Source organism: Melospiza melodia, unplaced genomic scaffold (assembly GCF_035770615.1).
Source record: "Melospiza melodia melodia isolate bMelMel2 unplaced genomic scaffold, bMelMel2.pri scaffold_28, whole genome shotgun sequence".
In the NCBI taxonomy this organism is placed as follows: domain Eukaryota; kingdom Metazoa; phylum Chordata; class Aves; order Passeriformes; family Passerellidae; genus Melospiza; species Melospiza melodia.
The window spans coordinates 1,677,794-1,748,884 of NW_026948600.1; the positions used below are offsets into that span (position 1 = coordinate 1,677,794).

A 71,091-nucleotide genomic window follows, 5' to 3' on the forward strand; every position below is an offset into this window, starting at 1 on the left:
AACAGAACAGAAAACCGTGTCAGTTGTCTGTGGATGGGCAGACTGCAGGACGGAGCTCTCCTTTGCTTATAGTTAGTTTTTAGCTCGCTGAGGCAGAAAAGTTCTCTGGACTGTTTTTTCTTTTTCTTTGTAGCTGTTTAAACCTGCTCTGGACTGAATACCCAGAACAGCACCGGCACCCCTCACCTGTTGCCCAGCTGGCAGAGCCTCGGCAACAGCATTTTCCAGCGCCAGAGGGACTGGTAAGAGACTGATAAGAGACTGAGTGAGCTGAGCTACACCCCTCAGGGGGACTTTCTGAGTTTGCCATCTCTTTTGGAGTGGCAAGAGGTTTTATTGTTTAATATTGTTCCTTTTTTGTGCTGGTGAGTGCTTTGCTTGGTAAATAAACAGTTTTTTCCCTTTTCTCCAAGAAAATATTTTCCCGAACCAGTTGGCGGATGGGCTGCTTGAATCTGCTTTCTATAGGAAACCCCTTTGAAGGTTTTTTTCAAATTTGCACTAAACCAGGACAGGGTGGTAGAAAGAAGGGAGAACTCCAAGTTGCTGGATTGAAAGGAGGCTGGAGAGGGGGACCCTGGGGCTCCAGAACCCCCCAGAATCCATAAGCAGGACCCTGGAGAGGGGCGATCCCCAAGACCGATGGGATCCCCACCAGCCCTGAGATGGGGGACCAACCATAACCCAAGAGGGGTGAGACTGGAAATGAGAAACTGCTGGTGGCTTTTTTTGATTAATTCTTGATTTTTGAACATCAGGTGACTTCTAGAAATGGACTTGGGTGGGAGGAGTCCCCAACCCAAGGCATTCACACCTTGTTTTTCCCCAAACAAGGATTTTCCCCAAACCATCCCACTGTGACATCCCCCCCTGTCCCGCTCTGGGTGAGCTCAATCCCAAACCTGACCCCAATCCTGGTCTCAATCTCACTCCATGTTTAGAAACACTCACAGTTCTGTATTTATTCTTAGCCCCGTCCCAGACTCGTCTAGCCCCAGACACAATCCCACCCCCAGCCCTAAAGCAAATCCCATGTTTATCCTTAACCTCAATCCCAGCTCTAATCCAAATCTCAGCCCCAACACAAACCCAGCCCCAATTCCAGCCCCTTTCTAAATCCTCAGCCCCAAACCAAATCCCAGGTTAAGCCCTTCTGGGGGTTTTGGGGTGTCTCTGTCCCTCTGACCCTGATGATGTTTGGGTGGGGTCACACCAGGGCTGAGAGGGACAGAGACCCCCTCGGCCTCCCCAGGTGTGAGAAGGTCGGAGAGCCCCCCCAGCCCTGAGCACCCTCAGCAGTGAGAGGGACACAGAGCCCCTGGCTCCCAGCCCTGCACAGGCATTGCCTGAGGCCAGAGGGATGGAGACCCCCCAAGCATCCCCCAGGGTGAGGGGACAGAGACCCCTGAGCATCCCCTGGACTGAGAGAGACAGAGACTGCCCAGCCCTACCCGCTGGCACAGGGGTGAGACGGAGGGAGACCCCCCAGGCATTCCCTGGAGTGAGAATGATGGAGACCCCCTGTGGAATGGCCTGGGGTGCAAGAGAGAGCCCCTGGGGAATGGTCTGGGGTGACAGGGACAGGGACAGCCTCTGGGAACGGCCTGGGGTGACAGGGACAGGAAAACCCTCCCAAGCTCCTCTCAAGCATTCCCCAGTGCGAGAGGCACAGAGACCCCTTGAGTATCCCATGAGCACTGGACAAAATACACTTGGTCAAAATCATACTTGACTCTGCATAAATCACTTTGAAGAATATTTGCTCTTCCCACAAGTAACTTGTGATGAAAGCGCAAAAAAATCCCAAACATGAATAAACTGACAATCCAAGCAATTCTGTGGCAATTCCAAATTTCATTGGTTCCTGCACAACTCCAGCTCAGCTGCTGGCAGGTTCCGATAAAAGAAAAGAGGAAATTTGGCCCAATAGGGATTCTTAAAAGGAAGGGAAGCTCTGTGTAGCAGTCACAAAGGTGATAGGGATGAAGAGAAAAATAATTCTCCTATTTGGCAAAGCCCACAAGACTGTGAATTTGGGAGATATTTGCGAATTTAGCTACTTGAGCTGGACTTACTTTAGGACTTTCAGCAGCCTTGTGCTCCTCACCGTGGGGTGAATGAACCTTGTCAGTCTCGCTGGTAACCTTTGCTCCTTACCTCCAGTGATTTTAACAAACTTTTCAAGGAAGGACAACAAAATATTTTCTTTACACTGGCCACCCACAACAGCCATTTTCCTCATCAGTTCTCCCGTAAGTTCCCCAGGAAGAAGGAGGGACTGCGTCCAAGTTTCCAAGAGTACCTCCAGAAAGAACCAAAACCTCCTTGGAGGAGGGAACCATGCTGTTCTGAAGGGCACCTGGGGTAAGCAACAGTGCCTAAACTCACTATGCCAAAATAATGTTGCAATCTGGTTAAGAAAATTGTTAGAGAAATGCCTCTGCCCCAATTAAGGTGCTAATGAGACCAAATCCAAAGTGGATTTTATATAAAAGTAAATGAGAGGTAGAGGGAGATGGAAAGAAAGAGAAAAGAGGGGGAGAGTAAGGGAGTTACAGGGACAGAGACCTCCCCTGGAGCAGGGCAAGTGTGACATTGTCCCCTGTGTGTGTGTGACCTTCCCAGGGTGGGGGTTTTACACCTGAGCCAGTTTGGGTAAGGGGGGTGGTGTTCACCCCCTGAGCAGACATTACCCCACTGTTTCAGGTTGCAATGTAAGATGTAACCAAATGCATGTTTTCCATCACCATCTTGATAAACTGCTATAAACAGGTGGGACAGTGTTCTTTATCTCTTCCATGAGTCAGCCCTGATAATGCCCTCCAGGGGAGATATCTTCTGTGAATGGGCCATTGAGTGTCACTGCAGGACTGATAAAATTCCATCTTCCCATTGTGGGATGCTCTGCCCAGGGAGAGGGTCCAAGTGTTCCTACACGGATATAAGCTGAGGCTGGCTACACCAGGAGCAGCTTGCCTACTGGATTCTCAGAGGACAAGAGCTCCATAACCACCACTGGACCTTCAGAGGAAGACCAGGCCTTTCTACAGGATCACTGCTCTGACAGAATCACGTTCATCTCTCCAGCAGGATTGCAGCCACCATTTAATGGGACTGCAGCCACCACCCTGCACAACAGGGTGTCAGGTTATATCCTGACTCTGTCAGTTTAAGGCAATGTTTCTGTATCATTGCCTTGATCTTCATTTTCTTATTAAATTACAATTCTCGCTTAGACTCTTCCCCAGGTTTGCCTTAAAACCAGTGCAAAACTCAATGTACTTATCCCTTGTTTTCCTCCCAGAATAGGATTTTCCATTCCCAAAAGTTTAATGGATGAAAGAGGAAGCTGTGAGAAAAAGGAAGATGCCCTGGTACACCCAGGCAGGTGAGGAGGAACCCAGTGTCCCTTTCCCCCTCTCTCCTGCTCCATCTCCCAGCCCAGCATGGTCCCTGGCTGCTGGACAACCCCGGTGCCAACACCGTCCTGCCGGGGATGCACTGCGGGGATCTCCTTCCCCTTCCCTGTGGCACGGAGGCAAATCCCATCTTCTCCTTGTCCTTTCTCCCCCAGACAAGGAGCTGAGGACGGAGACCAGGGAGGACAAATCCTCACTGCAGAACCTCGTGAAAGAGGCCATTTTGAGAAACTCCAGGGCACAGGAATCCAATGGGGAGGAAAAGTCACAGAGATCCCACAGGAGGAGGGGCTGCAAAGCCAGCCCAGTGTGCTCTGAGGAGCAAAGACCCCCCCTGTGCCAGGAAGGTGGAGAGAGCTTCAGCCAGAGCCCCGAGCTGGTGGCTCATGGGCAGCTTTACGATGGGGAGAAGCCCCACAAGTGCTTGGACTGTGGGAAGAGCTTCAGGCAGAGCAACCACCTGATCAGCCACCAGATGATCCACACTGGGGAATGGCCCTATGAGTGTGGGGAATGTGGGAAGGGCTTCAGCTACAGATCCACCCTTGTGATCCACCAACGCATCCACACTGGGGAGAGGCCCTACGAGTGTCCTGTGTGCCAAAAGAGGTTTCAGAGCAGCTCCCATCTCCTCTGTCATCAGCAAATTCACACGGATGTGAGGCCCTTCCTCTGCCTTGACTGTGGTAAGGACTTCAACCACAGCTCCCACCTCATCAGGCACCTGTGCATCCACACTGGGGAGAGGCCCTATGAGTGTCCCCAGTGTGGGAGAAGTTTCACCCGCAGGTCTCACTTGACCAGACACCAACGGAGCCACCAGTAAGGGAAGCCCAGCAAATGCCACAAATGCAGGAACAGCTTCATGCACCATTCCAGCTTCATCCCCCATTAGAGGGCCCACATGGGGAAGAGTCCTGGTGATCCATTTTCCCTGTAATCCATGCTGGGAAGACACCAGTCCCTCGTCCTGCCCCTGCCCTTGACATGATGTGGAATTGAAGAACATGAGAGTCGGGCCATTGCCCTGTCATTACATTCACTCCCACCTCATGTCATTGCCATGGGCATGAAATGGACTATTTATGTCTCTTTCCCTGAGGAGAGAAGTGTCCTTTCCAGGCAGGGGGAAATTGTGGCCAGGGAGACCCAGTGAGTTGTGGTTTAGTTTTCCCTGTAAACAGTTTTATTTATCCCTTCTGTAATCAATATTGTTTCTCTTCTGTATATTTCTTATCTCGTTGGTGTTCCCAATAAATTGTTCTTATCCCAGCCCAGGATCTTTGCCTTTTGCGCTTTCCATGGGAGGCAGGAGGGCAGCGCGGTTTAAGCAGGAGCAGGAAATTAGGGAATCCCATTCCTGAACCCTGGCCCATGGACACCGAGCATCCCAGCTGGTCCCAGCCCTGGTGGCCATGGCAACAGCCTTGGGAGCAGGTCCCTGGCTGGGGCTGTGGGAACCTCTTCCCTCTGGGGCTCAGGGACAGGAGTGGAGGGAACGGCTGCAGCCGAGTCGGGGCAGGCTCCGGTTGGATGTCAGGAAAAGGTTTTTGCCCAGAGGCTGCTGGGGCCCTGCCCAGGCTCCCCAGGGAAGGGTCCCAGCTCCAGGGCTCTCTGAGCTGCAGCAGCATTTGGACAGCGCTGCCAGGCCCAGGCTGGCATTGTTGGGGTGTCCTGTGCAGGGCCAGCAGTTGGACTGGAGGATCCTGATGGGTCCCTCCCAGCTCAGCCAATTCTGTGGTTCTGGGATCCCATGAGCCTGGGGATGGGGCTGCCAATGGTTGCCATGGCAATGGGCTCTGGCTGAAGGCCTGAGCTGGTGTCCATGGCAACCACCCCTGGCATGGGGTCTCCATGGAGCTGCCAAAGGAATGAGCATAGCAACAGGGGGCTGGTGATGGTTGCCATGGAAACTGACCATAGCAACAGGGGGTTTGTGATGGTTGCCATGGAAACTGACCATAGTAACCAGGGACTGGTGATGGTTGCCATGGAAACTGACCATAGCAACCAGGGACTGGTGATGGTTGCCATGGAAACTGACCATAAAAACAGGGGCCTGATCATGGTTGCCTGCTAAGGATCAGATTTTTCACAGGCCCTCAGAGGGCTTCCAGGGGGACTTTCCAAGAGTCTCCAGGCTGTTCAAGAGTCACAGGCAGAGTGTGGGGTTCCATGGATACCTCCCAGGGCTTTCTGGGAATGGTAATGGGTTCCGTGGTCAGAGGCAGTCACAGCCATTCCATGGTGACATCCCAGGGGACCTTGGGCTGCAAAGACACTGGTCTGTCAGAGGCACTCACGGGGACTCCATGGTGACATTCCAGGAGTCCCCAGGCTGCCAAAGAGCCAGGATGTCCCAGACACTCACAGGGATTCCTGACATGGGCACAGTGGGAGCTTCAGGCAAAGTTTGTTAGAGAAGCTCCTCATGAGTCACATGGTGCAGAAAATATCCCCATTACCCCCCATAGATCCCCAAATGTCACTGTTGAGGCAGAGATGACACAAACTCAGATCCGAAGTCTAAGGGCTGGATGCCACCTGGTTTTTTATACCTCTTCCTTTATATCTTGGTTTGCTACAGGTGGATCTTATTGGTCATTTAATAAACACATTTCACATGATCTGCCAAGTACGACAACACCCTTCAGTAAAAAACTTTATAGAAAAGAGCCAACTTATTTCAAACATTGTTGGGACACCAGTTATTGATGTTTGTTTACATTGGGCCTTTTTGGGGGCTCCTTCGATGGGGGAAACCCTCCTGTAGCAGTTGTGTGCCAGGTAAAAGGAGATGCATAAGACTTTTTCAGTCTTCAGCTTCTTGTTTATTGTTATCAAAAGTTTTGCATGCTGTGCACACCAGGCTCAGCACGCTGGAAATGCGCTCCAAAATGTACGGTTTCGAGGTCTTTAAAGTTGTCTCATCCAATTAACTTTTAAAATGTACGTCATTTCTACTCATCTACCAATAACTCATCCCTTGACTGTCCACATAACCTCTGCATTGTGCTTTCCTTGACCAATCACCCTGTGTCACCAACACTGCAGAAAATGGAGTACGTCAAGAAGACAGGGGCAACATCCCAATTCCTCCATCTTGCTTCCTGTCTACACCATACTAAAAATCCCAAAACCTAAATTTCTCACCCAAGTGACATGCCATACTACCCTCTAATCTATTTCTTTGGTAAATTCTAATCTGTCTCAAAGTCCCAGAAGTCCTCTCCAGGGGTAAAGGTTAAAGGCAGTGTTTCTCTGGGGGTCAGGATCCCTCACAGCAGACAGAGAAATATACCCTGTACCCTGAATATCCATGCATTTAACCTAAAAACCTTTAACTTTAAAGATTTTAAATTACCCAAAAATCTTCTAGGTAAATAGGATTAGAAGGAGAAGAAATAGAGAATGACAGAAAGAAGATCCATAGAAAGACACGAACATAAGTACCAACTGCTTGGGTTCCAGCATCACCAAAACAGGAATCCCAGGAGAAGGCAGGATCCAGACACTGGGCTGGCCTCGTGCTCCAGCTTTAAACCCCCCGGGCCTTCATGGGCCCACCCCTAGGGTGGGACTGCCAGTTGTTTGTCCCATCAGAGGCAGGGTAGCACCAGCTTCTAGTGTGTGATTGATTGACATCTCAGCCAATCAGAGCTGGGTTAGCACGGCCCCTGCTGTGTGATTGACAACTCTGCCAGGCCAGGGCTGGGGGCAGGGCTCTGTCCCACCACAAACCAAGGCCTCACCTGGCCCTGGCTCCACACGGGCATTCCGAGCATCCCAAGTTGTCTCAGGACATCAATCTCATCCAGCCTCTGAAAGTGACCATGGTGACACAACAAAACCTCATGTAACCAGGGGTCATTTGTGACAATGCAGATCTAAGGAAACTATGGTGAGACTGTGGAATCCAGGAATCATGGAATCAAGGAGACCATTGTGCAAATCATGCACCCTATGGAAGCAAGGATCAATGATCAAACTGGTGTGATTGTGATTGATTTAAAATAGAAACAAGGAGCCATTGTTTCACAGCGGAGCTGCGTGGGGCCAATGGACCCTTGTGACTCTGTTGGGGCTTATGAAACCAAGAAGCCATTGTGACATTGCCAGACCTCATGGAATCAAGGAGACCATTTTGACAGACTTAGGACCCATGAAGTCAATGGAACATGGAACAGGTCTGCCTGGATGGACTTGGGGTCCATCTGGAACAGGTCTGCCTTGGACTCCTGGGGGCTGTCTGACAGGTCCCACTGAATTTGACATTGAGGGCCACTTCCCATCTGATCGTGAAGCACTGGGGCTCTGTGCTTTTATTCCTATGGGAAAGAACTCTCTTTCTTCTCTAGGCACCCATGGCTGAAATTAGGATTCCACCTCTAAAATTCCCTATATCCAAGGGTTTCTCCCAAGCAAAATCTGCCAATACAGTCAAGTCTGGCTAGACTTGGCCTCTGGTGACTGCCTCTCATCTACCCCTGCACCACTGGGGCTCACTTGTTTCATTCTTATGGAGACCATTGCGACACTGTGGAGCACTGTGGAACCAATGGGCCATGGTGACACTGCAGGCCCTTGTGGAACCTGCTACACTGTAGGAACTTGTGGAACCAAGGGGAACATTGTGACCCTGCGGGGTACCATGGATGCAAGGGGCCACTGTGGGGCCTCGTGGGACCAAGAACATCTTTCTGTTCTCGTGGAACCAAGAATATCTTTGTGGCTCTGTTGGGCCACATGGTCCTAAGGGGCCAGTGTGAAGCAGCAGGGCTTTGTGGAACCAAGAGACAATTGTAGCATTTCAGGGCCTTGTGGAGTCAAGGGGGCATTGTGATCCTGCAGGGCACCATGGATCCAAGGGACCATTGTGACACTGTGGGGCCTTGTTGAACCCAGGACATCATTGTGGCTCTGTTGGGCCGCATGGTCCCAAGGGGCCAGTGCAAATCAGTGGCGTGGAAGTTAGCCTGGCTGTAACTCAGAGTCAGCCAGACTTTACGAGAAAGAATTGGGCATGAGTTTCAAGCCCTGGGAATCATTTGTTTAACTTAGGGTGAGCTTAAGAGTTCCCCCATAAGCCTTTAGTTTTGTTATGCTAAGTTGTCCAAGTTCTACTCCCCTTTTGGTTTATTGGTTACTTGTTTCTTCTATATGGTTATTGTTCTAGTTTTCTAGTCCCAAGTGTCTATGTTGTTGCTTTCCCTTTGTCTCAGGTCTTAGGATCCTGCCCTTCATAGTGTTCTCGACATCTCCATGTTTATTGTTTTTCACCCTGTTATTAAAGTTCTTTTTGGGCAACTCCATTGAGCCCTCTCCTTTTCATTTTTGCCAACTTTACCCTGAAGTCAGAGAACCAGAGAGGTTTGTTGCAGCCACCCTCATTGTGACAACTGGCACCCAAACAGGGACCATGACATTCAGGGCTCCCTGTGTCAGTCACGTCAGCTGGGGTTAGCTGATGGATAGGACAATGCTCCCCGGGATTTTGGATTTTGCTGCGCCTGGTGGATTCATCATTGTTTTGAGGGACCTTGCCCAGGATCGGCAGGGACAGCGATGGTTTCACCTGCGTAAGATTGCAGGTGGGTTTAGGGAAATGGAAGACATTATTGCCCATTTTGCCACTGTGTTTTTACAAAATAAACTCACATCCCATAACTGAATTAGGAAGTTCCGGTGGCTCTTCCCTATGAGGCAGAGAAAGAAAAATGGGCAGCCAGATGTTCAAAGTAGAAAGGAGCATATATGGATGCTTTAATTCTCACTGATCATGACTTAACATTTTCAAAGAACGAATTAAAATCAACCATGAGGTGGATCATTAAAAATTTTCCAGACACCTCTGCTGACAAAATCCATACCACTTAATTTTGGGACTCAGTGAGAGTTAAATTGTACAATCTTTTGATCAAATGGACTCCATTGCATGCTGCATGCTCCCCATTTTCTACACCATCCTTGAGACCCTTCACCAGCAAGCAGTGTGTTGAAAATTCAATCCATTGGTCACTCCTAACTCAGGACCTACCCTCAAACCTGCCTTTCTCAGACCTTCCATGATAGTCCAAGATGACAATGGCCATGCTGTCTTGGAGGATCATGCCCTGGAGACCCAAGATGGAAGGAGCTTGAATGTGGCTCGGGAGCCCGACCATCCTCCCTCCATCTTGGCTCCTCCACTTCCTGCTACACAACCTTCTCTTCCACCCTGAATGAACCTCCAGACTCCACCCCCACAACTGCAGGTCATGCCTCCACTGTCAATCATTCCACCTCTACTCTGGGCCATGCCTCCAGAACTCCACCCCAGAAGTCTGCCCTCCTAAATCAAAACTCTTCCTCCCCAACACCAGACAAAATGGTACTGCCCTTTGCCTCACCCTCTGGCAACTATATAACCTCCATGGTCAAAGATACTAAGCCCAACTGTAACACGATTTCTAACCCAAGTGTTTCTGCTCCAAGTTATTCTTCCTCCCTTGCAGACAGTTTGGACTCCTCACAGCTGCCTCACCCCTCAACTCCAGAAGATCCCTGGGAAAAGAAGACTGGGAAATAGTCTCCAAATTCCTCATCACCCCTGTATGTTATGAAAGAAGGGGTCAGAAACCCAGATAACAGCCACTGGTTTACGAGGAAATTAAGGAGCTGTGTAGGGCAGCTAAAGACCATGGGAAGGATTTACCTTGTATTATTGGCCTAATGAGGGCCATGTTTACAGCACATGTCTTAACCCTGCATGAGTTAAAATATATTAAGACCAAGTTGTTGTCATCTAGAGAATATACCGTGTGGGAAGGGGGATGGAAGTGTTTACTTAATCAATTAATAGCAGACTATGCTAATAATGAGGCAAGGGCAGAACTGACCATCAACCATCTAGCTGGAGAAGGACAACACAGCCTGCCAGATGATTAAGCAGCAGGTATCTCCAGAGAAGTATTGGGTGATATCAAAAGAGATGGCTTTGAGCGAGTCAATCCACAAGAGCATTCAGGTACTGAAGGAAAGGTTCAAGAAGCTTCAAGTGGAAAACAAAGACTGGTTCAATAAACTCCTCCAATCCAAGGGAATAAAGGGTTGGATGATGTATAGTGAAAACAGGACTATTGATTCTCTTAGTGGTGGTTGTTGTATTGTTAATTGTCCCGTGTTTGTTTGGATGCTTTTAGAAAGTTTGACAAAAGTCTTTCAGTTGCATCTTTGTTGTAAAACATAAAGGAGAAAGATACCATACACAGCATCCTCATGGATTCCTTGGAGGAGAGAACTGGAGGCCAGGATGGCACAAAAACCTCTCAGAGACTCAATGTGGGAAGGAAAATTCTTAAAAGTATCTAAAAGTATACTTAAATAAAAAAAAAAAAAACCTTAAAATCCCTGAGTATCTCAAAACCTTAATGAGCCCCACTGAGTGTCAGTACAAAGCTCTCAAGGGACTTGTTAAGGAAGATAATTGGGGCCATGATTGCAAAAACTTCGCACAGAATCTGTATCAAAAGGGAAACGCCAAGTACCTTGAAATAACTGAAGTACCCTGAGTATTAATGAGCCCCACTGAATGTTGTTTCTGACAAAGCCTCTCCAGGGATTAATTACAGCAGATAATTGGAGGCCATGATTGCAATAAACCTCTCAGTGACTCCAAGGCAAAAGCCAAACCCAAAGACCTTTGGAAAACCTGCAGTCCCTGGGAGCATTAAGGAGCCCACAGGGCCATTCCTGAGTAACGCTCCCCAGGGACTCCTTCCAGAAGATCCTTGAGGCCACTGGGATGTGGGCTAGGGGGTGATGCTTAGGGCAGGACAAGGGGCTGACAGTGCTCAGCCTGGCTGGGGCTGTGCCAGGAGGCCCCAGGGCTTCAGGACAAGGTGTCTCCTCCCAGCCCTTGGTGGCATAGACCCTGCTGCTGTGCCCCAGGGCACCAAGACTTGGCTTCTCTTTGTCCCCATCTGTCATCACTGCCTCCAGTTCTCTGCTCTGCCTGGGGCCTGGGGACACTTTCTCAGTCGTGTCCCTCAGAGGGACCCATTAAAAGTCCAACAGACTTTGGAGTTGGATTCTGACTTGGAGTTCTGGAGAGGTTTCTTCAGCTCCCTCTCAGGGACTGATGTTCAGGGCCTGAGCACAAAGCCCCAGAGGCTCATTAAAGTCTTGGTGCTCTGTTGTGCTGCTGAGCTGGGCTTGGCTCCTGGCACAGAGGCAGTTCCTGGTAACCAAGAAGAGCTTCAAAAGCACATTTCTCTTGATGAGCAGCTCTTCTGCCAGCCCAGCAGGGCTGGGGAACTGCCTGCAGCAACCCCAGGCACAGCACGGAGGCACAGAGAGCTTCAATCAGTCAGGGCTGGGAAGGTGCTGAGAAGTGCCTGGGGCAGAATCACTGCCAGCCCTAGGCACAGGAACCTCTGGCTGCAGGACAATGCAACTGCAGGTCCTGGAGCCATCTCCCAAAGCTGGAACATGCCAATGCCTACAGACTCTGTGAGTACATTCTCTGATTGTCTGTTGTGCAGAGCAGCCAGGGGTGCCCAGGGCTGTCCTGCAGAGCAGGGTCCTGCAGCCCAGGGTGCTGTGCTAGGGCAGGGACTCTGCTGCCTGCCAGGGTGTTAGGATCCGTCCTTGTGAACAGATGACCTGATGGTTCGTAGGAATGATCTCAGAGTGCAAAACCAACATGGTATAAGGGGGTTTGCAGTGATAATCAAATCAAATGCAGTTTTATTGAAATAACCACAGCAAAAACACAATAGAGGGATTAAGGTAGAGAAAAAGGTAGAGAGAGAGAGAGAGAGAGGGGATATAGCTACCAACGCAGAGACGAAGGCCTTTGGTCCAGTCCAGCCGAGGGTCCGCCTGCTATGCTGGGGAGGTCTCAAAGTCGCTAGCTAACTCAGAGGTTTTTATTACTGAAAATTGGGGGAGGGGGGGAAACAGATACAATAGGGAACAGATGTAACAGGTAATCTATGTTCTCAGCAGTAAATGAGAGCCATTGTTTTCTTGGTTCAGTGGTCACAATCTGCAGGCAAACATCTCGCTTTGGTCAGGTTGCCTCCCCCACATACCTCCCCTGGGCTGGGGGTTTCAGTCCCAGTCCTTGGAAGGAGCAGAGGGGCCTTTTAGGAGTTTCATGTCTCAGTCCTTAGTGGAGAAGCTTCTCACATCTCCGTCTCTCTGTCACAGTGATTGTAAAACAGGTGAGGGTCTTCTGTGGGAGACCACCTGAAACTCAGGAGAAGTCCAGCCAGGCTGAGAGGTGGGACAGCTTCCAAAGCTGGTATTGTTGCAAACGGGGCATGGTGCCCTCTTCTTAGCACACAGCAAACACACTTGTGAAAAAAATAGCTCAACCCTGAGCTTTCAGGTCTCAGGGCCCATGGCGTGTGACTTTTCTCCTTCAGAGCCAGATATAGACAAGGGGATCTTCTCTTCAGTGGTCTCCCAAGGACGATCGTGAGGCAGATGAGGTAAAATTCGGACAGAGTCTCACACGACCCCGTGACTCACGATTGTCTTGAAGGGATCTTCATCAGCAGGGCCCTGGAGTGTCGCTGATCAGTCTTGCCGTACCTTGGTAGCATACCCGGAAAAGCAGAGGCAGTATGTAAGAGAGAGAGAAAAGAAAAAAGGATGAAAAAGAAAGGATAGGAAAAAGAAGGGGGAAAAGGGAGACAATAAACAAACATAATTAATATTGATTATCATAACAATTTTCACAAGTGGTTGATTAAATAAAACTGTTATTTTCATAACAATTTCAAGGAAATGGTTAAAACAAATCACAAATAATCAAAGCAAAAGCAATAAACATATCATAATGTAAGCATTAACTTTAAAATAATTTTCTAAAACAATTCACTAGAAATCAAAAGTAATTTTCAAAAAATCATAAAAGTGTACTCAGGATTACTCTAAAACACATATGCTTGATTCATAATTGCTTTGTGTCAAATGTCTTGGGGATTTCCACAGCGCAGGGGACATCCACCAAATTGTGTGCAATAACTATACACGTCAATCTTGTCAGCTGTTTCACCATCTTCTAATTCATAACGACTAGGATTGCTGATAAAATAAAATCAAACAGCATTAAAATCAAAAGGATAACAATGGGATGGCACACATTGTTCAAGACACTCATGGCAGTAGGACACTACCCAAAAGAGTATCCCACCACTGTGCTCAGCATCTTTCTTCACTCTTTCCATGACATGATGTATTTGTTTCATGTTCCTTGATATTCCCCATGATTTCAACCAAATTCTGATGGAGCAGAAGTTGTCTTACCAAAGTAAGATCCATCTCAATAGGAGTAGGCATCAGTTTGTGAATCAGTGTGTAGTTAGATTGCCATAGGTAGTGAGAAGTGACTGGAGCTTAATAAGAAAAAATCACATCCTGAAATCTTAGTAAAGTTACAAGCACAAAATTTGAATGATTTTTAGTATCTACTATAGCATTTTATAGGAGCACAAAATAACAAATGGTTCTAAAGCATGTGCATCTATTGCCTATGTATATAAGAACATTTTCAAAAGCCTCATTAGGACAAATCTCAAAATGACAGATATTTTGCTCTGTGTCTAAGCAAATGTCTTGAACTATGATTGCATTGCTTTCACAGATGAACTCTTGTTGTTCTCAGGCACTATAAGATTCCAAATTAACAGTTTGCTATTTCTCACCAATTTGACGGGCCCATTGTCTATGTTCGGAAAGATAGAGAATAGCTCCATCCTAATTCAGTTCTAATGCTATAACAGGGAAAGTCAAATGCACTGAGGCATTGAGTATGGTTAACACAAAAACTGTGGCTGTATTTAAAATGAGGTCACAGGTCAAATTTCACTAGGTTCCATCAGGATTGGAATTCTCTTTCAAAATCAGTGTCACTGTCCCAAATTATTTACTAAATTTCAATGGGAAAAGTGCCTTCTTTACCTTCTTTTATAAATGAAGCAGAAACTGACTGCATCCACAATTGTGTCTGGATACAGCTGAGAGCCAAATAATATTGTTTTGTGTAGCACCAAGTGCATCAATTATCAATTTGTGATCATTTACATTTATCTTCTCCCAATTTGGTAATATGTTTGATAGCAGCCACTGGTGTGTTCACAAAAGCCAATAAGAACGACTGCAGTGGTTGCTGTAATTTGGTCAAATCTCCAATTGTGACAGCCAATTTATTCTAGTTCAATTAATTTACATGTTATGCTTAATATCATCACCTGGTGTTATCGTAAATGGAAGGGAAAACATTATTTCAGTTGTTCATCTCTGGTGTTATCATGGTTTATCAGGTCTTCATGTCCCTCAGAGTTCTTCTGAATAAGTAAATACAAGAGACTCTGCCATGAAAAGGCAGAAAAATTAGAACAATGGAATGGTCAGAGAGGTTTTGAACAGCAGTGGTACTTCCCCTACAGCAGCAGGGGGTCCACCAAAAGCAGGTTGTCCAGGGTAATGTGCTGGGTTCTTGAAATCATCTGGTCTCTGTAGTGAAGGAATTATTCTTGGAGCTGTCGGGCAGAAAGCAGTGATTTTGGAACACTCATTTGCCTCCCATCTATAGTGAGAGGTGTGAGAAGTCCATTTGATCTTTTCACCTTCTGTCCAATCCTGCACACCTTTGAGAGTAAAGTGAGAAATATTATCAGATTGAATTTCGTGTGGTTTTAGGAAAATCCCAAACCATCCCTGCATTGCTTTAATGGTGTTATCTCCTGTAGGTCTTTTAAAAGCATCAGCCTGGAGCAACCCAAATATAAACATAGCATAGGACTCGGTGTAAATACAGACAAGAAAGTAATTCTGTCCCTCACTTTGGAAAATGCTCCAAACAGTTAACAGTTCCCCAGCCTGGGCATTGTCCTGTTCCTCTCTGTTAGCAGAAGCAGGGGAGAGAGGAGGGGTTGCTCTAGTCACAGAGGCAGGTTTATTTTGGCTGCTACCCAAGCTCCCAGTTTCTTGGATCGGCCAGTTCTCCTCCACCTCCCTGAGAGCCAAGCCAACCACAAACACCCCTTCCCAGGTAGTGTACCTTTTCTCAGCATCTTTGAAACCACAGGAATAAAAACCAACAGGCTTTGTCAGACCCTCACGACCCTGCTGCCATATAGGAATGGAAAGCCGTGAGGAGGCAAATCCCCACTCCACCTGAAACGGGTCTGTAGTATGGATAGGATCCAGTGTCTGATGAGCTGTCACCTCAAGAATCAGCAATTGCAATGTTTCCTTCTGAGAAGAAGTCCAATCCCATTTTACTCTTTTTCTCAGCAAGTCATAAAGGGGAACAAAAGGGTCATTCTGGTTACTAAGAAGTTTATGTGGTCTTTCTGTAGGAGACATAGCTACTATGGTTTTCTGAAGGAGAATTGCTGTAGGTTTAAATGTTCCTGGAAGCCCTTGAGTTAAAGAGGTCATAATTTCAGGCTTTACAGGTGATTTCATTGGTGACTCAAAACCAGGAATTAATTTATTTTCATGAATCAATTGCGGGCAGCCGGTTTTGTGACTGTTTTCCAGGAGTTGGTCAGGGGTACCGACCAAAGGGTCTCTCCTTTCCAAGGGGTTAAGCCCCCCTGCCCAATGAGCTGTGTGCTCAGTTAGGGACCATGGGATATGTCTGTCTGTTGTTGTTAAAAACACCCCATGTCCCCAGCTGATTCTTGTTCGGACAAAAGAATCTGATCTCCCCTAGTGAGAGACACTTGACAGATGTGTTCTGTTTCAGATTTTTGGGGGAGAAGCCCGTACTGCTTTGCAAGTTTTGTTAATTCAGTAGCAGCATACGGGATTTCTTTAGTGATTTTGTGCGGGTTAAGATCTTCATTATCAATATAGTTGCATTCTGTTTTATTTAGAGGTTTTATGTTATTACAGCAGTGTTTCCCGCAATTTTTCATCAGAGCTAATTCTTTTTGAGGGCAATTTTGACTAATGTGAGGAGTTTCTTTCTCCTCTGTTTCTTTTGAGGAATCAGAGTTCTGTGAATTTTTAACTCAGGGCAGCCCGTAACAAGTTATTTATATTTCTTTCTTCATCCAATTGTTTTTGCAAAACTTCAACTAGGTTTTGGAGGGAGTCAATGATAGCATTTTCCTCACTTTTTCGCTTAAAGTGAGTTTCTATGGCTGCTGTGAGGCAGGCTGCCAAGACTGAGTAGAGGATGGTTTTATTTGTGCCCAGTTTGAATTTTGATTCATGTTGCAAAGAAAATATTATATCAATAATATTTTCTAAGTTAAACCAGTTGCAGCTTGCCCATTCTTCTCCCCCCGGAGAGAGTGTGGCATTGTATTTAGCAAGCAGAGCATAAAATTCAGCTTTACCTTTTGCACTGAAGTTTTTAGTCATTTTGTGAGGGGACCAAAGCTACACCAGGGAGTTAACTTAAGTTACACAAATCACACACCCTTTCCACTGTCCCCTTGCTTCCCTGGGTAGTTGAAGAGATAGAATCAGTCTGGGAGGCACTGTGAGGTTACTTCAAATTTGTCTCTTCCTTCCCAGACAGTAGAGATACACACTCACATGAACACACGCACACAAATGTTTTCTTTGTGAGGGGACCAGAAACCTAGAACAGGGAAAAAGCCACTCAGCCTTCGCTGGGCCACCCCTCACTCCCCTGTATAGGTGAAGGGACAATATCTGTCTAAAAGGTACTGCTTAATTTCTTCAAGTCTGTCCCTTCCTTTTTAGATAGTTCAGGTACACAAATACAGCAGTAGCAACAGTAACAGGTTCAGATTCAACTCGAGTACAACAGTAACAGGTTCAGATTCAACTCAAATACAACAGTAACAGCATCAATACCAATATCAATATGAGGATTAGGAGCAGTATCAGCGTCGGTGTCAGTGCCGGTATCAGATCAGTAACAGAAGTGACAGTAACAGTTTCCCCTGTTTTGCACTGAGAGATCTTTTGTGCCAATTCTGGAGACAGAGCACTCAATTTAGCATGAGATTTGCCTGCAAATCTCTCTGTGTACCAGAAGCCTGTCCGTGACGCCAATTTAATGTCAGGTTCCGTCCTAGTGAACAGATGACCTGATAGTTCCTAGGAATGATCTCAGAGTGCAAAACTAACACGGTACAAGGGGGTTTGCAGTGATAATCAAATCAAATACAGTTTTATTGAAATAACCACAGCAAAAACACAATAGAGGGATTAAGGTAGAGAAAAAGGTAGAGAGAGAGAGAGAGAGAGGGGATATAGCTACCAACGCAGAGACGAAGGCCTTTGGTCCAGTCCAGCCGAGGGTCCGCCTGCTATGCTGGGGAGGTCTCAAAGTCGCTAGCTAACTCAGAGGTTTTTATTACTGAAAATTGGGGGAGGGGGGGAAACAGATACAATAGGGAACAGATGTAACAGGTAATCTATGTTCTCAGCAGTAAATGAGAGCCATTGTTTTCTTGGTTCAGTGGTCACAATCTGCAGGCAAACATCTCGCTTTGGTCAGGTTGCCTCCCCCACATACCTCCCCTGGGCTGGGGGTTTCAGTCCCAGTCCTTGGAAGGAGCAGAGGGGCCTTTTAGGAGTTTCATGTCTCAGTCCTTAGTGGAGAAGCTTCTCACATCTCCGTCTCTCTGTCACAGTGATTGTAAAACAGGTGAGGGTCTTCTGTGGGAGACCACCTGAAACTCAGGAGAAGTCCAGCCAGGCTGAGAGGTGGGACAGCTTCCAAAGCTGGTATTGTTGCAAACGGGGCATGGTGCCCTCTTCTTAGCACACAGCAAACACACTTGTGAAAACAATAGCTCAACCCTGAGCTTTCAGGTCTCAGGGCCCATGGCGTGTGACTTTCCTCCTTCAGAGACAGATATAGACGGGGGGGTTTTTCTCTTCAGTGGTCTCCCAAGGATGATCGTGAGGCAGATGAGGTAAAATTCGGACAGACTCTCACGCAGGGACAGCTCTCAGCCAGCCCTGGCATCTGCTCCCAGTGCTGGGGAACAAGATCTGGGTGGGAGGAGACAGCTGGTAAGGCTTGGAAGTGTTCTCCTTGTGTGGAGAGGATTCTGCATTGTTCAGGACTGGTCCCAGCCTAGCACTTAGCTGCAGAACATTTCCAAGTAGATTATACAGGGAGCAAAGGAAGGCAGGGGTTGCATAAAAGGGAAAATCCTGCTTTATTAATCTATTGCTCTGGGTTGCCAGGATGGGAAACTGTAGATATATTTTCATTTCTCATTTGAGGTGGACAAAAAAAGTGTTATCTAAGATCTGGATAAACTAGGCAGTGACATAAATCAGCACAGGGCCCATCACAGGCAGCATCAGTGTCACTTTTCCAGCCTCCTCAGGGTTCCTCTGATGTTGCCATCAGAGCCTGCAGAGCCAGAGCTGCCCCTGGGCAGCGCCTGAGCTGGGAGGGGTCTGCAGGGCAGAGCTGAGCCCCCAGGGCTGGGGTGGACTCTGGCAGCACTGGCAGGGCCCAGCCCTGGGCACAGGGAAGTAGCTGCTGGCAGAGACATCTCCAGGCAGCAGAGCCCTGGGCAGGCAGTGGGGGAAAAGTACCCCCAAGCTGTGCTGGGATATTTTAAGTCCTCTCCAAACCCAATTATTCCATGACCCTCTCCCACTCGCCTCTTGGGACCATGGAGCCAAATAGAGCTACAGTGTTGTCCTTGGTTCCACGAGGCCCCACAGTGTCACAATGGTTCCTTGGATCCATGAGGCCCTGAAGTGTCACCATGGTCCCTTGGTTCATGATGTCCTAAAGTGTCACCATGGTTCCACAGAAAGGATAGCACAGAGCCCCATTGTTTCAGGGCCTGATGAACAGCAGTTACCAGAGGCCAAGGCCAGCCAGATCTGTCAGTTCTGGCCGCTTTCATCTGGGAGCAATGGAATAAATATCTTGGATACCGTATCTTGGATATACAGAATTTTGGGGGCATAATCCTGATTTTTAACCATGAGCACCTGGATAAGAAGGCCAGTTCTTTTCCATAGGAAGGAAATCACAGAGCCCCAATGTTTCCAGGGCAGATTAGAGGCAACAACCAGAGGCCAAAGTGAGCCAGACCTGTCTGTCCTGGCAGCTTTTGTTGGGAGAAACCCTTGCATATAGGGAATTCTGGAGAAGTAACAATTTTGGCCATGGTTGCCTGGGCTGGAGAGATGGCTCTTTTCTATCTGAAGGAAATCCCAGACCCCCACTGTTTCAGGGGCACATGAGAAGCAACCCTCAACATGCCAAGGTCATTTGAGCCAGTCAGGCCAAGCCAACAGGACTTGTTAACTGTTCCCTTGGGTCCATGAGGCCCAGCAGTGTCACAATGGTTGTGTCATATTGGATCCTTGGTACCACGAGGCTGTGCAGTGTCACAATGGCCCCTTGTTTCATGGGTCCCTGTAGTAACACAATGCCCCTTGCTTCCACGAGGTCTTGCAGTGTCAAAATGGTTTCTTTGTTTCCATGGAGCTGCACAATGACACAATGGCCCTCTTGCTTCCATGAGGCTGCAGAGTGTCACAATGGCCCCTTGGTTCTTTTGGGGTCCTCAGGATCCCAGTGGCCCCTTGGCTGCAGGAGGCCCAGCTGTGTCACACTGGCCCCTTACTTCCATTGGGCCCTGTAGCATCACTAATGTCTCCCTTTTCTTCCATGAGACCTCACTGTGCCACAGTGGTCTCCTTGCTACCGCAGTATCACAATGGACCCTTGGTTCAATGCGGCCCTGCAGTGTCAAAATGGTCTCCTTGGTTCCACAAGGTCCTGCAGAGTCCCTTGGTTCAATGAGGCCTTGAAGTGTCACAATGGTCTCCAGTATTCCATGAGGCCTTGCAATGTCACAATGAACCTTTGGTTCCATGAGTCCTACACTGTTCCATGAATCCTTTGTTCCATGGGGCCCTGTAGTATTACAATTTTCTCCTTGGTTCCAGGGTGTCACACAGTGCCACAATTGCTCTTTGGCCCAACAGGGGTGCATAGTGTCACAATGGGCTCCTTGGTTCCATGGGGACGCAGTGCCACAATGGCACCTTGGTTTCACAAGGCCTCAAAGTGTGAAAATGGCCTCCATGGTTTCACGAGGCTGTGCTGTTTCACAATGGACCCTCAACTCCAGGATGTCCGGTAGTGTCACTACAGTCTTCTTGGTTCTGCACTTTAAGAAAGACCCCTTGGTCCCTTGGAGCCCCACAGTGTCACTATTGTGCCCTTGGTTCCATGAGGCCCTGCAGTGCCACAATGGTCTTTTGGTTCCACGAGACCCCATGTATCACAATGGCCTCGTTGGTTCCATGATGCCCCGTAGCATAGCAATGGTCTCATTGGTTCCATGATGTCGTTTAGTATAGTAATGGCCTCCTTGGTTTCATGATACCCTGTAGCATAGCAATAGTCTCCTTGGTTCCATGATGTCCTGTAGTATAGTAATGCCCTCCTTGGTTCCACAGTGTCACAATGGCCCCTTGTTCCATGGAGCCCCACAGTGTCACTGTGGTCCCCTTGATTTCATGAGGCCCTGCAGAGTCACAATGGCCCCTTGGTTACAATGGGTTCCAAAGGCTCATAATGGTCACCGTGATTCCATGAGGCCCTGCAATATCCCAATGGTTCCAAGGGGGCCCACAATGTCACAAGGCTGCCTTAGTTCAACAAGGGCCTGCAGTGCTGTAGTGGCCCCTTGGTTCCATGAGGCAAAGCAGAATCAGAATCGCCCCTTGGTTCCATGGAGAACCACAGTGTCACCATGGTCCCCCTGGTTCCATGGAGCACCACAGTGTCACCATGGCCCAACTGGTTCCACAGGGCCCCACAGTGTAAAAATGGACCTTTGGTTCCATGAATTTCCATGGCATCACAATAGACTTTGGTTCCATGAGGTTCCACGGTGTCTCAATGGCCCCTTGGCTCTATGTGGCGCATCTGTGTCACAGTGGCAGGTGGTTCCATGAGGCCCAACAGTGTCAAAATAGTCTCCTTGGTTCTTTGAAACCCTACAGAGCCACAATGGACCCTTGGTTCCATGAGCTTTTGCATTGTCAAGAATGGTCTGAGTTTCACAGTGTCACCATGGATCCTTTGTTCCATGAGGTTCCACAGCATAACATGATTATCTTGATTCCAGAAGGTTCTGCAGTGTCCCAATGGACCATTGGTTCCATGCAGCCCCACACTGTTACAATGACCCCATGGTTCCATGAGCTTCCATACTGTCAGCAGTGGTCTCCTGGGTTCCATCAGGCCTTGCTCTGATACAATGGAGTTTTGGTTCCATGGGGTTCCACTGCATCACAATGGACCCTTTGCTCCATGAGGTTCCAAGTGTCACAGCTGGATCCTTGGTTCTGTGAGCCTCTGCAGTCACCAAATGTCAAAAATATCAGAATAAGACTCCTTAATATTAATTTGGTGTTTAAGAGATCAGCATTTATTCAGACCTGAAGTCCAGCGGGTGATAATTCCTTACGTGAACACATGATTCTACCAGTGTATCGCTTTTATACAGTCACTCTGTGTATATATTGCAATTTACCCATTTCCATAAAACCCACCTCAAGTTTCCAGTTTCAGTCCTTGCTTTTTCTGTCACTGCACCTTGGCCCAGATGTCTCCATCTTTTCTTCCAACCATTCCTTCTGGGAAAGCATCCCCTGCATGATTTCTTCTTGTGCTAAAAGTTCAAAGGCATAGTAAAATTTCAATTAACCCTTTCGGTATCAAGCCCAAGGCTTTGTGTGGGAAGGCAGAGGCAGGCAGGAGGCAGAGCTGTCCGCAAAGGAAGGGCCCAGCCAGGTGGGGCAGCCGGGGGATGCCAACAGCCTGCAGAGACAGAGGAGCAGGGCAGGGACACCATAGCACAGCCTGGGCTGCACAGGGCACAGGGATGGGCAGCAGCTGCAAGACAGCCCTGCCAGAGCCAACTTGGGCAGCACTTTGGCCATGGCTGCTGGCTCTGGGGCCCTGAGGGGACAAGTGACCCTTGCAGGGCTGGGGCCGCATTACCTCCTTGTCCCTGCTCAGCAGCCTGGCAGGGGCCGCCCCATGCTCCTGCCCTTGCCATTGCACATCCCCACATGCCAGTGCCCATCCCGGGAAGAGCCCTGAGCAAGGAGGGAGGGACGGGATCTGCCTTGGCAGGGGCTGGGGCTCAGGCACTGGCCTTTTGCATTCTTGAAACACATCCAGGTGTGCTCAGCACCAGAGATACCTTTGCCTTGCTTATCCCCAGCTGTCATCACTGCCTCCAGTGTTCTTCTCTAACTGGAACCTGGGGACACTTTCTCAGTTGTGTCTCTGACAGGGATCTTTTCAAATTCCAAGAGACTTCAATGTTCCAATATAACTGAGTTCTTGAGATTTTTGTGACATAACTGAGGGAGTTGTGACATCACAGAGCAGACTCTGTCATCATAGAGTGTGGCTCTGTGGCATCAGAGAGTGGGTTGTGACATCACCAGGTGGCTGTGTAACATCATAGTGTAGGCTGTGACATCACAGAAAATACTGTGACCTCACAGGGTACTTTGTGACATCACAGTCTCTTATGACATCACAGCACTGCTGTATGGCATTACAGGGTAACAGAGTTAGCTCTCTAATATCACAGGAGCTCTGTGACATCACAGGTGGTCCATGACAGCACAGGGGCAGTGTTACATCACAGAGAATGCTGTGTGACATCACAAGGGGGCTGTGAGTGGTCACTGAGGAGGTCAATCCTCCCTGCCCCTCCTCACAGTTTACCCCAAGGAAATCCAACCCTGTTCTTGCACAGTGGGGTCACCTCTGCCCCCAGATCCCACCAGCAGTGTCACAATGATCCCTACATTTCATGGAACCACACACCTCTATTCCATGTGTGGAATGCCAGCTGTGTGGCTCCATGGAGTGTAGGGATCATTGTGACACTGAGAGGCCCCATCAAACCAAGGTCCATTGTGACACCGCAGGGCATCCTGGAATTGTGGAGACCATTGTGACACCTTGGGGTATGATGGAACCAAGGGGCCATTGGGACACTGTGAGACCCCATGGAGCCCAAGGTCCATTGTGACATTGCAGGGCTCATGGAATAGAGGAGTCAAGTGACATTGTGGGGCCTGGGGAACCACAGAGATCATTGTGACACTGCAAGGCCTCGTGGAATCATTGGAACCATTGTGACACTGCTGAACCCCATGGAATGGGGTGCCCCTTGGTGCCAAGATCCTCAAGATCTCAGTTGTCTCTTCTGCTAATGAAACACTGGGGCACCATGCTTTCCTTCCTATAGAAAAAGAACTCTCCTTCACCTCCAAGCATCCATGGCCAGAACTGGGATTTCACCTTCAAATTTCCTCATATCCAGAGATTGCTCCCATAGGAATATTGCCAGGACAAGTCTGGCTGCAAATGATTTAACAAGGGTCACCTCTCATCTGTCCCTAAAACATTGGGGAAGGCTGCATGCTTTCCTTCCTATGGGAAAGAACTGTCCTGCTTCTCCAGGCACTCATGGTCAAGACTGTGCTCTCACCTCCAAAATTCTTTATGTCCAAAGACTGCTCCCAGCCAAAATCTCCCATTCCTGACAAGTCTGGCTGGCCTAAGCCTAGGTAGGCTCTCCAAACACTGGAGCTCTGCACATTCCTTCCTATGGAAAAGAACTGTCCTTCTCGGCCAACTGTCCATGGCCAGAATTGGGATTTCATCTCTAACATTGCCTTACTGTGAGAGACTGGAGGAGATTGTTGACTCAAAACATTTAATGTGTGGGGGATGAAGGGGCAGGTCCGGCCCTGCCCTGCACTGGAACCCCAATGCCCCCAAAGCCTCTATCCCACCCCAGCAGTGTCTGCCAGTCCCTGGCACAACACAGGCAATGCTCCACAGCCACCTCTGCAGCCCCCAGCCCAGCTCCTGAGGGACCAAATGAGCCCAAGTCCCACCTGGGGGAAAGGCCCAGGAAGACCAAGGGGTATTTAAGGCTGACCACAAGACAAGCACACATCTTTACCCTATCTCCTCTTGGAATTTCCATCTGAACACTGCTGGAATCCAGGAGTTGGTAGCTCTGTGTGTGCTTCTATAAAACACATTTTTCTCTCTTTCTGTGTCTTCTTCTTCTATTTCTGTCCCCTTGGAAATTTTAAGTAACTTAAGATTGAAATGGCTTAGAGTTTGTGAAGCTGAATGGGCCAACTCAATGCTTTGAAAAATGGTTTTTTGCTGATCGAATGTCCTACTAAACCTTTTGCCCGTTTTCCTGATTTTCTAAAGTTGCCAGTAAAGACTAATTTTTTGTTTTGAGCTTCTGACAATCTCTTGTTGGTAATTTCTCCAGCACATCAAACTCAGAGTACAAACAATTGTAATTCCTTTTAAATATCTAATTGAGATAATTGTTTGGGGTATGGGAGTCAGAGCTTGTGTGTCCTGCTTGGCCCAGCCCAGGCAGGGCTTTCCCAGCCACATTCCACACTCCATTGTCCAGCTGGAGCCGCTGGTGCTTCTGAGTTGTGCTGCCCCAGCCCCAGGGATGCTCTCCTTGTCTGCCCATTCCCCCACGGTGTCTGGGCAGGGATGGCCTCAGTGGGGGCTGCTGACATCCTCAGCAACTTGGCGGCTGCTGCTGAATTTTCCTGCTCCAGAGGCTTGTTCAGCCTTCAGCTCTTGAGTGCAGGAATTCAGTGTCCCAGGGCTCAATAACATTCAGAACACCATAACAAGCCAAGCCTCTGGGAATAATTTGATTTCAATTTTCAAATCCTTTGTGGTTAAGTAGATCTCAATAAAGTATTCAAAGTGAATACATGACATTTAAAAAGACAGTGAAAAGCGATTTTTTAGATCCTTTAGTGTCGGTTTAGTTTTGTTTTCCTGATAATTTTTTGAGATCTGCAATCTCCAATTGACACTGAATCCAAGTACCTCCTCATGCAGTTTGAATAGATGTGAAAATCAAGACCCTTCATGGCTGACAATCAATCACAGTCTGCCCCTACCCACACCCCACCATTTCCCCCATCCAAGCCCTGGCACTCTGAGCAGCCTTGTGCAAATTTCAGCTCCCTCTAGCCCAGGCTGCACCTGCAGCTTTCAGCTCCTTGGCTCCAACTCCCACCTGCTTTCCTTGGAGAAGGAGCTGCCCGAAACACAGAGGGATGTTCATTTCTTGTCAGCCAACAAAGCCAAGGGAAGGCACAGCTCCATCAAATACAAAAGTCATTCCTCTGCTGGATATTAAATCCACCTTGCACAGCAGACAGAGCAATGGAAAACACCTTCTGTGCCCAGCACAGATCCCAAGGTCCCCCAAACCCTCCCTGCCCTGATTCTGCCCAGATTTGCTCTTTGCACACACGAGTCACACGCTGAAGTCAGGAGCTCCCTCCATGCCCAGGGGGAGGAAAAGACGGAAAGATGAAGAGCTCTCCTGCACAGAGCCAAGGTCCGAGTGCAGCCCCTGCAGTGGGAATCACAACTCATCAGGTTTGTGTCCTTTGGGCTCAGGGACTGGTGATACTGAGAGGCACAGAAAGGTTTCTTGCCAACAAAAACAAGAAGAATATTTGAAGAGTTTAACAATGATCACAGATCATCACTCAGATCTCTGTGATGTCCCTGCAGAAGCTGACATGTCCCCCATCTGCAAGGTATTTCCAAACAGGAACAGTTCTAGACAAAGATATAAGAAAATGCAACTCTGTGATAGACATAAACACAATTAAGATGTTGACTAATGTAGAATGTATTTTAACATCAGAAAGACTGGACAACTTCCTGGAGCTCAAAGCATGAAAGCACTGACTTGAGAGGAACTTGAATGACCAGAGAGCATCTGGAGGAGGAAATCTGGGACCAATGGAAAGGACATAGATCCACCTAGTCAAGTGATGTCCTTAGATATGGCCATTCAAACAGGAGAGAATGAAACAGCTAATGGAAAATGGAGAGGAAATAATAGACTGAATATTGGTGGCGCAAGTAGATGTGAAGATCAGTATTTCTTCTCCTCCCATCACTAAACTTTGATAAAATCCCCATTACTGGTGGGAAAACATTGCCATTTCTGAAAAGTACTCAAATGATACAGATAATGAAGATTTGCTTGTATATAATGAAACTAACAGGTATTAAAACCTGTGGCCTTTTCTAGGCAGACATCAGTTGTGTGCCTATGAAGAGGCAGTGCCACTTCGCCCTGACGTGCCCAGCTGGGATTGGATTTCTCAGAGAGCACCTGAGGGAGAGCAGAGCACATTGCAAGCTGCAGGTCCCTCACAGCCCTGCAGGGCCCCTGTCCCACCAACGTCTGCTCTGCTCCAGACTGAAACAGGGCCCAGCCGGGATCATCAGAGAGCTGAGGTGTGTGCTGGAATTCAATGCCCTCCCCATTCCACAGCAGCCCTGCATTTCCCTGCTGCAACCTTGGTCTCCAGCACAGCCATGGAGGCTCTTTGGGCTCTGGACTGTTGTTACAGCTCCCAAGGGCAGCTGAGCTCTGCCTTTGGCACAGTCAGGCCTGGCCAGTGCAGGCCATGCTCAGCAATTGCTTGTATGGGCCTGGCCTTGCTGTCAGCCCCAGCAGCGGCTGTGTGGCCCCTTTGTGGCCCTGTGCTGGCCCAGCCATGGTGGCCCAGCACCTGTGCAGGCCCAGCCCAGGCCAGGAGCATTGCGGCTGGGAACGACCCCTGAGCCGTGGTGCCCACAGCAGCCTTGGGGCTCTGTGCCCCATGGCCTCCCTGCTGGGCAGCCTCTGCCAGCTCCTGCAGAGCCCGTGGCACCTGTGGGGCTGCACAGACAGCCCTACACCGGGCTCTGCCGGCGTCTGGGCCAGAAGAGAGACCGGCCAGGGCTGGCCATGGCCGGGAACAGGCCCTGAGCCCTGCAGGAGGATGGAGCTGGGCCACAGCCAAACTCAGCCCAGGCCAAAGCTGGACTCAGCAGCCAGGGCTGCCAATGCATGGGGACAGAGACAGGCACTGACAAATGTCCTGGGCCCCCTCCCTGCCCTGTCCATGCCACCAAGGGCACAGAGCAGCCTCCTCTCTCGGCCACTTGCCTGTTTGCAATGCCTTGCATAGGCACTGGCCCTGCCCCACAAGGCCTGGCCTAAGTCCTGCCCCTGCACACTCAGCCAAGCTGAGATGGACACTGATGGTTTCTGGGACAGGCTCTCTAGCCCAGCCCAGCTCCCTGCAAGCTCTGCCAGCTGCCCTGAGCTCTGGGCAGCACCAAGGGCCTCTCCCCAGCCCAGTCCAGCCAGCTCTGGCCCCACAGCTCTGCTCAGGCCAGGCTGCTCTGGGCACTGGCGCCATGGCCTCAGCCCCTGGCAAGGGCACAGCAGCAGCTGCAGCTGCCACAGGACTCAACCCCAGCCATGGGGGAAGGTGCTTGGCCAAGGCCAAAGGAGGCTCCCTGCAAGCTCTGCCAGCTGCCCTGAGCTCTGGGCAGCACCAAGGGCCTCTCCCCAGCCCAGCCGTCTCTGGCCCCACAGCTCTGCTCAGGCCAGGCTGCTCTGGCCACTGGCCCCACGGCCCCAGCCCCTGGCAAGGGCACAGCAGCAGCTGCAGCTGCCACAGGACTCAGCCCCAGCCATGAGGGAAGGATCTTGGCCAAGGCCAAAGGAGGCTCCCTGGCTGCCCTGCTCCCCTCTGCCTGAGGTGCTGAGAGCTCTGCAGCCCCTGCTGCCATCCCATCTCCCCAGGGCAGCACAAGACCCGTGGCCTTGGGGCCCTCAAGGTCTGCTCCTGCTCCAGGCCCAGGGCCCATGCCAAACCTGGGGCAGCCACAAAGCTATGCCCATTTCTGTTAATTTCTGCTCCGATGGGGATGGATCCTAAGCCACCTGGAGGTGGATGATGAATTTTACTGCTCCAGAGGCCTCTTCTTTCTTGAGCTTTTCAGTTCAGGAATTCAGTTAGAAAAGTTCATAAATATTTGTTCAGAATACCCAAGCAAGACAAGTCTCTGGGAATCATTCAAGTTTTTTATTCATCTGTGGTTAATTAGCCACATTGCAGAAGTGTATTCAAAATGAATATACTATCTTGCAAACAATGAAGAGAGAACTGTTTTGTCCTGTTCAGTTGTCTTTTCCAGTTTAGTTAATATCAGCAATGTCCAATTTATTTTGACCCCCAATACCTTCTAATGCATTTTGAACAGATATGAAAATCAAAACTCCTCATCGCTGACAATCAATCACACTTTGTCCCTACCCCCTCCCCAACACTTCCGTCATGCAACCCTTCTATCCATTGTCTCCCACCAGGCCCTTGGTGAAGAGCCTGGCTCTGTGTTCTCCATCACCTCCACGCTGGCACTGCCAGGCTGGCATGAGGAGCCCCTCAGCCTTCCCTGCTCCGGGCTGGACCAGCCCAGCTCCCTCAACCTCTGCTCACATCCCAAGGGCTCCAGCCCCACCTTGGAGGCCCTTCCCAGACCCTGCTCCAGCTGCCAGACATCTTTCCTGCCCTGGGGAACACAACCTAGGCCACAGTGACCTGGATAATCCATGTCCTTGATTTCCTGGTCACACAGCCCAGGCCCTTTGTCCCCTGTCAGGCTCTGGGGTGGATCCTGTGGAGCATCCTTTGGTGGAGGCTGTGGCTGCAGGTGGGCCAGGGGGATCCCAGGGGACAGGGACCACGCTGGGCATGAACAGCATTGGACTTGTTGGGAGAAACTGTGAGGGGGAGCTGGGGGAGAGTGACCAACCCAGTGACCTGACACAGCCCTGCTGGGATGTCACACAGCCCCTCTGTGATGTCACTGCCAAATCCGTGAGGTCACAACCCATTCTCTAATGTCACACAGCTGGTCTCTGATCTCACAGTCTGCTCTGTGATGTCAGATCTCTGCCCTGTGATGTCAGAGGTCTGGCCTGTGATGTCACAGCTGGCTCTGTGATGTTCACATAGACTGTCTGTGATGTCATCCCTTTTCAATGACCTCACCTAACCCACTCTGTGATGTCATAGCCCACTCTGTGACCTCATGTTACCAGATGATCAATTGTCGACACCAGGTGAGCTGACACCTGGAACTTGTTCTCCAGAATCCCAGGCCTATGGAAACCACACAATGCCCATTGTGTGAGAAGGGGAACTGGAAGTTCAGCAGCCTCAGTGTCCTGCCAGCTCAACCAGGCCCACTGGAACATTGGGGTCCATGACCACCAGGGACCACCAGAGACCACCAGGACAGAAGAGAGCATTCAAAAGGGGAGGGGAAATATATTAATGATTTTGGGGAAATGATTATCCTATGTGTGTTTATTCCAGGACAATCAATGCATATGTGTGCAAAATACAGAATATAAACAGAAACTTTCCTGCACTCAGCATGCATGGCTTTGGGAGGAGCTATCCCCCATGCATCCAGCTGAATAAAGAATGCTGCTTCTTAATGCTACACTGGGGTTAAGGAGTTTTCTGTTTTACTGAATTTTTGGTAACACTCCCACTGCCAAGGAAAGCTCTGTCTTCTGCTGTTCACAAACAGAGAAGGGCTGGTGGCAGGTGTGGGGCTTGGAGGCTGCCTGGGGCACAGTGACCATGAAATAATCAAGTTTTCCATGTTCTGTGAAACAAAGAGGGGCAGCAACAAAATATCTACATTGGAATTAGGAAGGGCAGACTTTGGCCTGTTTAGGATCTGATTTGGGGAGCACCAAATCAGGTACTGATTGTTTCAAGGGAAACAGGCCTAAAAATAAAGGAGTCCAGGAAGGATGGACACATTTCAAGAAAGTAATCTTAACGGGGAAGGAGCAGCCTGTCCCAGTGTGGCAAAAGATGAGCTATTGAGGAAAATGACTGGCCTGGCTGCTCATAGAGCTTTTTTAGGTACTCAAGGAAAAGAAAAGGATGCATCAACATTGGACAGAAGGTCAGGCAACTAAGGAAGTATTTAGGAATGTTGTTAGGTCATGCAAAAGAAAAGTCAAGAGGAGAAAGCTAAAATTGAGCTTAGCCTGACCACTTCTTTGAAAAATAATAGAAAATATTTCTACAAATAAAATTATAGAAAACATGAGATAAGAATCTCTACTCTTCATTGGATGCGGTGGAGAATATAGAAACAAAAGATAAGGAAAAGGCTGAGCTGCTTAACAAAATCTTTGTCACAATTTTCCATATTAGGACAGGTTGCCCTCAGTACAGGTGTTCTCCCCCAGGGGCTGATGGCAGTTGTGCTCCCTCAAGTTCATGTCCCCACACCAACAACATGAGGGTGCTCCCCCTGCTGTGTGCAATGCAAACAGGGGCTGCTGAGCCAGTGCTGCCGTATCTGTGCCTGCAAGGATGGGGCACCTGTGTAAGCTGGGGGAGAGGCCAGGGCTGCAGAGGGGGGATGTTTTTGGCAGCTCCATCAGGACGCTCTGGGACGCTGCCCTGAGCTGTCCAGTGCACTGGGGATGGATCAGCCCCTACTCTGCTGCTCCTTCCCATCTGCCCCAGGGCCCTTGCAGAGCCCCAGCCATGGTGTTTGCCCCCAGCCTGCCCATGGCCAGCCTGGGGCTGCTCACTGGGGTTTTCTGAGCTGAGCATTGGCCTGGCTGTGTTCTTGAGAGAGCCTGGGCAAGGAGCCTGGAGCCCCCAGAGCCTGGCCTGAGGCGTCAGCGCTGCCCCAGCAGTGCCCAAGGCCTGTCCCTGCTGCAGCTCCGGCACTGCCACCCCCAGGGCTGTGCCCAGCCCCGAGAGCACTCAGGCCCTACAGCAACACCAGGGCCACCAGGGCAGTGGGGCACGGCCACAGCAGCAGCACTGGCAACACCAAGTGCTGCTGCTGCTGCTGGGCACAGTTGCTGGGTCAGCACTAATCTGGCCCCAGCTCTGCACACAGACATTGCTGCTGCAGCTCCAGAGAAGGAAACAAAAGGGCATCTCTGCAGAAAACTCTTCTGGCAGACCCTTTATTTCATTTAAAGTCACCTAGACCATAGCTCCTCATTGACACAGTCTGTGGCCACAGTGAAGTTTGAGAGAAACAAAATGAGAAATAGCACAAACATTGACCTTGCTTTTTTGTAAGTAATAAAAAACTAAAACAAAAGAAAGAGAAGAATAAATAAACTACCAAACCGAAGTAGTATCAAGGATGACTTTTATTACAAGTGACTTGCAGAAACTGGCCAGAAGTTTAATGTTTCCTAAAATTTCCAGTCATCAGCCTCCATACTGCAGCCTTGAGCTCCTGGTTCCTCAGGCTGTAGATGAGGGGGTTCAGGGCTGGAGGCACCACCGAGTACAGAACTGTCACTGCCACATCCAGAGATGGGGAGGAGATGGACGGGGGCTTCAGGTAGGAAAACATTACAGTGCTGATGAACAGGGATACCACAGCCAGGTGAGGGAGGCAGGTGGAAAAGGCTTTGAGCCGTCCCTGCTCAGAGGGGATCCTTCGCACAGCCCTGAAGATCTGAACATAGGAGAAAACAATGAACACAAAACAACCAAATGCAGAACATATGGACAACACAATAAGTACAAATTCTTTGAGGTTGGAGTGTGAGCAGGAGAGCTTGAGGATCTGTGGTACCTCACAGAAGAATTGTCCCAGGGTATTGCCATGGCACAGGGGCAGGGAAAATGTATTGGCTGTATGCAGCAGAGAATTGAGGAAGCCACTGGCCCAGGCAGCTGCTGCCATGTGGGCACAAGCTCTTCTGCCCAGGAGGGTCCTGTAGTGCAGGGGTTTGCAGATGGACACATAGCGGTCGTAGCACATGACAGTCAGGAGGGAAAACTCTGTTCCAATGAAGAAGACATGTAGAAATAGCTGTGCTGCGCATCCAGAGTAGGAGATGGTGCTGGTGTCCCAGAGGGAATTGTGCATGGCTTTGGGGACAGTGGTGCAGATGGAGCCCAGGTCGCTGAGGGCCAGGTTGAGCAGGAAGAAGAACATGGGCGTGTACAAGTGGTGGCCACAGGCTACGGCGCTGATGATGAGGCCGTTGCCCAGGAGGGCAGCCAGGGAGATGCCCAGCAAGAGGCAGAAGTGCAGGAGCTGCAGCTGCCACGTGTCTGCCAATGCCAGCAGGAGGAAGTGGCTGATGGAGCTGCTGTTGGACATTTGTTCTGTCCCTAAATGGGGTTCTGTAAGAAAAGAAATCATGCAATAGTTGGATTTGGAGAGGACTTTAAATATCCCAGCACAGCCTGGGGGCAATTTCCCCCCACTGCCTGCCCAGGGCTCTGCTGCCTGGAGCTGTTGCTGCCAGCAGCTGCTTCCCTGTGCCCAGGGCTGGGCCCTGCCAGTGCTGTCAGAGCCCAGCCCAGCCCTGGGGGCTCAGCTCTGCCCTGCAGACTCCTCGCAGGTCTGGCGCTGCCCAGGGGCAGCTCTGGCTCTGCAGGCTCTGATGGCAACCCTGTGAAGGCTGGAAAAGCGACACTGATTCTGCCTCTAAGGGGCCCTGTGCTGATTTCTGTCAGTGCCTGGTTTAGTAACATCTCAGAGAACTTCTTTTATTATTCTCAGCCTGAAATGAGAGATGAATACCTGTGTGCAGGTTCCATCCTAGCAACACAGGGCAGTAGAATCAAAAAGCAGGTTATCCCCTTTTTTGCAGCCCCTGCCCTGCTGTGCTCCTTGTATAATCTACTTTCTGCAGTAAAATGCCATGCTGGGAGCAGTCCTGAACAATGCAGCATCCTCCCCACACAAGGAGAACACTTCCAAGCCTTACCAGCTATCTCCTCCCACCAAGATCTTGTCCCCCAGTGCTGGGAGCAGCTGCCAGGGCCGGCTGAGAGCTGTCCCCAGCTGGCAGCTGAGTCCCTGCCCCAGCACAGCACCCTGGGCTGCAGGATCCTGCTCTGCAGGGTACCCCTGGCTGATCTGCACGTTAGAGAATCAGAGAATGTACTCACAGCGTCTGTAGGCATTGGCATGTTCCAGCTTTAGGAGATGGCTCCAGGAGCTGCAGCTGCATTGTCCTGCAGCCAGAGGTTCCTTTGTTTAGGGCTGGCAGTGATTCTGCCCCAGGCACTTCTCAACACCTTCCCAGCCCTGACTGATTGAAGCTCTCTGTGCCTCTGTGTTGTTCCCAAGGTGGCTGCAGGCAGTGCCCCAGCCCTGCTGGGCTGGCAGAAGAGCTGCTCATCAAGAGAAATGTGCTTTTGAAGCTCTTCTTGGTTACCAGGACCTGCCTCTGTGCCTGGCTCAGCTCAGCAGCATAGACACAGCACAAGGACTTTAATGAGCCTCTGGGGCTTTGTGCTCAGGCCCTGAACATCAGTCCCTGAGAGGGAGCTGAAGAAACCTCTCCAGAACTCCAAGGCAGAATCCAACTCCATAGTTTCTTGAACTTTTAATGGGTCCCTCTGAGGGACACGACTGAGAAAGTGTCCCCAGGCCCCAGGCAGAGCAGAGAACTGCAGGCAATGATGACAGGTGGGGACAAAGAGAAGCCAAGTCTTGGTGCCCTGGCCACAGCAGCAGGGTCTGTGCCGCTAAGGGCTGGGAGGAGACACCTTGTCCTGAAGCCCTGGGGCCTCCTGGCACAGCCCCAGCCAGGCTGGGCACTGTCAGCCCCTTGTCCTGCCCTAAGCATCCCAGTGGCCTCAAGGATCTTCTGGAAGGAGTCCCTGGGGAGCCCTGGTCAGGAATGGCCCTCGGGCCTCCTTCATGCTCCCTGCAGGGACTGCAGGTTTTTCAAAGGGCTTTGGGTTTGGCTTTTGCCTTGGAGTCTCTGAGAAGTTTCTGCAATCATGGCCTCTAATTATCTGCTGGAATTAGTCCATTGAGATTATTTGTCAATTACAACATAGAGTGAGCTTATTAATACTTCAGGGTACTTCAGTTTTATGAAGGTACTTGGTGTTTCCCTTTTTATACAGACTCTGTGAAAGGTTTGTGCAATCATGGCCCCAATTATCTGCTTCAACGAGTCCCTTGAGAGCTTTGTTCTGATACTCAGTGGGGCTCATTAAGGTTTTGAGATACTCAAGGATTTTTAATGTACTTCATGGATTTAAGAATGTTTTTAGGTACTTTTAAGGTTTTTCCTTCCCACACTGAGTCTCTGAGAGGTTTTGTGCCATCCTGACCACTGATTCCCTCTTCCAGGGAGTCCGTGAGTATCCTGTGTAGGGTATCTTCCCCCTTTTTTTTTGCAACAAAGATGGAACTGAATACTTAATTCTTACACCATTTATCCCCAAGTGATTCTCTTGTCCTCAGACAGGTGGCACATCCCGTGCAGGGTGAAAATCCAACCACCAAGCACTCCTGGCAACATTCCAGGATTTCTGAACCCCCCCCCCAATGGTTTTCTAGGTAACTCTGGACATCCGGAGTGATGTGCTGAGTTCCCACACCCCAGGGCTCATTAACATGCAGAACACCTTAACAAGACATGCCTCTGGAGGTCATTTGACTTGTGTTCACATCTTTCGTGGTTAATTTGAAAGATTTCAGTAGTGTGTTCAAACTGAATGCATTATATTTAAAAAGACAGTGAGAAAACAATTTTTAGGGCCTCTTTAGGAATTTTTTCCTGTTCATAAATCGATACGTGCAATCTCCAATTTTCACTGAATCCAAGTACCTCTTCATGCAGTTGGAATAGATTTGAAAATCAAGACATGGCTGACAGTCAATCAGACTCTGTCCCTACCCACACCCCACCATTTCCCCCATCCAAGCCCTGGCACTCAGAGCAGCCTTGTGCAAATCTCAGCTCCCTCCAGCCCAGGCTGCACCTGCAGCTTTCAGCTCCTTGGATCCAACTCCCACCTGCTTTCCTTAGAGAACGAGCTGCCCGAGACACAGAGGGATGTTCATTTCTTGTCAGCCAACAAAGCCAAGGGAAGGCACAGCTCCATCAAATGCAAAAGTCATTTCTCTGCTGGATATTAAATCCACTTTCCATAGAAGACAGTCTCAGAGCAATAGAAAACACCTTCTGTGCCCAGCACAGATCCCAAGGTCCCCCAAACCCTCCCTGCCCTAATTCTGCCCAGATTTGCTTTTTGTACACACGAGTCACACACTGAAGTCAGGAGCTCCCTCCATGCCCAGGGGGAGGAAAAGACGGAAAGATGAAGAGCTCTCCTGTGCAGGGCCAAGGTCCAAGTGCAGTCCCTGCAGTGGGAATCGCAACTCATCAGGTATGTGTCCTTCGGACTCAGGGACTGGTGACACTCAGAGACACAGAAAGGTTTCTTGCCAACAAACACAAGTTGAACATTTAAACAGTTTAATAACCATCACAGGTCTTCTCTCAACTTTCTGGGATGTCCCAGCAGCATGTGACATGTCCCATATCCCCCAGGGATTTCCATACAGGAACAGTTTTAAATAAGGCCAAAAGAAAAAACAATTCTGTGATAAATATAAACATAATTGAGGTGATTATTTATATATTTATTTGAACTTCCGAAATACTGGTCAACTTCTTGCATCTCAAAGCATTAAACCAGTCAAATGAGAGGTTGTAATGGTTTGACACTGGCACAATGCCAGTGCCCCCATGAAAATACCCTCTCCCTGGTTTCTTCTGTGAGATGTGACCAGGAATAAGCAAAGCAGGCTCCCACTTAGAAATAAAGAAAACTTTATTAACTAAACTACAACTATAAGTTAAAAGAAACACACAGGGAAAATGAAAACCTTACAAATACATTTCCTGCTTCCCCCACCAAATTTCCAATAAGTCTATCCTCCAAATCACTGACTCTTGGTCCATCACCACCCTGTAGATAATCAATTCTCAATTCATCAAGAGGAGAGGAGTCCTTCTTGTGCCATAGTGACCTCTTCCTTTCATGTCCAGTGCTCTCACTACTGAACATGAACCAGAGATGCTTCTAGGGTTGTCTTTTAAGGATGCTTTGTCCCAATCCAAAAAGAGCACAGTCTAAACTTTGGGACACCTGTCCCCCCCAAATTTCACCCCCTGAGGACAAGGGGTACCAACACTGAACCCTCTTGGTTCTGAACCATTGCCTCCCCCTGGATGCAGTCCCTGTGTCACAAGGAACATGGTTCTGTTCATGGCTATACAAGAAGAGTCCAGCAAGCCACTCCATCATCTCTTCCCACCTAAGATTCTTCTCTATTCTTCCAACATCTCTCACTGGCCCAGACCTTCATCACACTTGCCAATTTCCTTCTTCATCTTCCACTCTATCTCTCTTCTAGGAAAGGTTAATATTCTGTAAAATTTTCATTATCCAAAAAGGGGTTAAAACTCCCACAAGTGGCCGGACACCTTCTTTCTGCAAAAATCCCCCTTCTCAGCAGGTCAGGCTGTGCCGCCAACACATGATATCAAATTTCAAGGTAACAGTCCCAGGCACTGGCTCTCTCAGGGGGGTCTTCCCGATACCTCCCAGTGCTTCTCTCTCTTCCACCCTTGGGCCAGGCCTACCTCCCATCTCTGTCCAAGGCCCAGCCTACCTCACGACCACATGGCTTTACCCTCCCTCTGCCCAGCCGTTAGCTGGGACGGGGGGAGAGATTCGAACTCTTTTCCCGCAGGAAACCCAAGAGAGCTTCCCAGTGAAGTGCTCTGCTTTTCAACCCCTATGTTCTCAGAGGCGTATCCAATGGCCCCAGTGGCCACACCAGGTGTCAATATTCAAATCGGAACCCCATTGGTGTGACCACAGCATATCCCAGAAAACCTACTTCCTCTCAAACCACGTCAGAGGTACTTGAATGACCAGAAAGGAACTAGAGAAGCAAATCTGGGAGCAACAGGAAGTACAAAGATGCAGCTACTCTAAATGAAAATATATTCTTAGAAATGGCCATTTAAACCAGAGAGTTGGAAATACCTGAATGAAGAGTGAGATTAAATAATAAACTGAATATTGGTGACACAAGTAGATGAGAAGATCAATATTTCTTCTTCTTCTGCCATCAGTATGTTTCCAGGAAACCCCCGTTCCTAATGGGAAAATTTTGTTGTTTCTTAAAAGTACTCAAATGACCCAGATAATAAAGATTTGCTTGTATAATGTGTTATAAACAGGTATTAAAACCTGTGCCCCTTTCCAGGCAGACATCAGTTGTGTGCCCACGAACAGACAGTGCCACTTGTGCCTTGAGGTGCCCAGCTGGGATTGGATCTCTCCAAGAGCACCTGAGGGAGAGGAGAGCTGCAGGTCCCTGACAGCTCCACAGGGCTCCTGTCCCATCAACGTCTGCTCTGCTCCAGTCTGAAACAGGGCCCAGCATGGTGCCGGGATCAACAGAGAGCTGAGGTGTGTGCTGGAATTCAATGCCCTCCCCATTCCACAGCAGCCCTGTGTGGAGAGTTTAGTTCAGGCATGGCTTGAAGAAAAAGGCCATGAAGCCATGCAATTGAGAGAAAAGTAATAGGTAGTTGTGAAGCAGTTCCCAACCCGACTTCTATAAACAATTAGACTCTCTCAGGCATCATTGTATAAACAATAAGGTTCTCAGGCAGTCTTCCCATAACAAATGTAACACCCTCTCTGGGAAAAGATGGCACCCTGAGAACAGATGTGGAAGTTTTGGGAACCGTTCATATCACAGTGGGAACATTGGTTTTGTTTTGTGTAAACAATCAACGGTGTAGTAAAACAAAAAGTGTGGTTAGAGTTTTCTCTGTTAGCCTATCATAAACCTGGATTTTGGAATATGCATGAAGTTCGTTAACACTATTATTTAAGCTGGCTGATCGATCAATAAATCGAGTTCGATGCATCAAAGGATTGGTTGTTCTCCCCTCACTTCAACAAATGGTGACACCCAGACGTGATAGCGGACACCACGACGATCGCAACCACCACGGGGATTGCGAACACCACGAGAAGTGAGGACTGGTTCGGGCTCCGAAGCAGCGGGAGCGGCAAATAAGTGCGAAACCAAAGCGGAGGAAAAAAAGCCGCCGATACGCGCCGTGCCCTGGCGACCATATGGATGGGTCCAGCCGATACGTGTGGCCGAAGCCTGGAAAACGCTGCTAGGTGAAAGTGTGCACTTAAAAGAGGTATGGAAAGGCAAGCCGCATATGAACTTTTCATTACGTTTTTGCAAAAAAGGCAAATCAAGGGAATAGACTTACAGAAGGAATTGCAAGGTCTTTTGGCTTATGGTCTGGATCGGGGAGTCTTTGGGAACCCCCACACGATTCACGAGTTGTCGGAGTGGTGTAAATTTGGTGATATAATATGGCAGGCTACGTTAGATGATGATAAAACTGCTAGGAAAATGGGTAAATTATGGCACGTCATTAACACCGAACTGTTGCAGTTTCAGGGGGAAAAGAGGGCTGCCCATCAGGCTACTGCTGCTCATGATCGTAATAAAGAATACGATCAAGACAGGGAGTTTGATAAAGAGTCGGGGACCCCTCTCGGCCCTGTAATGAGGACGGTTTTATTACCAGCCTCGCCACCTCCCTCGGCAAGCCAGGCTGCGAGCCAGGCTGCGAGCCCGGCTACAAGCCAGGCTCCGAGCCAAGCTCCACAGGGCGCTTTACTACCCGCCGCGCCGCTTCCACCGCCTCCTTTAACAAGCCAGCCCCCCCTAACGAGCCAAGCTCCGCAGGGTGCTCCACAGGGTGCTTTATTGCCCGCTTTGCCGCAGGCTATGCATAGCACTTCTGAGTCTCCCGTATTGCTTGCATCGCAGCAGCCAGAGCCAAAAACGTATGCTCTGTTCCCGAAAAGTAATCAGAGCCCTGGGTTGGAAAATGATCGAGCGGCGATGATTGCACGGGAAAGATGGGATGCGTGGGCAGCTCTTGCCAAAGATGCCGTGGAAAAGGGAGACCAGGAGTTGATAAGCTTGGCGAGCGAACTGGCTTGTCCGGTTACTTTCACCCCTCAGGCTGGAGGAGGCATTCAAGCGACAATTAGCACTTTAAACTGGAAGATGTTATCTCAGTTGCGAGCCACTGTTAGCCAGTTTGGATTTAAAAGCGAACCAGCCAAGCAAATGCTCGACTATATTTTTGACACCAGTGTTCTCCTTATTAATGATTGTCGTGGCATAGTTAAATTAATCTTTACCCAACATCAGCAATTGCTTTTTAACGCCCATTGGCAGGCACTCGTAAATGAGTGCACGGCAGTACAAAGGCAGCAGGGTGACCCCCTCCATGGCATTACTGTTAATGAGCTTATGGGTCTGGGACCATTCCTTCGCACAGAGGCACAAGCCTTAATAGGTCAGGAGAAGTGCCGGGAGGCAATGAGGTTAGTCAGACTCGCAATAGAAAGGGTAAAGGAACCAGGAGGGATACCAGTATATATGGGAATTAAGCAAGGCAGAGAAGAATCATTTGGCGCTTTTATTGATAGAGCTGTGGCTGCAATTGAGAGGGCTGGAGTAGCCGAATATATGTGTGGGGCCCTTCTCAAGCAGTGTGAGATCCAAAATTGTAATTCTGCCACTAGAAACATACTTAATACTTTAGGAGCAAATTGGACTATAGAGGAGGCTTTAGAGAGGATGGCTCTTGTGCCAACCGGGCAGCAGGCTTTAGTGGTAGATGCAATTAAACAGCTAGGAGTAGGTTTGCAAGAACAGGTAAAGTCTTCTCAGAGTCAGGTTTTAGCCGCGCTTGCACCTCTTCAAGCGTCAGCCGCATTTGCAGCATCAAGTAAAAGGGGCCGCATGAAATGTTTTCGCTGCGGAGGCTTTGGCCATACGCGCCAGGAGTGCCAGGCTGCTGGAGTCTGGTGCCAGAAATGCCGTATGGATAATCATCATACAAGCGCTTGTAAGCCGAGGTCGGGAAACTTCTCCAGGAGCACGTATTCCCGCAGCAGCCGCGCCCAGACACAAGTTGCCGCTGCAGAGATAACACCCCCCCGCGCCTTCAACCCTCCACAGCAGGGAGCCTCCAACCCTCCGCAGCAGGCAGTCTCCAACCCGCCGCAGCCGGGAGTCTCCAGCCCGCTACAGCAGGGAGCCTCGGCATGGACCTGGCAGCCGCAGTAGACGTAACGCTGATGACTCCGCACCCACAAAAAATCCCTACGGGGGTTCAAGGACCTATTATTATACAAAATAAAGCGGTGAGTGCACTACTATTTGGGAGATCTTCTGCATCTATGTTAGGACTGTTTGTTTTACCTGATGTTATTGACGCGGATTACACAGGAGAAATTATGGTCATGGTTTATACCCCTTTTCCTCCTCTCCAAATTAACAAAGGACAAAGGATTGCTCAATTAGTACCGCTTGAGGAAAAGACGAAAGGAATACAACCCATTAAAACCCAAGAGAGGAGAGACAGCGCTTTTGGTTCTACAGGAGGACTTACTTTGTTAACTTTAAATCTTGCCGAGAGACCGAAGAAAAAAGTTGAGATAGAATATAACGGACAGAAAAGGTCATTTTCAGGTCTGCTGGATACTGGAGCAGATTCCAGCATTATTAGTCCTAGCTGCTGGCCTCATCACTGGCCCTTGCAGCCGGCAGCCACTGCAGTATCCGGGGTAGGAGGATTTACCCTGGCAAGCCGCTCACCCCCTCTTCAAGTTCATATCGATGGGAAGCAGCTGACGGCGACTTTTTCAGTGGTGCAGTTACCACCAACTGTTCAATGCCTTATAGGTCGGGACATTATGGCTCAGCTAGGGGTTGTTCTAACAAATGAACACCCTTTGGAGTAAAAGCCATTGCTTGGACTTTCCCAATTCCCATCACCTGGGTCGATGACACCCCAGTATGGGTTAAGCAATGGCCTTTGAAAGGGGAAAGTTTGCAACACGCACATCAGCTCATTTCAGAACAGTTTCAACAGGGACATTTGCGTTTGTCTACCAGCCCCTGGAATACTCCAATTTTTGTAATTAAAAAGAAAGCAGGAAAATACAGACTGCTCCATGACTTGCGTGCTGTTAATGATCAGATGGAACCTATGGGCTCATTACAACCTGGATTACCTAACCCTGCCATGATCCCAATGGATTGGCCTTTGCTAATATTGATCTTAAGGACTGCTTTTATACTATCGCCCTTCACTCGCAGGATATGTGACGATTTGCCTTCACATTACCTGCGATTAACAAAGAAGCACCCGATCAGAGGTTTGAATGGACGGTTCTTCCGCAGGGCATGCACAACAGCCCCACCTTGTGTCAGCTTTATGTCAGTGCAGCTTTGCAACCTCTCAGGAAGCAATGGCCTAATACAGTGATATATCATTACATGGACGATGTATTGTTTGCTCAGCCGGTGCCTTTCACGCAACAACAAGTCCAGGAAATAAGAACAACACTGGCACAATATTCTTTAGTAGTAGCTCCTGAGAAAATTCAAACAACTGCTCCCTGGAAATATCTGGGATGGTCTATGACAGAACAAATTGTTAAACCTCAAAAGCTGCAATTAAAAACAAAAATAACTACCTTAAATGAAGCTCAGAGATTCTTAGGTGATTTACAGTGGTTAAAACCGATGGTGGGGATACCTAATGAACTGCTTGATGAGCTGTGTCCACTGTTAAAAGGAACTGATCCAGCTCATCCGGTGTGCATCACTGATAAGCAACAGCAGGCCATTCAGCAAATTATGGACTGTGTTATGCATGGACATGTTCATTGAAGGGATCCAGAAGTACCCATAGATCTTACCATCTGGAAAGGCCCACAATATCTTTTGGGAGCACTTACACAATGTAAAAAAGAAACTGGGGAAACACGGATATTAGAATGGATCTCCCCCCCACTACAGCAAAGCAAGACTCTTCTTCAAAAAATTTAAATGTTAGCAAATTTGATAAAGAAGGGCAGAGAAAGGATGTTGCAGGTAGCTGGGTCAGAACCAGCTGCCATCAAGATTCCAATGAAGAAGGATACCTTGGACTGGTATTTGACTAATTCAGAGGAAATGCAGGAAGCCCTTTTGGGTGCATGTTGCCCTATTGAAACATACCAGCTTCGACCAGCATCCATTCAATGGATAGGGGACTGGGACTGGATAACTCGTCCAAAGCGAGAGAATTCTCCTATCTCAGGTGCCATTATTGCATTTACAGATGCTGGCAGGAAATCAAGAACTGCTGCAATAACCTGGCAAGAAAAGGGAGTATGGAAGCATCATATTCTGCAAGCAGAAGCAGTGGACAGCCTACAAACCATGGAACTGTTAGCAGTGGTATGGGCAATGGTACAATTTAATGAACCTTTGAATGTTGTTACAGACTCTCTGTATGTAGCAGGAGTTGTAGCAAGAATTGAAGATGCTTCCATAAAAGAGGTGCAAAATCAAAGACTATATGAACTACTATTGCAGCTAAAAAGAGCTACAAGATCCAGGGAACATGCTTATGCTGTAATACATATTAGAAGTCATAAATGGAAGGTTGGTTTAGGTGAAGGAAATGATAGGGCAGATAGATTGGTCACTATTACCCAAAGTACACCTCTGTCAAGTCACCAATTGGCTCGAGAAGCTCACTCAATGTTTCACCAGAATGCAAAAGGCTTAAGCAGAGAATTTAAGATAACACTCTCAGAAGCAAAAGCCATTGTGAGGGCTTGCCCTATTTGTAGTCATCATAATGGGGGAAGTGGTTTAGGCCTAGGAGTAAATCCACGAGGCCTGCAAACAAATGAATTGTGTCAAATGGACGTTACACATGTCCCTAGTTTTGGCAACCTAAAATATGTACATGTGTCCATTGATACTTACAGCAAATATATATGGGCAACAGCTCAGTCAGGAGAAAAAGCTATACATGTAGAAAGACATCTGTACAGTTGCTTTGCAGTGATGGGTACACCAAAAAGAATTAAAACAGATAATGGTTCTGCCTATACTAGTCATAGAATAGGGAAATTCTTTAGAAATTGGGGAATTGAACATGTTACAGGTATAGCTAATTCCCCAACAGGGCAGGCCATCATTGAAAGGGCACATGGTACCTTAAAGAAGTATTTAGCCAAACAGGAAGAGGTAACTGACCCCCACTCCAGATTACTAAAAAGCTTATTTGTGATCAACCATTTGTGTGTGTTTGGTGATGTAGGGCAGCCCCCAGCAGAACTACACTATAAGTCACCAGAAACTGGTGAGCAGGAAAAAGAGGTATGGGTAAAATACCGAGACCCCAAGACAGGGCTATGGAAGGATCCTGCTAAGGTCCTGTTCTGGGGAAGGGGATATGTTTGTATTTCCACCCCTACAGGAGCATTGTGGGTACCTGCCAAGTGGACTAAACCTGTTCTTGATGCAGCGCCTGGTGGATCAACTCACAGAAGAGGACAAGGACCGTCTGGAGAAGAAGCTGTTCCTGATCCTGAGACCACTACTGCTTCAACTGAAGGGACACTCGAAGGCGATCGACAGGGCCATAACATGCAGTTGCCGGACAACCAGGGAACTGATTGACATTATTGAATCATTATCATCTTTCCATATAAAAGGACCGGCAAAAGAGAACTGCCTTGAATGTCACAGCCCAAATTGTGCTGCTTGGGTTGCACTGTGTTGTGGGGGTTGTGACAGGACCTTTTGGGTGGATCAGTTGTCACTTTTTCATTTATGGTGTAATACCTGTAATTATAGACATAACTGGGAACATAATTGGGAGTGGGCACTACGGAATGAAACAGGACTAAACACTGCCTCAGCTGTAGCTCTTTATGAGTCACATGAGCAGAAAATCTTGGCTTATTATCGGTGGGAGGTACAGTGTATTTTGAAAAGGGTTAAAGCTCAAAGTGCATCATATATTACCTCTGTAAGGTGTAGAAAACTGGTGCCTTTAACACAACATTCCGTTGTAGGGCCTATAAAAGGAGATCCCAATCAGGCATTAGACAACTGCATTAGAAGGTTACAAAGGTGTGGTCTTCGGGCCTCGGGAACAGTAAGGTTAAAAACTGATAAGAAGAAGAAGGTCAAAGTAAAACCAGAAAAATGAGATTTCCTTTTATTATATTACTTGGTGTAGTGGTAGCTGAAGAATTAAAGGTAACACATTTTAGTCAACCTAGAGATAATGTATGGTTAACACTTGCTAGGCAGATTAATCAGACATAGCTTTGTCTCAGCATTGGAGGAGTTACTAACCCCTTTCGAACATGTTTGGTAGGACTTCCAGTATGGTCTCCTCAAGAATTCTGCAGTTTTATTAATAACCGTGCCTTATGTATGCGCAGTATGGTAAATATCAAATTGCCTAAAGGGTATACTGCCAGTCAAAGCGACGGCTACTGCCAATGCCTGTTAATTCAATCACTTAATATTCCTTTGCATTCTCCACCTGAGGAATTGGAGCTTTTCGGGAGTGCAAATGCTAGCATGACCAACACTTCTGACGGTGGGTGGTTTAGCTTTGGTTATTCTAATCCTCAAAAGATGAATCCACATACACAAACGTGGGCTACCCTGGATTCAGCTCTAAAGCCAAACATAGTGTCTAAACAACTCTAAAATCATTGTAAAGGCTCTAGCATCATAACACCTAAGAAATTACCTACGGGTATATTTCTAATTTGCGGAGATAGAGCCTGGAATGGTATACCTGCCCAGCCTCAGGGTGGACCTTGTTATTTAGGCAAGTTATCTGTATTCCACCCTAATATATCTGTGCTAATGCAATTAAGCCATAAGATAAGCAGGCAAAAGCGTAGCTTACATAATTTAGACTGTAGTCAAATAGGAGATCCGTGGTTCTGGAGTAAATTTAAGCAAGTGATGGTTTCAGCTTTCCTACCATGGGGTGCTGCCAGCAAAGCATTGACTCTAGCAAAACAAATAGGGTGTTGGGCTAAGGGTGAACTGAATAAAACTTCACAGATATTAGATATGTTAACTTCAGATGTACAAAGTGTTAATCACGCTGTTCTACAAAATAGAGCTGCTATAGATTTCTTATTATTAGCACAAGGCCATGGGTGTGAAGAGTTTGAAGGGATGTGTTGCATGAACTTATCTGATCATTCTGTATCTATTCATGCTAAGTTAAAAGAGATACGGCTAGGTTTTAACAAACTTAAGGAAGAAGAAGGATTGGGTATTGATGAGTGGCTGAAAAGTTTTGGATTGGGACCCTGGCTAAGAAACCTTATAACATATGCTATAGGGATATTAGGGGTACTCTTATTGCTTTTACTTATATTACCTTGTTTCTGTAGCTGTATCCAAAAGATGGTTAGTAGGATGATAGAGAATACCTGGCAAACTAACCACCTTTCTCTTAAAGAAAAAAGCGGGGGAAGTGTGGAGAGTTTAGTTCAGGCATGGCTTGAAGAAAAAGGCCATGAAGCCATGAAATAGAGAGAAAAGTAACAGGTAGCTGTGAAGCAGTTCCCAGCCTGACTTATAAACAATTAGACTCTTTCTGGCATCATTATATAAACAATAAAGTTCTCAGGGAGTCTTCTCATAACAAGTGTAACACTCTCTCTGGGAAAAGATGGCACCCTGAGAACAGATGTGGAAGTTTTGGGAACCGTTCGTATCACAGTGGGAACACTGGGTTTGTTTTGTGTAAACAATCAACGGTGTAGTAAAACAAAAGGTGTGGTTAGAGTTTTCTCTGTTAGCCTATCATAAACCTGTATTTCGGAATATGCATGAAGTTCGTTAACACTATTATTTAAGCTGGCTGATCGATCAATAAATCGAGTTCGATGCATCAAAGGATTGGTCGTTCTCCCCTCACTTCAACAGCTGGGCCTGCACAGGGGCTGGGCCACTATGGCTGGGTCAGCACAGGGCCACAAAGGGGCCACGCAACTGCTGCCGGGGCTGACAGCAAGGCCAGGCACACACAAGCAATTGCTGAGCATGGCCTGCACTGGCCAGGCCTGACTGTGCCCTTGGGGGCTGCAGGAACAGTCCGGAGCCCAAAGAGCCTCCATGGCTGTGCTGGAGACAAAGGCTGCAGGAGGGAAATGCAGGGCTGCTGTGGGATGGGGAGGGCATTGAATTCCAGCACACACCTCAGCTCTCTGATGATCCCGGCACCATGCTGGGCCCTGTTTCAGACTGGAGCAGAGCAGATGTTGATGGGACAGGAGCCCTGTGAAGCTGTCAGGGACCTGCAGCTTGCAAGGTGCTCTGCTCTCCCTCAGGTGCTCTTGGAGAGATCCAATCCCAGCTGGGCACCTCAGGGCACGAGTGGCACTGCCTGTTCATGGACACACAGAAGTCTGCATGGAAAGGGGCACAGGTGTTATTACCTGTTAGTTTCATCACATACAAACAAATCTTTATTATCTGGGTCATTTGAGTACTTTTAAGAAATGGCACAATTTTCCCACCAGGAACAGGAATTTCCTGGAAGTGTACTGATGGCAGGACGAGAAATACTGATCTTCCCTTCTACTGGTGTGACCAATATTTTGTTTATTACTTCCTCTCCCTTTTCCTTCAGGTGTTTTCAGCTCCTCTGTTGAAATGGCAATGTCTAAGGACATCTCTTCTATTACAGCAGGTGGATCTATGTACTTCTACTGCTCTCTGATTTCCTCCTCTAGATGCTCTCTGGTCATTCAAGTGCCTCTCAACTGGCTGGCTTCATGTTTTGAGCTGGAAAAAATTGCCCAATATTTCTGAAGTTCAAATAAATATATAATAAATATCCTTTTAATTGTGTTTTTATCTATCACAGAATTACCTTATGTCTTTGTCTAAAACTGTTCATGTACAGAAGTCCCTAGGGGACGGGGCACATGTCAGATGCTGCTGGGACAACACAGAGAGCTAACGGAAGAGCTGTGATGGTTATTAAACTGTTCAAATGTTCAAATTTTGTTTGTTGGCATGAAATCTTTCCGTGCCTCTGAGTGTCATCAGTCCCTGAGCCCAAAGGACACAAACCTGATGAGTTGTGGTTCCCACTGCAGGGGCTGCACATGGACCTTGGCTCTGCACAGAAGACCTCATCATCCCCTTTCTCTCTTTTCCTTCCTCTGGGCATGGAGGGAGCTCCTGACTTCAGCCTGTGACTCGTGTGTGCAAAGAGCAAATCTGGGCAGAAGCGGGGCAGGGAAGGTTTGGGGAAACATTGGGATCTGTGCTGGGCACAGAAGGTGTTTTCCATTGCTCTGAGACTGTCAGCCGTGGAAAGTAGATTTAATATCCAGCAGAGAAATGACGTTTGCCTTTGATGGAGCTGTACCTTCCCCTGACTTTTTTGGCTGACAAGAAATGAACATCCCTCTGTGGCTCAGGGAGCTCCTTCTCCAAGGAAAGCAGGTGGGAGTTGGAGCCAAGGAGCTGAAAGCTGCAGGTGCAGCCTGGGCTGGAGGGAGCTCAGATTTGCACAAGGCTGCTCTGAGTGCCAGGGCTTGGATGGGGAAATGGTGGGGTGGGGTTAGGGACAGAGTCTGATTGATTGTCAGCCATGGAGGGTCTTGATTTTAATATCCATTCAAACTGCATAAGGAGGTACTTGGATTCAGTGACAATTGGAGATTGCACATATTGATTTATGAACAGGAAAAAATACTATACAGGATGTAAAAAATATTTTCTCACTGTATTTTTAAATATAATGCATTCACTTTGAACACACTACTGAAATCTGTCAAATTAACCGCAAATGATTTGAACATTAAATTGAATTTCCCCCTGAGGCTTGGCTTGTTAAGGTGTTCTGAATGTCAATGAGCCCTTGGACACTGAATTCCTGCACTGAAGAGCTGAAGGCTGAACAAGCCCCTGTAGCAGGAAAATTCAGCAGCAGCCTCCAAGTTGCTGAGGATGTCAGCAGCCCCCACTGAGGCCATCCCTGCCCAGAGACCGTGGGGGAATGGGCAGACAAGGAGAGCATCCCTGGGGCTGGGGCAGCACAAGTCAGAGGCACCAAGGGCTCCAGCTGGGAAATGGAGTGTGGAATGGGGCTGGGAAAGCCCTGTCTGGGCTGTGCCAGGCAGGACAGACAAACCCTTACTGCCATTCCCCAAAAAACTCCCTCAATGAGACATTTAAAAGGAATTACAGTTGTTTCTGTACTCTTAGTTGGATGTACCGGAGAAATACCAACAAGAAATTCTTAGGAGCTCCAAACAACTAAACAGTCTTTATTGCGAACTTTAGAAAAGCAAAAAAAACTTTGACAAAGGTTTATTACAACATCCAGTCAACAAAAAACACTCCTGAAAGCATTACCTTGGCCCATTCATCTTCACAAACTTCAAGACTGTTCAATGTAATGTTAATCAAAATTTGCAAGAGGGAATTTGAAAGAGAGAAAGACAAAAAATATACAGAGGAGTACACACAGAGCTACAAACTCCTGGATTCCAACACTGTTCAGATGGAAATTCCAGGAGGATGTAGGGTCAAGATGTGTGCTTGCCTTGTGGTCAGCCTTCTGTACCCCTTGGTCTTCCTGGGCCCTTCCCCCAGGTGGGACTTGGGGTCATTTGGTCCCTCAGGAGCTGGGCTGGGGGCTGCAGAGGTGGCTGTGGAGCATTGCCTGTGCTTTGCCAGGGACTGACAGAAACTCCTGGGCTGGGATAGAGGCTCTAGGGGGATTGGGGTTCCAGGGCAGGGAGGGGCTGGGGTTCCAGGGCAGGGCAGTGCTGGGCTTACAGAGCAGGGCAAGGCTGGACCTTGTCCTTCCTCCCCTGTGACCCCCCTCCCAACAAAATGTTTTGAGCCAGCAATCTCCTCCAGTCTCTCACAACAGGGAATGTTGTAGGTGATATCCCAATCTTGGCCATGGGCACCTGGACTAGAAGGACAGTTCTTTCCCATAGGAAGGAAAGCACAGAGCCTTCACCAGTTTTTTGGGGACAGATGAAAGGTGACCCTTGTGAAACCATTGCCAGCCAGACTTGTCCTGGCAATCTTCCTATTGGAACAATCCCTGGATATATGGAATTTTTGGAGGTGAAATCCCAATTCTGGCCATGGGGGCATGGAGGACAAGTCCAGTTATTTTCCATGGGAAGAAAAGCATGGAGCGCCAGTGTTTCAATAGCAGATGAGGAGACTCTCAATGTGCCAGGGAAAGCTGGACCAGTCAGCCAGACTTGTGGTGAAGCCAGAGCTGTTCTATGTTCTCCTAGTTTTGTGGGACCCCACAGTGTCACAATGGCCTGTTGAATTCAAGAAGACCTGCAGTGTCACAACGGACCCTTGGTTCAATGGGTCCAACAGTGTCACAATGATCCCAATGATTCCATGAAACCTTGATGTGTCACAATGGTTTCCGTGGTTCCCCAGGCCCCACAATGTCACGTAACTCCGCTGTTCCATGATCCTGCAATATCACAATGGACCTTGCATCCTGGGGCTTAGTGTTGTCACAATGGTCTCCATGGGCTCCACAGTGTCACAATGGACCATTGTGACAGAGGGGCCCCTGTGTCACCCTGGAGCTTTGGTTCCATGCAGCCTTGCAGTGTCACAATGAACTCTTGGTTTCACAAGGCCCCAGAGTATCACAATGGTCCTCTTGGTTCTGTAGGGAGCCCCAGGGTCACAATGAGGCCTTATGAGGCCTCACAGTGTCACAATGCTTTGCTTATTCCCTGAGGCCTCACAGTGTCACAATGGTGTCCGTGATTTCATGAGTCTTCTCAGTATCACAATGGTCTCCTTGGTGCCATGGTGCCCTACAGTGTAACAATGGCCGCTTGGTTCCATGAGGCTGTGAAGTGTCCTAATGGTCTCTCCTTTAGGTTCCATGAGGCTTCTCAGTGTCACAATGGTCCTTGGTTTGATGGGGCCCCTCAGTGTCACAATGTTCCCTACCTTGCATGGAAGCACACAGTGTTAGTACAGTCCCCTTGGTTCCATGAAGCCCCAAACGTCACAGTGGTCTCCATGATTCCATGATGCCCCACAGTGTCACAATGGTCCCTTGGTCTCACAGGGCCCCACAGTGTCACAATGGTCCCTTGGTTCCATGGCCCTGTGCTGCTGCATTCCGTCCTCCCCTTCTCAGGCCGCCCTGTCAGCTGAGAAATGCTCCTTGGGCCTTGGCCTTGGCCAACAGCCCCTGGGCTCAGCTCCTCTGCAGCACATCAAAAACACTGTCTGCTCCAGGCACTGCTGCTGCCCAAACAGCTCCTGGTTCCTTTAGGAGCAGCCCTGGAAACTGTTTATGTTTCCTCGGTGACACAAGATCCCTGTTCTCACACTGCCAAAGAAAGCTGTTGGTGCCAAGTGCGGCCAGGATGAACCATTGCTGGGACTGAAGCCCCTCTCTTGGGCCCTGCAAACAGCGCTCCAAAAGGAGCCCTTGGAGGCCTCCTGGGCCAGCGACTCCCTCTGAGTGGGACCTCTCCCAGCCGGGAACTCTCCCATTTGCTGCACTTGGGGATCCTGAACAACGACGGAGCCTGGGCCAATCCCCCCACTCCTCCAGGCTCAGCCCTTTGCCCTTTGCTGGCGAGATGCCAAAGCATCAGCAGTGAGCATTGCCTGCCCTCAGGGGAATTGCTCCCGGGTGCCTTGGACTGACTCTTTTTGTCTGTGTGCACACAGGAGTGCCTGTGCTGGGGAAATGTGGCAGAAATGCTGCTCTCTGAGGGGCTTGAGTGCCTTGGATAGCTGAGTCAGTCAGATATCCAGGTATCAATAAGTAAGGTTAAGTCAGGAGGTCTAAGCTAAGTTAAATGCTGCTAAGAGTTGTTCTTTTGGTAAGTTGTTAAGTTTAATTTAGGTTATTAGCTAAGTTTTTTTAAGTGGTATTCCTATGTTTAATTGTAAAGTCATAGGTTATAAGTTAGCTTAAATACTGTTAAGTGCTGTTCTTTTGCCAAATTGTGAAATTGAAGGTATCAGTAAAGGGTAAGGTATCAGTTAAGTCCTGTTAAGTTTGAGCTCTGTTAAGCTTTTAAGCTGTATTCCTTTGATCCTTGCCCTCGCTGTCCTTGTGTCACACACACACACACACACACACACACACACACACACACAGAGAGGGACAGACAGTTCTGGGTTAATTTCTGGTTTGATTGCCTGGATTCTGTTTGGTTTTCTTGTTGCTTTGTTTCCCTGGTATGCCTGAAGTGTCCAGTCAGGGGCAGAATGATTCTTGACAAGGAACTTTGTGCTGCTGTCCCTTAATATTCAATCTGGTTTTTGCTGCTCCCTTGCCAGAGATTTTTTCAGTGCTCTCAAGCCCTCGTTCGTAACAGGGTGAAGGAGCCCTGGCTCAGGCTCTGGCCCTGGGGAAAACGGGGACAACTGCCGGGGGGTCCCTGTCCCCCTGTGTCACCCCCAGGGCCCCAGCCCCCCGTCCCCGTGTCAGGCTCTGGGGTCGATCTCATCGAACATCCTCTGGGGGAGGCTGTGGGGCCAGGGGGACCCTGGGGGACAGGGGACCCCACTGTGCACGAGCAGGGTTGGACTGCTCTGGGGGGAGCTGTGAGGGGGGCCAGGGCAGAGTGACCTCCCCAGTGATTTCACACAGCCCCTGTGAAGTCACACAGTCTGCTGTGATGTCACAAAGCCCCCCTGTGATGTGACAGAGTCCCTGTTGTGCATCACAGCCACCGATGAAGTCACAGACCCACCTGTGATGTCACAGCCCACTCTGGGATGTCCCTCATAGTGATGTCACAACACCCTTGTGATGTCAAAGAGCCAGCTCTTTGATGCCACACTGGAATGCTATGCAGCTGCACTGTTATGTCACAAATTCACCATGTGATGTCACAGTCTGTTCTGTGATGTCACTGCCTGATCTATGATGTTACACAGTCACCTGGTTATGTCACAACCCACTCTCTGATGTCACAGAACCACCCTCTATGATAGCAGGATCTGCATTATGGCCATACACCCTATTCTATGATATCACAGACAGCTGTGTGATGTCACAACCCTCTCAGTGATGTCACCAAACCCTCTTTGTGATGTCATACTTCCATTCTGTAATGTCACAGCACACACTTTCACATCACACCCTGCTCTATGACGTCATACATCTATGCCATGATGTCACAGCCTGCTCTGTGATATCACAGAATCCCCTCTATGATGCTGTATCTGCTCAGTGATCTCACACAACAAACTCTGTGATGTCACAGCCCAACTGGTGATCTCACACAGCCTACTCTGCGCTGTCACACAGCCCCTTGCTGACATCCCAGCTTCTCTGTGCCTCCATGACACAGCCCCAGAGATGCTGCTGTGACACAGCCCCCTCTGGGACATGCCAGAGCCCCTGCCAGTGCTGAGCCCCTGTGAGCTCTGTCTGTGCCCTGCTGGTGTCCCTGAGGGGCCCTGGCAGTGCCCCAGCCCTACTGGGCTGTGCACAGGAGCTGCTCCCGGCCAGAGCTGTCTCTCTGCAGCACTGCCCTTGCCAGGAGCTGCCTCTGGGCCAGGAGCCCGGCCCAGCTCAGCAGCACAGACACAGCACAGGGACTTTAATGAGCCTCTGTGGCTTTGGTGCTCTTTGCATCAGACCCAGTTCCTCACAGTGTGCTCAAAGAACTTCTCAAGACCTAAAAGTGAGATTGAAACACTGAAGTTTCTTGTACTTTAAAGAGATCCCTGTGAGGGACAGGACTGAGAAAGTGTCCCCAGGTTCCAAGGAGAGAACACTGGAGGAGGTGATGGCAGCTGGCGACAAGCAAGGCAAAGGTGTCTCTGTGCTGAGCACACATGGATGTGTGTAAGGAATGCAAAGGGCCAAGGCCTGAGCCCCAGCCCTTGGCCAGGCAGATCCTGTCCCTCCCTCCTTGCTCAGGGCTCTTCCCGGGATGGGCACTGGCATGTGGGGATGTGCAATGGCAAGGGCAGGAGCATGGGGCGGCCCCTGCCAGGCTGCTGAGCAGGGGCAAGGAGGAAATGAGGCCCCAGCCCTGCAAGGGTCACTTGTCTCCTGCTCCTGCCTCAGGCCCGGGGCCAGCAGCCATGGCCAAAGTGCTGCCCAAGTTGGCTCTGGCAGGGCTGTCTTGCAGCTGCTGCCCATCCCTGTGCCCTGTGCAGCCCAGGCTGTCCCACGGTGTCCCTGCCCTGCTCCTCTGTCTCTGCAGGCTGTCGGCATCCCCGGCTGCCCCACCTGGCTGGGCCCTTCCTTAGCTGACAGCTCTGCCTCCTGCCTGCCCCTGCCTTCCCACACAGAGCCTTGGGCTGCTCCAGGCTCGTGCTGGGGACATGCTGCACAACAGCCCTGCCCTGCCAGGGAAATTCCTTTCTCCTGGTGCCAGTCTGGGCCTCCCCAGCTGCCCTTGGCATTAATTCTTTTTCTCTCTGGCTGTTTTCCGCTATGTCAAAAGAATCCACCATCACTGAAATTGCTCTTTAAACACTCTCATGGCTCTGCTGGGGTTCCAGCATCGTGAAGAGAGGAACCACAGGAGAAGGCAGGATCCAGACCCTGGACTGCCCTCATGCCCTGGCTTTTAACCTCCTGCTCCTTCATGGGCCCGCCCCTGGGGTGAGACTGCCAGTTGCATGTCCAATCAGAGCCATGGTAGGCACCAACGGCTAGTGTGTGATTGATTGACAGCTCAGCCAATCAGAACTATGTTAGCACTGCCCATACTGTGTGACTGACAGCTCTGCCAGGCCAGGGTTGGGGGTGGGGTTCTGTCTCACCACAAACCAAGGCCTGGCCTGGCCCTGGCCCTACATGGGCATTCCAAGCATCCCAAAGTGTCTCGGGACATCAATCTCATCCAGCCTCTGACAGCAATCACAATGACAGTACAGAATCTCATGGAATCAAGGGTCAGTTGTGACGTCATGGTGCCTCATGGAATCAAGGAGACCACTGTGCAACTCAGGGGCAGTATGGATGCCAGGGTCAAAAATCAAACACTGGGGCTCATAGAAGCAAGGAACCATTGTGACACAGCAGTGCCGCATGGAGCCAATGGACCCTTGCGACTCTGTTGAGGCTCATGAAACCAAGAAGCCATTGTGACAGTGCAAGACTTCATGGAATCAAGGAGAATACTGTGACAGTGTGGGGACCCATGAAATCAAGGAACCATGGAACAGGTCTGCCTGCTTTGACCTCCTGGGGGCTGTTTGACAGGTCCCACTGAATTTGACATGTCAAGGGCCACTTCCCATCTGACCGTGAAGCACTGGGGCTCTGTGCTTTCCTTCCTATGGAAAAGAGCTCTCTTTCTTGTCTAGGCTTCTATGCCTGAAATTAGGTTTCCACGTCTAAAATTCCCTATATGCAAGGGTTTCTCCCAAACATAATCTGCCAATACAGTCAAGTGTGGCGAGACTCGGCCTCTGGTGACTGCCTCTCATCTGCCCCGGTGCTCAGTTGTTTCCTTTCTATGGAGACCACTGTGACTATGTGGGGGGTTGTGGAGCCAAAGGGCATTGGCTCTGGCCCTGGGGGACATGGGAACGCTGCTGGGGGGTCCCTGTCCCCCTGTCCCACCCCCAGGGCCCCAGCCCCCCATCCTCGTGTCAGGCTCTGGGGTCAATCTCGTGGAACATCCTCTGGGGGAGGCTGCGGGGCTGGGGGCAGGGGGACCTGGGGGGGACAGGGGACCCCACTGTGCACGAGCAGGGTTGGACTGCTCTGGGGGGAACTGTGAGGGGGGCCGGGGCAGAGTGACCTCCCCAGTGACCTCACACAGACCCTGTGATGTCACACAGCCCCTGTGATATCACAGAGCATCCTGTGATGTCACAAAGCCTCCTGTGATTTCACACAGCCTTCCTGTGATGTCACAGAGCCAACTCTGAGATGCCACCCTCTGATGTGATACAGCTGCTCTGTGATGTCACGAAGTCACCCTATGATTTCACAATCTGTACTGCGATTTCACTGCCTGCTCTATGATGCTACTCAGTCACCCAGTGATGTCACAACCCACTCTCTGATGACCCAGTTTCACACTCTATGATGGCAGAATTTGCTTTATGGCCTCATACCCTACTCTATGACATCACAGGCAGCTCTGTGCTGTCACAATCCCGTCAGTGATGTCACAAACCCTGTCTGTGATGTGATACTGCCACTCTATAATGTCACAGCACACATTCTGACCTCACAGCCCCTTCTGTGATGTCATACAGGCATTCCATGATCTCACAGCCTGCTCTTTGCTGTCACACAGTTCCCTCTATGATGCCATGGCTGCTCAATGACCTCACACAACAAACTCTGTGATGTCATAGCCCAATCTGTCACCTCACACAGCCCACTCTGCGCTGTCACACAGCCCCTTGCTGACATCCCAGCTTCTCTGTGCCTCTATGACACAGCCACAGAGGTGCTGCTGTGACACAGCCCCCTCGGGGCCATCTCCCAGCCCCTGCCAGTGCTGAGCCCCTGTGAGCTCTGTCTGTGCCCTGCTGGTGTCCCTGAGGGGCCCTGGCAGTGCCCCAGCCGTGCTGGGCTGTGCACAAGAGCTGCTCCTGGCCAGAGCTGTCTCTCTGCAGCGCTGCCCTTGCCAGGAGCTGCCTCTGGGCCAGGAGCCCGGCCCAGCTCAGCAGCACAGACACAGCACAGGGACTTAATGAGCCTCTGTGGCTTTGGTGCTCTTTGCATCAGACTCAGTCCCTCAGAGCGTGCCAAAAATTCTCAGGGACTCAAAAGGGAGTGAAACTTAAGTTTCTCATATTTTAAATAGATCCATCTGAGGGACAGGCCTGGGAAAGTGTCCCCAGGTTCCAGGCACAGCAGAACACTGGTGGCAGGGATGACAGATGGGGACAAGCAAGGGAAAGGTGTCTCTGGTGCTGAGCAAACCTGCGCCTCTATCCCAGCCCAGCAGTGGCTGCCAGTCCCTGGCAAAGCACAGGCAATGCTCCACAGCCACCTCTGCAGCCCCCAGCCCAGCTCCTGAGGGACCAAATGACCCCAAGTCCCACCTGGGGGAAGGGTCCAGGAAGACCAAGGGGTACAGAAGGCTGACCACAAGGCAAGCACACATCTTGACCCTACCGCCTCTTGGAATTTCCATCTGAACACTGCTGGAATCCAGGAGTTGGTAGCTGTGTGTGTGCTCCTCTGTATTTTCTTTTATTACTTTCTCTCTTTCTGTGTTTTCTTTTCCTTCTTCTAATTCCCTCTTCTTGCCAATTTTGAGTAACTTAAAATTGAACATGCTTACAGTTTCTGAAGGTGAAGGGGACAAGTTAATCCTTTGAGAAGTGTTTTGTGTTGATTGACTGCCATATTAAATCTTTTGCCAAAGTTTCTCTGATTTTCTAAAGTTTCCAGTAAAAGCTGTTTTGTTGTTTTGAGCTCCTAAGAATCTTTTGTTGATATTTCTCCAGTGAGTCCAACTCAGAGTATGCAAAGAATTGTAAATAATTTTAAATTGCTCTTTGAGAGAGTAGTTTAGTGGATGGGAGTCAGGGCTTGTCTGTCCTGCTTGGCACAGGCCAGACAGGGCTTTCCCAGCCACATTCCACACTCCATTTCCCAGCTGGAGCCGCTGGTGCTTCTGAGTTGTGCTGCCCCAGCCCCAGGGATTCTCTCCTTGTCTGCCCATTCCCCCACGGTCTCTGGGCAGGGATGGCCTCAGTGGGAGCTGCTGACATCCTCAGCAACTTGGAGGCTGCTGCTGAATTTTCCTGCTGCACAGGCTTGTTCAGCCTTCAGCTCTTCAGTGCAGGAATTCAGTGTCCAAGGGCTCATTGACATTCAGAACACCATAACAAGCCAAGCCTCTGGGAATAATTTGATTTCAGTTTTCAAATCACCTGTGGTTAATTTGACCCATTTCAGTAGTGTGTTCAAACGGAATATATTTTATTTACAAAGATAATGAGAAAACTTTTTTTAAGTCCTGCTTAGGTTTTTTTTCCTGTTCATAAATCAATACGTGTGATCTCCAATTGACATTGAATCCAAGTACCTCCTCACCTCCTCATGCAGTTTGAATAAAGATGAAAATCAAGTCCCTTCATGGCTGACAATCTATCAGACTTTGTCCCTGCCCTCACCCCACCATTTCCCCCATCCCAGCCCTGGAACTCAGAACAGCCTTGTGCAAATCTCAGCTCCCTGAAGCCCAGGCTGCACCTGCAGCTTTCAGCTCCTTGGCTCCAACTCCCAGCTGCTTTCCTTGGAGAAGGAGCTCCCTGAGCCACAGAGGGATGTTCATTTCTTGTCAGCCAACAAAGCCAGGGGAAGGCACGGCTCTATCAAATGCAAAAGTCATTCCTCTGCTGGATATTAAATCCACTTAGCACAGCAGAAAGCCTCAGAACATTGGAAAGCACCTTCTGTGCCCAGCACAGATCCCAAGGTCCCCCCAAACCCTCCCTGCCCTAATTCTGCCCAGATTTGCTCTTTGCACACACGAGTCACAGGCTGAAGTCAGGAGCTCCCTCCATGCCCAGAGGAATGAAAAGAGAGAAAGGGGATGATGAGGTCTCCTGTGCAGAGCCAAGGCCCAAGTGCAGCCCCTGCAGTGGGAACCACAACTCATCAGGTTTGTGTCCTTTGGACTCAGGGACTGGTGACACTCAGAGGCACGGAAAGGTTTCATGCCAACAAACACAATTTGAACATTTGAACAGTTTAATAACCATCACAGCTCTTCTCTCAGCTCTCTGGAATGTCCCAGCAGCATCTGACATGTCCACCATCCCCAATAGATTTTTATGCGGGAGCAGTTTTTGACATAGATATAAGAAAAGGTAATTCTGTGATAGATATAAAGACAATTAAGATGTTGCCTTATGTGATATTTATTTAAATTTCAGAAAGTTTGGGCAACTCCCTGAAGCTCAAAGCATGAAACCAGTCAGTTATGAGGCACTTGAATGACCACAGAGCATCTCGTGGAGGAAATCTGGGACCAATGGGAAGAAGAAATATCCAGCTGGTCTGGTGAAGTGATGTCCTTAGACATGGCCATTTAACCAAGAGAGATGGAAGCACTTGATGAAAAAAAGAAGGATTAAATATTAGACTGATTATTTGTGACACAAGTAGATGGGAAGATCAGTATTTCTTCTCCTGCCATCAGTTCGCTTCCAGGAAATCCCCCTTTCTGATGGGAAAAGGTTGCCATTCCTTAAGAGTACTCAAATTGCTCAGATAATCAATATTTGCTTGTATATTATGGAACTAACAGGTATTAAAACCTGAGTCCCTTTCCAGGCAGACATCAGTTGTGCGCCCACGAACAGGCAGTGCCACTTGTGACCTGAGGTGCCCAACTTCGAATGGATCTCTCCAAAAGCACCTGAGGGAGAGCAGAGCACCTTGCAAGCTGCAGGTTCGTGACAGCCCCACAGGGCTCCTGTCCCATCAACATCTACTCTGCTCCAGTCTGAAACAGGGCCCAGCATGGTGCTGGGATCCCAGAGAGCGGAGGTGTGTGCTGGAATTGAATGCCCTCCCCATCTCGCAGCCGCCCTGCATTTCCCTCCTGCAGCCTTGATCTCCAGCACAGCCATGGAGGCTCCTTGGGCTCAGGACTGTTCCTGTAGCCCCCAGGGCAGCTGAGCTCTGCCTTAGGCACCGTCAGGCCTGGCCAGTGCAGGCCATGCTCAGCAATTGCTTGTGTGTGCCTGGCCTTGCTGTCAGCCCCGGCAGCAGTTGCGTGGCCCCTTTGTGGCCCTGTGCTGGCCCAGCCATGGTGGCCCAGCCCCTGTGCAGGCCCAGCCCAGGCCAGGAGCATTGCAGCTGGGAAACGGCCTCTGTGTCGTGGTGTGCACAGCAGCCTTGGGGCTCTGTGCCCCATGGCCTCCCTGCTGGGCAGCCTCTGCCAGCTCCTGCAGAGCCCGTGGCACCTGTGGGGCTGCACACACAGCCCTGCCCTGGGCTGTGCCGGCCTCTGGGCCAGCAGAGAGGCAGCCAGGGCTGGCCATGACTGGGAAAAGGCCCAGAGCCCCGTAGGAGGATGGAGCTGGGCCACAGCCAAACTCAGCCCAGGACAAAGCTGGGCTCAGCAGCCACGGCTGCCAAGGGCTGGGCACAGAGGCTGGTGCTGACAAATGTCCTGGGGCCCCTTCCTGCTCTGTCCATGCCACCAAGGGCACAGAGCAGCCTCCTCTCTGGGCCGCTTGCCTGTTTGCAGTGCCTTGCACAGGCACTGGCCCTGCCTCACAAGGCCTGGCCTGAGTCCTGCCCCTGCATGGTCAGTCAGGCTGAAATGGATACTGATGATTTCTGGGCCAGGCGCTCTGAGCCAAGCCCAGCTCCCTGCAAGCTCTGCCAGCTGCCCTGAGCTCTGGGCAGCCCCAAGGGCCTCTCCCCAGCCCAGCCATCTCTGGCCCCACAGCTCTGCTCAGGTCAGGCTGCTCTGGGCCCTGCCCCACAGCCTCAGCCCCTGGCAAGGGCACAGCAGCAGCTGCAGCTGCCACAGGACTCAGCCCCAGCCATGGGGGAAGGATCTTGGCCAAGGCCAAAGGAGGCTCCCTGGCTGCCCTGCTCCCCTCGGGCTGAGGTGCTGAGAGCTCTGCAGCCCCTGCTGCCATCCCACCTGCCCAGGACAGCACAGGAGCCTCGGCCTTGGAGCCCACAAGACCTGCTCCTGCTCCAGGCCCAGGGCCCATGCCAAAGCTGGGGCAGCCACAAAGCTGTGCCCTTTTCTGTCCATTGCTGCTCGGATGGCGATGGATTGTCAGCCACTTGGAGGTTGATGATGACTTTTATTTCTCCAGACCTCTTTTTTCTTGAGGTCTTCTGTTCAGAAATTCAATGTAAAAGGCTAATAAATATTTGTTCCAAACACACCTGAACAAGAAAAGCCTTTGGGAATAATCTAAGTTTTCAAGTGTTCTTTGGTTAATTAGACAGATTTCAGAAATCTATTTAAAGTGAATATACTGTATTTAAAACAATGCAGAGAGAATTGTTTTTTCCTGTTTTCTTATTTTGTTCATGGATTGATATCAGCAATGTCCAATTGATATTGACCCCCAGCACCTCTTCATGCAGTTTGAACAGATATGAAACTCCAGATCCTTCATGGCTGACAATCAATCACACTTTGTCTCTATCTCCTCCCCACTATTTCCCTCATCCAACCCCTGGCACTCAGAGCAGCTGAGGAAAGGAGTCACATCCAGGAGTGTCCCCAGGGCTCAGAACTGGGGCTAGGTCAGTTCAATCTCTTTATTGCTGATCTGGATGAGGCCATCGAGAGTACCCTCAGTCAGTTCCCAGGTGAGCCCAAGCTGGGGTGGCAGTGTGGCTGTGCTGGAGGGCAGGAAGCTCTGCAGATAGATCTGGACAGGCTGGAGCCATGGGCCCAGGACAATTCGATGAGGTTCACCACAGCCAAGGGCGAGGTCCTACCCTGGGCTTACAACCACCCCAAATCCCTGGTCCGACCCTGCCCCTGATCCCCACAGCCTGTCCTGTTTCCTTCATCCCTGCATTGCCAGGGACTTTGCCGGATAAGGGAGCTCTGCTGTGGCTATGGAGGGAGGTCCAAGTGCTACCACTGGAGTGGGAACCACAACTCATCACGTTTGTGTCTTTTGGGGGGTGTGGAACTGGTGTCACTCAGTGGCACAGAAAATTTCTCTTCATGGCAAACAGGCCCCAGTTGAACAGGACACCATATCATAACAATCACGCTCTTCCCTGAGCTATTTGTAACATCCCAGCAGCATCTGATGAGTCCACCATTCACAGGTGATTTCCATACTAAAATTAATTTCAGACAAAAGAACAACTAAGTTCTTGTATCAGGATGCTTGTCCTGGAGTGGGTGCAAAGCAGATCCAACAATTCCTGATTTGCAAAGCTGTCAGTGGTGAATGGAGAAGGGAGGTCAGGCTGCTCTTGGTGTTGACGAAATTCTGAAAGCAGCCTGACTCATTTCATCTCCTCATGCCCTGGCTGATCTCCCCTCTTTCCCCTTCCACCCATTGGCTTTTGTCTCCCACCAGCCCCCACTGTGAAGAGCCTGGCTCTGTGTTCTCCATCCCCTCCTTGCTGGCACTGCCAGGCTGGCATGAGGAGCCCCTCAGCTTTCCATGCTCCAAGCTGGACCAGCCCAGTTCCCTCAGCCTCTGCTCAAAGCCCAAGGGCTCCAGCCCCACCTTGGAGGCCCTTCCCAGACCCTGCTCCAGTTGCCAGACATCTTTCCTGCCCTAGGGAACCAAATCTAGGCCACAGTGACCTGGATAATCCATGTCCTTGATGTCCTGGTCACACAGCCCTGGCCCCTTGTCCCCTGTCAGGCTCTTGGGTGGATCCTGTGGAACATCCTTTGGTGGAGGCTATGACTCCAGGTGGGCTGGGGGGATCCCGGGGGACAGGGACCCTGCTGGGCATGGACAGCATTGGACTTGTTGGGAGAAACTGTGAGGGGGAGCTGGGGCAGACTGACCTACCCAGTGACCTGACACAGCCTGCTGGGATGTCACACAGCCCCTCTGTGATGTCACAGCCCAGTCTCTAATGTCACACAACTGGTCTCTGATGTTACAGCCAAATCTGTGATGTCATAGTCTGCTGTGTGATGTCCGACATCTGCCCTGTGATATCACAGTGGGCTCTGTGATGTCACAGAGACAGTCTATTATGTCATAGCTCTCAATGACCCCACATAACCCACTCTGTGATGTCACAGCCCACTCTGTGACCTCATGTTATGAGATGATAAATTGTCTACACCAGCTGAGCTGACACCTGGAGCTTGTTCTCCACAACCCCAGGCCTATGGAAACCACACAATGCCCATTGAGTGAGAAGGGGAACTGGAAGTTCAGCAGCCTCACTGTCCTGCCAGCTCAGCCAGGCCCACTGGAACATTGGGGTCCACGACCACCAGGGACCACCAGAGAGACCCCCAGGAGAACAGGGATGGGGAAATATATTAATGATTTGGGGAAAATTATCATCGGATGTATATTTAGTCTGGGACAATCAATGAATATGTATGCAAAATACAGAATAAAAACAGAGATTTTCCTGCTCTCAGCCTGCAGGGCTTTGGGAGGAGCTCTCCCCCATGCATCCAGCTGAATAAAGAATGATGCTTCTTAATGCTACATTGGAGTTAAGGAGTTTTCTATTTTACTGAATTTTTGGTAACACTCCCACTGCCAAGGAAAGCTCTGTCTCCTGCTGTTCACAAACAGAGAAGGGCTGGTGGCAGATGTGGGGCTCAGAGGTTGCCTGGAGCACAGTGACCGTGAAATAATCAAGTTTTCAATGTTCTGGGAAAGAAGGAGGGACAGCAACAAAACTTCTACACTGGAATTAGGAAGGGCAGACTTTGGCCTATTTAGGATGCAGATTTGGAGAGTACTGAATCAGGCACTGATTTTTTTTAAGGAAAACATCCCTTAAAAACAAAGGGGTCCAGGAAGGATGGACACATTTCAAGAAAGTAATCGTAAAGAGATTATGATTGCCAGCCTTTCCCAGTGTGGCAAAAGATGAGCTAGTGAGAAAAATGACTGGCCTGCTAGGCGTGGTGATTTTGTGGGAACTCAAGGGTAACAAGAGGTGCATCAACTTTGGACAGAAGGTCAAGCAGCTTAGGAAATGTTTAAGGATGTTGTAAAGTCGTGCAGAAAAAAAAGTTGAGAGGTGAAAGCTCAATTAGAGTTTAACCTGACCACTTCTGTGAAAAAAAAAATAGACAATGTTTCCACAATTAAATTAATAGCAAAACATGGGATAAGGAGAACCTCTACTCTTTATTGGATGCAGTGGGGAATATAGTAACTAAAGATAAGGAGAAGGCAGAGCTACTTAACATCTTCTTTCTCTCAATTTTCAATATTAGGACGGGCTGTCCTCAGGACAAGTGTTCTCCTCAGCTGGTAAATGGACACAGGGAGCAGAAAAGCCCCTGTAATCCAGGAGGAAGCAGTTGGTGAACTGTTGAGCCACTCAGATGCTCACAGGTGTGGGATTGGATGGGACCCCACAGGAGGGGGATGAGGGAGCTGGTGGATGAGCTCCCCAAGCTGCTCTCCATCATTTACCATCAGTGCTGGCTCAGCACGGAGGTCCCAGAGCACTGGAGGTGCCAATGTGAGCCCATCCCCAAAAAGGGCTGGAAGGAGGAGCTGGGGAACTCCAGGCCTGTCAGCCTGACCTGGGTGCCCGGCAAGGTTATGGAACAGATCCCCTTGAGTGCCATAATAGGGCACCCACAGGACGGCCAAGAGGTCAGAGCCAGCCAGCGCGGATTTCAATGTCTGCACTGATGATCTGCATGAGGGGACTGAATCCAGCATCAGCAAATTTGCAGAAGACAGAAAGCTGGGTGTGAGTGTGGATCTGCTGGAGGGTTGGAGGGCTCTGCAGAGGGCCCTGGACAGGCTGGATGCACGGCCCAAATCCAACAAGGTGAGATTGAAAACGTCCAAGTGCCAGGCCCTGCATATGAGCCACAACAACCCCTGCAGCTCTACAGGCTGGGACAGAGGGGCTGCACAGCAGCCAGGCAGAAAGGGACCTGGGGGCACTGATGGACAGCAGGCTGGACATGAGCCAGCAGTGTACCCAGGTGGCCAAGGAGGCCAATGGCTCCTGGTCTGGGTCAGGAATGGTGTGGCCAGCAGGAGCAGGGCAGGGATTCTTCCCCTGTGCTCAGCAATGCTTGGGCAGCACCTGGAGTGCTGTGTCCAGTTCTGGGCCCCCAATTTAGGAAGGCCATGGAGGGGCTGGAGCGTGTCCAGAGAAAGGAAACAAGGCTGAGGAGGGGTCTGGAGCACACGTCCTGTGAGGAGCAGCTGAGGGAGCTGGGGTTGTTTATCCTGGAGAAGAGGAGGCTCGGGAGAGACAAGGCAATATCAGGGCACACGTTGGACTTGATCTCCAAAGCCTTTTCCAACATAGCTGATTCTGTGTTTCTCTGAAACCACCCTTGGAGCAGTTGCAGGATGAGCCCTGGGCCTCCTCTTCAGGAGCTCTAGCAGCCCAAGTCCCTCAGCTTCTCCTGCCAGCTCCAAAGCCCATCCTGTCAGTCCTGCAGAGCCTCTGCAGCTCCTCCTCACTGCCCAGAACATGGAGCCCCAGAGCCAGATACAGCAGCCCAGATGTGCCCCCCTGGCCTGGGGTGCCTCTGGCAAGGGAGCAGCACCAGGCACTGCAGGAGCCTGCAGACAATTCCTGCAGCACTTGTAGGATGATCCTGCTGCCCAGGGACGCTCCCATGGTGCCAAGTCAGGAACTGCAATGGGGAGTGGGGCCAGAGAGGAAAGGGCAAACAGAGATAGTCTGTTTGCAGGGGAGGGAGCAGGGTTGGGCAATAGGGAGAAAAGTGTATCAGGAAAGAGGAAAGAAAGTAAAGGTGAAGGCAGGGAAATCCTGAGGGCAGTTTGGGGGTGGCTGCCGGGCAGCCCTGGCTCTGAGCAACAGTGTCTGCAGTGGGACAGGAAACTCCCAGCTGATGGGAACAAACTTTCTGGCTTACTGCACAGGCCACGACAAAGCTGAGTGGTTTCCCTTGTGTCCCCCAGCCCTTGCTGGCCCCAGGGGCTGATGGCATTTGTGCTGCCTCAGGTTCATGTCCCCACACCAACAGCATGGGGGTGCTCCCCCTGCTCTGTGCAATGCAAACAGGGGCTGCTGAGCCAGTGCTTCCATGTCTGTGCCTGCAAGGATGGGGCACCTGTGTGAGCTGGGGGAGAGGCCAGGGGGATGTTGTTGGCAGCTCCATGAGGACACTCTGGGACGCTGCCCTGGGCTGTCCAGCACACTGGGGATGGATCAGCCCCTGCTCTGCTGCTCCTTCCCATCTGCCCCAGGGCCCTTGCAGAGCCCCAGCCATGCTGTTTGCCCCCAGCCTGCCCAGGGCCAGCCTGGGGCTACTCATGGGTCTTTTCCGTGCTGAGCATTGGCCTGGCTGTGTTCTTGAGAGAGCCTGGGCAAGGAGCCTGGAGCCCCCAGGGCCTGGCCTGAGGCGTCAGCGCTGCCCCAGCAGTGCCCATGGTCTGTCCCTGCTGCAGCCCCGGCACTGCCACCCCCAGAACTGTACCCGGCCCCGAGAGCACTCAGGCCCTGCAGCAACACCAGGGCCACTAGAGCAGCGGGGCAGGGCCATGACAGCAGCACTGGCAACAACAAATGCTGCTGCTGCTGGGCACAGCTGCTGGGCCAGCACTGATCTGCCCCAGCTCTGCACACAGACATTGCTGCTACAGCTCCAGAGAAGGCAACAAAAGGGGGATCTCTCATGAAAACTGTGCTGGGAAATCCTTTCTCTAATTTATAGCTTCTGAAAGCACAGCTCCTAATTGACACAGTCTGGGACCACAATGAGGGTGGAGAGAAACAGAACAAGAAATGGCACAAAAAATGAAGTTTGTTTGTGAATAGTATTAAAAACTGAAAGAAAGGAAAGAAACATACAAACCAACCACCAAAACCAAGCAGAACTATCAAAGATTACTTTTAGTACAAGTGATTTGCAAAAACGAGGCAGCACTTTATTGTCTCTGATACCATCTAGTCATCAGTGTCCACACTGCAGCCTTGAGCTCCTGGTTCCTCAGGCTGTAGATAAGGGGGTTCAGGGCTGAAGGCACCACTGAGTACAGAACGGACACTGCCAGATCCAGGGATCGAGAGGACATGGAGGGGGGCTTCAAGTAGGCAAATGTGCCAGTGCTGACAAACAGAGAGACCACAGTCAGGTGAGGGAGGCAGGTGGAAAAGGCTTTGTGCCGTCCCTGCTCAGAGGGGATCCCCAGCACAGCCCTGAAGATCTGCATATAGGAAAAAACCATGAACACAAAACAACCAAAAGCTAAAGAGATGGAAAACACAAGAAACCCAAGTTCCCTGGGCTTGGATTGTGAGCAGGAGAGCTTGAGGATCTGTGGGATTTCACAGAAGAACTGGCCCAGGGCATTGCCATGGCACAGGGGCAGGGAAAATGTACTGGCCGTGTGCAGCAGAGCATTGAGAAAGGCACTGGCCCAGGCAGCTGCTGCCATGTGGGCACAAGCTCTGCTGCCCAGGAGGGTCCTGTAGTGCAGGGGTTTGCAGATGGACACATAGCGGTCGTAGCACATGACAGTCAGGAGGGAAAACTCTGTTCCAATGAAGAAGACATGTAGAAATAGCTGTGCTGCGCATCCAGAGTAGGAGATGGTGCTGGTGTCCCAGAGGGAATTGTGCATGGCTTTGGGGACAGTGGTGCAGATGGAGCCCAGGTCGCTGAGGGCCAGGTTGAGCAGGAAGAAGAACATGGGCGTGTGCAGGTGGTGGCTGCAGGCTATGGCGCTGATGATGAGGCCGTTGCCCAACAGGGCAGCCAGGGAGATGCCCAGCAAGAGGCAGAAGTGCAGGAGCTGCAGCTGCCGCGTGTCTGCCAATGCCAGCAGGAGGAAGTGGCTGATGGAGCTACTGTTGGACATTTTTTCACTCTGGGCATTGTGGACTGTTGAAGGAAGACATTGACAAGGTGTGACCAAATTTTTTGAGTCAATTCTATATTTTTTTTTTAATCTCTGCAAAATCATTCCTCTTCCTGTGAGGGAATTTGGCTAAACTTTCTTTGATTTTGAGCTTGTGCAACTGAGTACCCGCCTCATCTTTAGCACTGCTCTCAGGCGGAACACTGCAGAGCCCAGAGGGAAAACAGGGCTTCCCGTGCCCCAGTGCAGACAGTGCTAGTCCCCACCCAGGACTCCTTTGATAATTAAAACTCCTCTGTTTGAGGGTGCCTGCACTTAAAAATTTATTGAAAAATAAATTGGACTTTTTGAACACTCCAGTTTAAAAATAATATTCTCTGAAATCTTCTCTCTTTCCCTATGCAGCTGGACAGGTATGGATACCAAGGGTTGGTCTGGCTCTCTGCTGCCTGGAGTTGTGCCTACTGGGAGCTGTTTCTCTCTATCCAAGCCTTGTCCCTGCCAGTGCTGCCCAAGCCCGGCCCTGCCCCGGGGGCTCAGCTCTGCCCTGCAGACCCCTCCCAGCACAGGGCACTGCCCAGGGGCATCTCCCTGGCACCAGGGCCTTAGGGGCAGGCCAGACAAACAGAGATGCTGCAAGCCAAGGTGCTGCTGCTGCTGGCTGTAGGGAGAGGAGGCTGAGGAGGCACTTTCTGAGGGAGATCTGAGGCCCATCTGCTGATGCCCAGGCTGACAGTGCAGGAGTCTCAGTGACACAGCCAAAGATGACAGCTCCTTTCCCTTCCCTTTAGGAGAAAGCTGAGAGCAGCCCTGGCCATGCAGAAACATTTCCAGAGCAGGAGGAATCTGCCCTGATGGGGGTGGCTCCTTCCACCTCCAACTTCTCCCCTGCAGTGTCCATGGGGAGCTGCCAGTCAGGCTGAGAGCTGCTCCTGGCAGGGGGCACATGCCCTGGGCTGGCCAAGAGCCCTGAGGGCTGCAGGAGCTGCTCTGCAGAACAGCCCTGGGCAGCCCTGGCTTCAGCCTCAGCTTCAGCCCCTGCAGCCGTCCCTGGCAGCAGGAGCTGTCCCTGCCCTGTCCTTCTGACGGTGCACAGGGCAGCTCCGCTCTGTCGCAAAACCTCCCCCAAAGCAGAAACGGCAGCAGAGCCATCCTTACAGTCACATCAGTCCTGTCCTGGGTCAGCTTCAGGAGATCCCTCCAGGAGCACAGGGGACATTGCCCTGCACCCACAGACTCACCATGCACAGGGCTGTGAAGAGCTTTCCCCAGGTGAAGTCTCAGCTCAATGTCTTCCCAATCCTGATTGCTTTCAGCCTGTCTCTGCCTGGCTCCTGTCCCCTCAGTGCCTGCAGGCAGAGCCCTCAGCACTGCTGGGCTGGGAAGGAGCTGGCCCTGGGAAGAGCTGTTCCTTTAAAGCTCAGCAGCACAGACAGAGCACAAGGATTTTAATGAGCCTCTTGAGATTTGGTGTTGTTTACATCAGACTCATTCCCTTAGAGAGTCTTCAAAAAACTTCTCAAGAACTCAAAATTAAATTTAGACTCCAAAGTTTCTTGAAGTTTTAATGGGTCCCCTTAAAGAACACAATTGAGGAAGTGTCCCCAGGTTCCAGTTAGAGCAGAACCCTCGAGGCAGTGATGACAGCAGGGGACAAACAAGGCCAAGGTGTCTCTGGTGCTGAGCAAACCTGGATGTGTTTGAGGAATGCAAAGGACCAAGGCCTGAGCCCCAGCCCCTGGCCAGGCAGATCCTGTCCCTCCCTCCTTGCTCAGGGCTCTTCCCGGGATGGGCACTGGCATGTGGGGATGTGCAATGGCAAGGGCAGGAGCATGGGGTGGCCCCTGCAAGGCTGCTGAGCAGGGACAAGGAGGCAATGAGGCCCCAGCCCTGCAAGGGTTACTTGTCTCCTGCTCCTGCCTCAGGCCCAGGGCCAGCAGCCATGGCCAATGAGCTGCTTAAGTTGGCTCTGGCAGGGCTGTCTTGCAGCTGCTGCCCATCCCTGTGTCCTGTGCAGCCCGGGCTGTGCTACAGTGTCCCTGCCCTGTGCCTCTGTCCCTGCAGGCTGTCGGCATCCCCTGGCTGCCCCACCTGGCTGGGCCCTTCCTTAGCTGACAGCTCTGCCTCCTGCCTGCCTTTGCCTGCCCACAAAAAGCCTTGGGCTGCTCCAGGCTCCTTCTGGGGGAAGTGTTGCACCACAGTCCTGCCCTAGGAAGGAAATCCCTTTCTCTTTGTTCCCAGTCTGGGCCTCCCCAGCTAGCTTAATCATTGATTTTTTTCTTTCTCTGGCTGTTGTCTACTATGTCAGAAGGATGGACCATCTCTGAAACCACCCTTGAATCCCTCCCAGGGTTCTCCTCTGCTGTCTTCAGTCTCCACCCCACTGAGCACAGAGCTCCTCTGTCCCTGTACAGTGCTCATGTGCTTGAGGCCATGGGTGCCTGGACAAGAAGGACAGTTCTTTACTACAGGAAGGAAATCACAGAGCCCCAGGACTTTGAAGGCAGATCAGAGGCACTCACCAGAGGCTAAGGCCAGCCAGACCTGTCTGTCCTTGCAGCTTTTGTCTGAAATCAGCCCTCGGATATTTGGGGAGTTTTGGAGGTGGAATTCCATTTCAGCCATGGGTGACTGGACCAGAATGACAGTTCTTCTCCACAGGAAGGAAAGGGCAGAGCGTCAGTGTTTTAAAGGCTGATTAGAGGCAGCCCCAAGGAGGCTAAGGTCAGCCAGACCTGTTTCCCTTGGGAATATTTGTCTCGGAGCAATCCTTGGATAGAGGGAATTTGGGAGGCCAAATCCCAGTTTTTACCGTGGGCATCTGGACAAGAAGGACAGTTCTTTTCCATAGGAAGGAAAGTACAGGGCCCCAGTGTTTCACAGACAGATGAGAGCTCGCCCTAAGGAAGGCAAGGGAACGTAGACAGTCCTGTCAGCTTTTGTATGGGAGCTATCATTTGATATAAGGAATTTTGGAGGCAGTTTCCAAATTTTAGCTATGGATATCTGCTCTTGAAAGATCATTTTTCCCTGGAAAAAAAAGCACAGACCCCCAGTGTTTTGAAAGCAGATGAGAGGTGACCCCCAAGGTTCCAATGCCACCCAGAACTGTCTGTTCTGGCAGATTTCATACGGAATCATCCTTCGATATAATTTAATTTGGACGTTGTCCTGGGGTGACATTATGATGCTTGCATCCCCATTCATATGTTCTGTGCCTTTAAGACTGGCTCTGAAAAGTGGAAGTTTTGTTTGGGTTTCTCTTATCAGGGACACAGAGACTGGCAGTAATAGGGCTGTTTTCGCTTCTTGCTTTTTGCTTTCTGCTTTGCTTGCTCTCTCTCTGCTCTCTCTTTTGCTTGCTTTTGCTTCTGCTTATTTGCTAGTTCTAGCTAAACAGTCCAAATTCCTTCCTGGACTGTTTCTTCTCTCCTGTTTCTGTGAACATCTCGAACCTGCTCCGGACTGGGACCTGGGAACACCGAGGGTTTGCACCGTTTGGCTGGAGCAGCTGCCCAGCGCTGGAGGGCCTAAGAGAGCAACCACCCCTGCAAGAGACTTTCTGATTTTGTCACGTTTTTCAGAGTGGTGTCATCTGGTATTGTTCATTTTGTGTGCTGGGGGGTGCTGTGCATGTCAAATAAACAGGTTCTTTCCACTTCTCTCTGAGGAATTCTTCCCGAACTGGTTGGGGGGAGGGGCCGTGTGGGTTTTGCTTTCTGGAGGGGCCCTCCTTTGCAGATTCTCTGCCAAATTTGCCCTAAACCAGGACAAAATATCAGTGCCCATCCTGGGGGCTCGAGAGAGTGGAAAACCCTGTTTTGACTGCATTTTGGTTGCCATTATTCTGTGTTTATTTAAATCAGCTAATAGCCATGCTTTTTGAATTCATCATGTCTGTTGGGGTGAAGGTTTGCATGCACTTCTGGTCCCTAGGGATTTTTGAGATTTTAATACCCCTATGGTCCCTAGGTTTATTTTCTTATCCAGAAATAGCTTTAGTATTGTCCCTAATAGGTCGTTTTTACATCAGAGGGGCAGTGACCAGAATAGCTATCATGCTGGGCTTGGTGGCAATGATGTGCAAGAAGTTTATAAACATGCTGGGGTCTGCTCCAGGTATGAATGGCTCATGGCTATGGTTATGCATCCAGTTTGTTAGAGGAGGAGCCGAGAATAAGACTTTCCAGCCTTCCCTTTCCTTCTTCTCCTTCGGATTGGTTATATCACTTTTTGAGAATGTTCAGTTTCCCCTGAATGTTAAAGACACCATCTTTCTGGTATTTAATCTGGTAAGCTTCCTCTATATGGTCTGCAGCTTCTCTAGAATGAGGGCTGAGATATCCAGAGGAGGTGGTGAGACCCCTGACCCAGAAGCAGAGGCAGGCGTGAAAAATCCTGAGTGATGTGGAGAATGGGAAAATATAGGCCAAACCTTGAAGGAATTTTCTGATCCTGTAGACTGGGATTTTCCACAGGAACAAATTCAGAACCCAGCTGAAGTGGGGAAATACCTAAAAGAGAAGTGCCATGAAGATTCTAAGGAGAAAAGGCTAATTGCAAATAAGCTGGGCCCTAGCCTATGCT

At 49.8% G+C, this 71,091-nt stretch overlaps 2 protein-coding genes across 2 annotated transcripts; both read right to left on the reverse strand.

Moving 5' to 3' along the window:
• Positions 1-31,524: 31,524 nt before the first annotated feature.
• LOC134433845 (olfactory receptor 5V1-like) lies at positions 31,525-40,853 on the reverse strand. Its single transcript, XM_063182548.1, has 4 exons — positions 40,837-40,853; positions 40,213-40,341; positions 31,846-32,194; positions 31,525-31,626 (listed from the first exon to the last, which is right to left on the reverse strand). The coding sequence occupies exons 1-4, from the start codon at positions 40,851-40,853 to the stop codon at positions 31,525-31,527; spliced, it is 597 nt and encodes a 198-aa protein (XP_063038618.1).
• A 24,718-nt stretch (positions 40,854-65,571) lies between these two features.
• Positions 65,572-66,504, reverse strand: LOC134433846 (olfactory receptor 14C36-like). The gene has a single exon (XM_063182549.1). It carries the CDS (start codon positions 66,502-66,504, stop codon positions 65,572-65,574), a length of 933 nt encoding a protein of 310 aa, XP_063038619.1.
• Positions 66,505-71,091: the final 4,587 nt, after the last annotated feature.

Excerpts from the sequence above, each read along its gene's own strand:
- LOC134433845 (XM_063182548.1), bottom strand. Across the intron at positions 32,195-40,212 it reads GAGACTGCCTGCTGCGGAGG|CACCATCTCCTACTCTGGAT; the intron begins GTTGGAGGCTCC and ends CTGGGACACCAG. Across the intron at positions 31,627-31,845 it reads TTGTGTTGTCCATATGTTCT|GTGGTGCCTCCAGCCCTGAA; the intron begins GCATTTGGTTGT and ends GTTCTGTACTCG.
- LOC134433846 (XM_063182549.1), bottom strand. The coding sequence starts at position 66,504 with ATGTCCAACAGTAGCTCCATCAGCCACTTCCTCCTGCTGGCATTGGCA.